Source organism: Rhamphochromis sp. 'chilingali', assembly GCF_963969265.1.
Source record: "Rhamphochromis sp. 'chilingali' genome assembly, chromosome: 10".
In the NCBI taxonomy this organism is placed as follows: domain Eukaryota; kingdom Metazoa; phylum Chordata; class Actinopteri; order Cichliformes; family Cichlidae; genus Rhamphochromis; species Rhamphochromis sp. 'chilingali'.
Genome location: NC_137937.1, coordinates 39707276 through 39770464, shown reverse-complemented (window position 1 = coordinate 39770464; position 63189 = coordinate 39707276). Strand labels below are relative to the sequence as shown.

Here is a 63189-nt window from a genome sequence, read left to right as displayed (position 1 = left end):
TGCAGGAGGACACCGTCTCTGAGCTGAGGCAGCAGCTGATTGGTCAGCAGGATGTCCGAGGCTTTGTTGTGGATGGATTCCCCCAAGATGTCCATCAGGCTATGAGCTTCCAGGAGCAGGTACAGACCAATCGTAAAGCAGGACAACAGTGAAGATGGCTGCCAGAGAAACTGGTGTTCTTACTGAACCGGAGCCATCTTCCTCGACTGGACTCGACCAAAACTTTAAAGTAAAACCATTAAAGTTTCATTTTAGTGATTCTATCTTCAGGTGAGCTCACAGAAAAATGTGAACAAACCTGAAGAAATAAAGGTTAAGACTGCCCTCTCGTCCTGACAGGTCTGCTCACCTGACCTGGTGATGCTGCTGCTTTGCTCCAATGAGAAGCTCCGCTGTGAAATGTATGATTTTTAGGGTTTTTATTGAGCTCAGCCATCAGAGAGAGATGGCTTCTCAAAGATCCACCAGGTGGTTAATGATACTTATTGATAATAATCTCTGTGAGGACGGTATTGATCAGTAATTCATTGATTGATTGATATCTGTGTCAGATGCTGATGGTGTCGCAGACTGAAGCAGCGCTGACTCCACCCTCTTTAATGTCTCATCTGTGAATCAATATGTTCATGGATCGTGAATCACATTGAACTTCTGGGTTCCTGCTGTGTGTCACATGACTGTATCCTACATGTCTCATTGGTAGGATGACCGTGGCTCAGGGGGTTGGGAATCGCATCTGTAACCGGAAGGTCGCCGGTTCGATCCCTGGGCTCTCTGTCCTGGTCGTTGTGTCCTTGGGCAAGACACTTTACCCTACTGGTGATGGCCAGAGGGGCTGATGGTGCGATATGGCAGCCTGGCTTCTGCCAGTCTGCCCCAGGGCAGCTGTGGCTACAACTGTAGCTGCCTCCACCAGTGTATGAATGTGAGAGTGAATGAATAGTGGCATTGTAAAGCGCTTTGGGTGCCTTGAAAAGCGCTATATCAATCCAATCCATTATTATTATTGGTGGATGTTTCATTAAAGTGTTTGGAGATTAAAGTTATAGTTTGAAAACACAACGTTGTTTGTGCTGCTGTGATCAAACATCTGCTTCATTCATGGATTTTAAACCTCTGTGATCAGCTTAGCGTGAAAGATGAAGCCAAGCTGCAGCTGCGCAGTTATTTCCAGACTGAAGGACACAGAGAGCATCATGGGACATCGCCTCTTATCACAGCTGGAATGTTAATGACACATGAGGCCACATCACCTCAGAGATAACGAGACACAAATAAACTGAACTGAAAGGGCCGCAGATAAAAACGGAGGGGATGTGGTGTTACAGCCTGTGTTTAACCTGATGTAGAGAACTGGTTCCTCCTCAGTGTCTGTCTAGGTGGCGCTCTCACGTGGTGATGGTGCTCACTCAGTATTGCAGCACTCCCTGCTCCTGTTATGAAGCACAGTGATGTTTGTGTAGCTGATTCACCTGAAATTATACCTGTCACAGGTCATCCTGCTAGACCTCAGTGCAGCGTTCGATACTGTCGACCATAAAATCTTATTAGAGCGATTAAAGCAGCTGCAGGTATCACAGGTACTGCGCACTGAGGTTAATGATGGAGGTAAGTTGAACAGGCACAGTCGTCTTATACAAGATTTGAAATGTAAAAAAACAAACAAAACATTTTCAGAATTATTTGTGTCTGTTTTCTTGTTTTGTACTTGAACACTAAAGTGGCTCCAATGAGACGACAGCAGCGGCTCTCAGCTCGTTCATGTTTGATGCCCCTGATTTAGGCAGCATCATTAGAAGACATAGCATACATTTACACTGCTATGCAGATGACACCCAGCTCTATCTGTCCATGAAGCCAGATAACACACACCAATGAGTTAAACTGCAGGAATGTCTTAAAGACATAAAGACCTGGATGGCCGCTAACTTTCTGCTTCTTCATTCAGATCAAACTGAGGTTATTGTACTCGGCCCTGAAAATCTTAGAAATATGGTATCTAAGCAGATTCTTACTCTGGATGGCATTACCTTGGCCTCCAGTAACGCTGTGAGGAACCTTGGAGTCATTTTTGACCAGGACATGTCCTTCAATGCACATATTAAACAAATATGTAAGACTGCGTTCTTCCATTTGCAGTTAATCCAAGGCAGACAGAGAGAGCAGATTTCTCCTAGATTGGCTTCTCTTTGCAGATAAATCCAGAATGTAATTCAAAATTAAGGGCCTGGTATGCAGAGATTACTTCACAGATTGATGCAGAGGATAGCTGCGCTGTGAAACTGCGCTAAAAACTATTGATTAGCAGGAAACAGAAAAGATCCCAGAGTATGTGAAGGAGGAGGTGGTTTTCACTGATGGAGGCCTGAGGAGAGGTCAGAGGCTCCGGTTCAGACCGGCTCTGCTGCTTCTGGAAGCTTCTTATCTGCAGGCTCTTATCTCCTCTCAGTGTTTCCATTCCAGGTTTCTTCCATCTTTGGTCGCCTCCTCTCTCCTCCCTGCCATTTGCTCCTGGCTCGCTCAGCCCACTGCTGGCTCCTATAAAACACCAGACAGTCACTTTCCATCTCCACCGCCAGTGCTCTGCAGCAACATGCCGCCAAAGAAAGTGGAACCGAAAAAGACAGAGGTGAAGAAGGTGGAGGCAAAGAAGGAAGAGCCTCCTCCTCCAGCAAAGCCCGCGGAGCCGGAGCCAAAACCCCCCGAGGTGGACCTGAAGAGCATCGTGGTGGAGTTCACCCCCGACCAGATCGAGGAGTTCAAAGACGCCTTCGCTCTGTTCGACGAGACGCCAGCCGGCGAGATGAAGATCACCTATGCTCAGTGCGGCGATGTTATGCGGGCGCTGGGACACAACCCCACCAACGAGGAAGTGCTGAAACTGCTGGGGAGGCCGAAGGCGGAGGAGCTGAACGTCAAGCTGCTGGACTTTGACAGCTTCCTGCCCATGCAGCAGCATGTGGCCCGCTCCAAAGAGCAGGGCAACTTCGAGGACTTTGTGGAGGGGCTGAGGGTCTTTGACAAGGAGGGAAACGGCACGGTGATGGGGGCGGAGCTCCGCCACGTCCTCGCCACGCTGGGAGAGAGGATGACTGAGGACGAGGTGGATCGTCTGATGGCGGGACAGGAGGACGCCAATGGGCACATCAACTACACCGAGTTTGTCAAACACATTCTGGCCGGGTAGAAACAGACAGCGACTTTGTCTTCCTCTTCTTCTGTGGTGGACGGAGCGTCTGATGTATGCGAGTTTGTCGTCTCTAATAAAACGTCTTCTCAGTGTGTCTCTGTTTGATGTGATCAGCAGAGTAAGAATCAATGTGAATAAATGAATCAATGGAGGATCATCAATAAATGAATAAATCACTGCCTGCATTCATTTCTCCATGTCCTGCATTAATGTGTTTATTGAGTCATCAGTGATATTACGATTCACTTTGCTCCTCCAAAATAAAACTTGCTCAGGCCTCCTCTTTATGGTGCTCTGCGTCTAATTATTGGGAATGATGAAAACACAAACTTGATGGGCGTGTCCACACAGGTGCTTCAACAGAAACGCCAATGATTGTGTTCCTGTTGCAGCTGGATGTGAGCCTCTCATCGCCTCCTCAGAGCTCCTCTCTCAGTGAGCAGCGAGGAAGGATGCCACCAACACCTGGACGGGGAGGTACCCAACCATGCACACACAGAAACACCCTCATTAAGACAAACAAATACAAAAATGGGCATTTAAAATATTTCACGCAAAAACAAAAAAGGAAATCAAACAAAGGGAAGAAATGAAGACGTAAAACTACAAGTAACCGACTCAAAGGTTTGTTCACGAGGTGTAGTTACGATGATCTGTGTCGGTGTATCATGACAAAGGTTCTGGCCTCCCCACACTGGCCTCCAATTGAATTTAGGATCCATTTGAAATGCTTTTACTGGTTTTTAAAACCTGAAATGGTCCAGCGCCTGTATATTAGCCCCACGTCCCCCTCAGTTGCTCAGCTGAGCAGCTGTTGCTCTCAGTCACTAAATCGTGGCTGAAACTTAGAGACGAGCGTCCTCTACTGTGGCCCTGAAGCTTTGGGGTGATCTTCCTCTTCAGATCAGGCCTTTTTATTGGCTGGCCTTTGACTCAGTGTGTAACTAACAGAGGTGTGGACTCGAGTCACATGACTTGGACTCGAGTCAGACTCGAGTCATTAATTTTATGACTTTAGACTTGACTTGAAAAAATGTTCTAAGACTTGTGACTTGACTTGGACTTTTACACCAATGACTTGGGACTTGAATTGGACTTGAACCGGTTTACTTGAAAAGACTTGATATTTTACCCCAAATATAAAATTTAACATGCATATTATATAGAGATTGAAAATGTGACGTCATTCACGGGTAGAACCGCAAAGGATTCTGGGAACTCGTGGCAAGCGGTACTAGCGCACGCAGGCTTTCAATTGAAATCAGTCACACAGCGATAAAAAGAAACACAAAAATGTCAAGAAGCTGTTGTATTATTAACTGCAATAGCCGGTCGCATGACAGCCACGGGAAGCCGACGGGTAAAGAGATCGGTTGTTATCGGATTACGTCGTTGAAGAGAAATTGTTCGAGCCATGTTTCCGAAGTAACAAAGACGCGACTGGATTGCAGCCATTCAAAGACCAAATATAACGTCCCAGAACACTCCAGCTCACAGGTTAGTCTGCTCCAAGCATTTACACGAAGGTCAGTGTTTTTTAGTAGTTAATACGTCATTTTCATAACATAATTAGTGATATAGGTTACAAGCAAGTCTGGCGCTGAACAGAAATGGTCGCGCTATGCTCCTTTATTTATTGTGCATAAATAGTAAATTGTCCTGACACAATATTGTGTTTCGCTTCTGTTATTATGGTACACTGACAAAAACATATGCTTTTATTCACAGGATAAAACAGGTTTTTTGTATCACTAATTGTCCAGTACGATTACAGCATACAGTATTATTGTCACTGCTACATTTCTGTGATGCTACCAGAAATTATTTCCACTACTAATTAATTACCGTTGAGCTCAAAGGTCCTATTAATAAACGGTTAACGAATGTGTATTTATGACGACAATTTGTGAGACTGGTAAACTTATGATACGTACGATGGTCTTTCGTTCTACACGGTGCATTTCAAGGTCCTGCACCCATCCGTCGGTAAACTGTACCTGGGCTTGTTGCAGTGACCTGAAGTTACTAAACTTCATGAGTGTATGCACTCACTCCAAGAACCGTATGATTATAAATATGCATATAAATATGCTACGATGAGATAGCTGACTTCATCTAACTAGCAAATGTTGTCCAGGCTACGTTGGTGATACAGTTTTTTTTAATGTGTATGATATTTTTGTCATGCGATTTTAAAGCTGGTCCTACAACCGCATCCAAGAATAACATGCAGCTTATCTCAGAACTGTCGGTGAAAATTATTCTTGGAGCTAGGTTTAATTGAGCTGCATTTTAAAGAGGTGCAATTTCACAATTTGTGTATATTTTCTAAGTTCACTATTTTGTCATGTGTTGAGAAAAACACAGATTTTAAAATTACATGGTCTAATATTTACATTTAGCATAACTGCAACATTATTTTTTCATTGTTTTTTTTTAAAGACTCGAAAGGACTTGAAATTCAAAGTTTCAGACTTGTGACTTGACTCGGACTTTTACACCAGTGACTTGAGACTCGACTCTGACTTGCCTGACATTACTTGAGACTTGACTTGAGACTTGAGGATAAAGACTTGAGACTTACTTGAGACTTGCAAAACAATGACTTGGTCCCACCTCTGGTAACTAACACTGTTATTTTACTGTTATGTATTTACTGTACTTTTTATATTTCTGCTGTACAGCCATGTGCTGTTTTTAAAGTGCTATATACATGAATTATGGTTTGGCATGTTTGCTGCATCTCTTTCAGACTCTTTGCATCCATTAAAGGTGGAGTTCACGTTTGTAAAGACACCACCTTCATTTCATTTCCTGTGGACTGTGAAGATTCAACACCTCGACTGGTGGAATTATCTTCAGTACTCTCAGCACTCATTACAAAGAAGTGATTTCAAACACCTCTGACAGCCAGATACCAGCAGGTGCTGCTCCACCTGCACACACCTGGTCTCCATCACTGAGAACCTGAACCGTAGGAAGCACCAGCTGAAGTCTGCGCTCTGTTATCACGACTTAAAGACTAAATAATGAACTTCAAGGTCATTCGGTCTGTTTTATTAGATTTTCAGGTTATTGTTGAATCAGTTAAAACTGTTCAGTGTGATAATCAAACAGCAGCAGGTGAATCCGTCACTCAACCTGCTTCACCTGTGCAGCCTGCCGGTGTCAGACTTCCTGCTGGATGGAGGGGAGTCACAGAAGAGGAAACAGGAGGTCTGACACCTGATGTGACATCAGTCAGCTTTAATCAGAGATACATCAGTTAGCCGTTAGCTAAAAACATGAATCAGAGTCTGCTCTGGAATCAACGACATGCAGCCGAGGCTGAAAGTCCTGCCGATGTTTAACCTGTGAGCAAGGCTTCACCTGGGTCACGAGAAGGCATAAAGGATAACACCTAACAGTCTAAAGATGGCATCTCATTTCAAGCTCAAGGTCAGAGGCCATGTTTTTCTCACACGGACGGGTTAAATGTTTTTAGATAAACAAAGATCAGCAAAAAAAGAAGATTAGCGTAAGAATCAAGTTGTATACTACATCTCCCAGAATGCTACTGAGAGATTTGTTCAACCAGTCGGAAGCTCAGATCAACCCCTCGTCTCTGGTTGGTCGGATCCGCTGCTCTGTGTTGTGACTGGCCAGCTGGGTGTAGAGGCGGGACTTGAGGAATCGTGGGTAACTGTCCGTCTCCATCAGGTTGAAAATCTGCTCCTGCGCCAGTTGGAAGGAGGCGGAGCTAACGCCAAGGCGCAGGCTCTGATTGGTTGCCTCTCTGATGGCAGAGTCCACATTGACCTTGAAAAAAAGCAGCTGTGTCAAATGAGCAGGTGGACCAACATGTTTGATTACAAGTCTTTACTTTAATACAACGATCAATAAAGCTTTCGATTTTCCGAAAGCATAAAGTGCCATTACATCTATATGCAGATGACTGCCAGCTCTACTTACCTTTTAGTCATTCTGATAGTCTCCCAACTGGACCTCTGCTTGACTGCCTTACTGATGTCAAAGCATGGATGGCAAAAAACGTTTTAAATTTTAATGATCGGAAGACAGAAGCAATTTTATTTGGCCCAAATCGTTCTTCTCATACTCTGGATGTTGATCTTGCAGCTTTGACTTCCCAACTAAAGAGTTCGATCACAAATCTCGGAGTTAAAATTGATTCTGCACTCACCTTTGATGACCATGTAAACGGGGTGGTAAAATCAGCATTTTATCACCTCAGACGTTTATCAAAGGTTAAGCCCTTTCTTTCCAAGCGTGACTTGGAAAGCGTTATTCATGCCTTTATTACCTCACGTTTAGATTATTGTAATTCTCTTTTAACAGGGGTTGGGCAGGGCACTTTGTCACGCTTGCAATTAGTGCAAAATGCTGCGGCACGATTTTTAACTGGTAGAAGAAAATTTGATCACATCACTCCGATTTTGGCCTCTTTACACTGGCTTCCAATTGAATTCAGGATCCGTTTTAAAGTCCTTTTATTGGCTTTTAAATCTCTAAATGGTCTGGCACCTGTTTATTTGTCTGATTTGTTGAAGCCCCACGTCCCCACTCGTTCCCTTCGGTCAGCTGAGCAGTTGCTGCTTTCGGTCCCAAAGTCACGGCTGAAACTTAGAGGAGACCGAGCGTTCTCTGTTGCAGCGCCGATGCTTTGGAATAACCTTCCTCTCCATATTAGACAGGCTGCATTAGTGCCAGTTTTTAAGTCTTTATTAAAAACCTATTTTTATTCCCTGGCTTTTAACTCTGTAGGTAACTGACATTTTTATTTTTTATTGTTTTTTAACTTTATTGCTATGTCTGGTTTTATTACTATGTGCATATTAGTATTGTACAGCACTTTGGTCTACCAGGTGTGTTTTTAAAGTGCTATATAAATAAATAAATGATGATGATGATGATGATGAAAGTAAACAACCTGATGGTTTCAGGTATGAATTTAACCGAGCCTCTGGACTGTAACGACATCATCGTTGGAGGAATGCTTCATCACCATATTAGGAAAAAAACAACCAAAAAACACACATCAATCGGAGCTCAGACACATGGTACCTGTCTCGATGCAGTCGTAGAAATAAAGTGGTCGTAGATTTTTGCAGCTCTGGCAGCCATCTTGTTGGAGGGACGTGTCTTTTTAAACCTCTCCACAGCCAACCAGAAGTCCAGGTTCTCTTCACTGAACTCTGACCTCAGGAAGTGACGGAACACCGTCAGACCATCTGACCAATTAGAAAAGAGAAGCACGCCATTAATCTGGTGCCAAAAGGTTTATTCTGTCCATCTGGACGTTTCAATGGGAGAAATATTTCATCATCATCATCATCATCAGGGGATGTCTTCAGTCTCAGCTGACTGCAGGTCTCAACCTTATAAACAGGACATTTGCAAGACCAAAGCTAGGAAGATCATGATGGACCATCCCAACAAAGGACTCTTCTCACTGTTGAGGTCTGGGAAGCGCTTCCGCTCCCTTAAGGCCAAAACAGAGAGAATGAGGAGGAGCTTCTTCCCCCAGGCTATTCGGCCCTGAACCAGGTGTAGGACTGGACTCTCCCACACATCACATCACCACACGCACTCTGGTTTTTCTTCATGCACACTTCCTATAATTCTGCTATTTGCACATTTTTACTGTAAATTTCTAAGTTAAATCTGTAAATTTTGTAATAACCTGTAAATTGTAAATACTGTAAAACCACTGTCATCTAATGGTCGGGCATTGCACAGCTACAAGCATTTCACCTCATGTCATACTGTGTATGGCTGTGTGTGTGACAAATACAAATTTGACATTTGCACAATGACTGAAAAAAGCAGCACTGAATGAACAATGGGCTGGGAGGTCAGCTTGTGATCATTAATATGCAAAGTGTCATGACTATTGATCAGAGACCACTGATCAATCACTGATCAGTGGTCTTTGATCAATAGTTGTTGGTTCGTCACTTGATGAGCGATGAAACGTTTCTCCCACTGAAACGTCCAGGTGAACACAATCAACCTCAATCTACTTACCTGGATGATTGAGCATGCATCAAGACATTAATCTAGTGGAGAGGCGTTTCTCATGCTGGCTCCTCCCCTTATTGGTTAAATTGGTTAAACACAAACAGGAAGTCTTACACTGATTGGACAGCAGGGACTCCAGACTCTCCGCCCACCTCAGCACCTCCTTTGCAGACGGTCTGGAAAACAAAACAAATGCATCTCAGGAAAACCTGCATTTCCTCTAACATCCACCAGAGGCTCTGAAGTCGAGCTTCATTCAGACTGTGATGTCACCTCCACACCACTGCTGTTAGGGCAGAAACACCGACATGCTTGGCCGTGATCACCTGGAGATTTTACTCTGATTAGTTATGACCTGTGATAATCTGCTGCCTTTCCTGACCTGCAGGTGAGTCTAGTTCGGGTTCAGGTCCGAGTTACCTGTTATTTTTCAGCGCTTTCTCCAAACTGCTTCCATGGACACCAGCGCCATTTTTCCACATTCGCAGAAACGCCAGGCGGCTTCGAACATCAGCTGCTCTGAGGAGACAACGAGGACCAATCAGAGCGAGAGGAAACAACACCAGACAAAACAACAGTGTGCTTGTTTACGTACAGAGTTTTCTTCTTCAGCTGTCGGTTTCTGGGTTCTCCAGCCTGAAAAACAAACAAAAACACTTTGTTAGAACCGAAGAACCCGAGCTGTACCGGTCTCTAACCCCAGGATCTTCCTCTGCACGTGTTCAAACCACTCCCACAGTAAATCTCCCTTTTACACTCGTCATTAACCTGGGCCTCAACCAATCAGCTTGTAGATTGTCTTATTAACGATTTGCACGTCTGATTTGACACCAGATGCCGTCCTGGTGCAGTCGCCCCGTTTGCCTGGGGCTAACTCTGACATGCAGCACAATGATCAACCTGCTGCTATGCGTTGTGTAGTCACATGACGCTGGTTCGCAGTTCTGTGGTCAAAGCCGGTTCTGGTCCCTACCTTGGTCCCGTTGAGCAGCATCAGCATTTGGTGCAGAGACCCCCCCTCTCCGGTCAGCTGCTTCCTCAGAGTGTGGGGGGAGGGGGCTCGGGAGGCGGGGCTCGAGTTGGGGCTGAGGTCAAAGTTCACAGGATGGGTGAGGCGGTGGATGGTGCTGTCGGACAGGAAGTGGGGCGATCGAGGTTCTCGCAGCAGAGAACCCTCGGAGAGCGAGCGACGTAGGACTGAAACAGGAGAAAATCCATCAAACTGGGAACGTTTCCACCTGCAGCGGCTCTAAACCAGCTTCATCCTGCTTACCTCACATCCTCCACTCCCCCAACTCAAGACTTTTGACTTTCTTTCAGAGCACTTGAACTCACCTGGTGGTCTGAAGATAAACTTCTCTTCCTCCTCGTCACGGTCACTCTCCTGGTTCATGTTGAAGTGGTGAGGGCTGAGCAGGAAGCCCCGCCCCCCGACACCACCCGCGTTCTCTGAAGTCTCTGAGGCACTCTCCCCCTCCCCCTGTTGCCGCTCCTCCACCTCCTCTTCCTCCCGTCTCCTCTTCCTCCTCTCCTCTTCCTCTTCTGCTCCTGCTCTCTCCTTCCAGATAGGACTCCTTAGAGTGGAGGAGGGACGGTGAGGTGAAGGGAGGAGCTGAGCTGAGGAGATGATGTTCCTGGAAGGTGGTGAGGAGGAGTAGGGAGAGAGAAGGGAGACGGGAGCAGGAGGAAGAGTGGAGGAGGAGAAGGGAGCACTGGGGGAGTAAGAAGATGGGGAGGGAGGTCTAAGGGAGTCACAGAGCGAAGAGTAAGGAGATGAAGGACAATAGAGGGGGTCAGACTGCCCGAGAGAGAGGAAGCCAAAGTCTGAGGGGAGGTCTGACAGCTGGGGGGAGGAGGAGGAGGAGGAGGAGAGGACTTAAATTGTGTGGGAAAAGCTTTGAGTATTTCATGTGTTTGGCGACCTCTGCTGGACACACGTGTGAACTGGCCCTCTTCCTGCTTTCTGTGACTACCTGGACAGGTGTTGTACCTGCTGGGTGTGTGTGGCCTCCGTGGTGACGAGCTGCAGCTGGATGTTATCGTGGAGACACAGGCTGACTCGGACCTTCTGCTCGATGCTGAACGCCTCCAGGCTGAAGAGGCGGCGGCGGCTCGGAGCGCTCTGCAGGAAGTACAGGTGGAGCGGCTCCGACAGAGCTGCCACACACACACACAGAGAAACGTCAAATGGAGAGTCCTCTTCACTGAATCATATCTGTTATTAATCTCTCTGTCTTCCACAGCATGTCTTTATCCTGTCTTCCTTCTCTCACCCCAACCGGTCGCAGCAGATGGCCCCGCCCCTCCCTGAGGTTTCTTCCTGTTAAAAGCAGGGTTGGGACTAACGCGTTATTAAGTAACACGTTAGAGTAACTACGTTATTATTGTGGTAACGAGCACGGTAACTAGTTATTATGCCAAAACCGGGAACGCGTTACTCGTTACTGGGATTTAGATAAGCTCGTTATTCGTTACTTCGTGTGGAGGCTATCGCGGAGCTTCCACAGATTCAATAACATTAAGTGGTGGAGGCCAGCAGGTGGATGAAGGAAAAGGGAGGCAGGAGGAGAGACCCGAAGCGGCTGCTGGTCCGAGTGTCAGGTGAACTGAAGTTCAGGTAAGAAGTTATGACCTGCAGTCTCTCTGGGTCAGATATGAACCAAGTTTAGGTGGAGTTTATTTTCGTTGTGCTGACTTTTTCGTACTGCGTGCTAGCTAGCATGACGGAGTTTCTATACAGCTGGGTGGTGCTATGAAGTTAATGATGTTGAACTTTAATAATTAACCTTATGAACAAAATAGAGTTTCCAACCGTCCCGTAAAAAACGGAATCATCTTGTATTCAGAGAAAATATCTTATTGAGGTGAAAAGGAACAGTTTGTCCCGGACTTCAGCTACAATGAAAAAGACACAAAGCTGGAGTTACTCTGTGTCTTTGCTGCACAGCTGCCTCTTCTTCTCTCATTCTCCCCCCTCCCTCTCCTGTTTCTACTTCAATCATGAAACTGATCAATGATCAGCTGATCGGCTCTCTTGTTTGTTTATCGCTCACTTTGCGCCGAAAGAGGAAACCAGCGGATGTCGCGCTAAACAACAGCAGCACGTTTAAGCTTGATCAGCTGTTGGTAGAATTTATTTAATATTAATTTCTAGTATCAGCTGATGTTTGCTGGAGCCACAGCTGTAAAGCTGCTGGTCATGATATCGGTTTGGATATGTGGTGAGAGGGAAACATGAAGATGAAAACAGGAGATGTCCTTACTGGATCATCAGAGCTGTGATGGAGAAACAGGTTTACCTTTTAGGTGACATGAATGAGTTGAAGTTATGAACTGTTTCTGAGAGACAAATAACACCAGGATCCTTTTTTTACAGCTGACAGCTGGTAACTGTGCAGGGGCGGGTCTAGCAAAGTGTTGCCAGGGGGGCAGGTAGGGCATTAACAGGGAGAGGGGGGCACAAAGAAATACTTTTCTTTCTTATTCTCATTTCAAATGTCTCACTTTTAATAAATAATTATCTGAATCTTACAACAAACGATTGATAGATTGATGCATATATACCATCAGAACAGTGAACATCACTGTCACAACAGTGTTTGTTTTCATTCAAAGGCTTTATGATTTTTCCTATAATGGCGGCCGGTCTGTAGTCAAAATGCCCGGGCCAATTTTTCTGTATTTCTGTATTTATTTATTTATTGTCATTGTCAAGAACAATGAAATTGCGTTTGGGGCTTCCATACAACCCAAAAAAAAAGAAGAAAATAATAAATACCCCTTAAAACCCAAGTGTCCCAGTCCAGCCCTGTATGCAGCTCATCTGCAGTCTGGTGTTACCTACATCTTCCTATTCAGAAGCAGAATTTCCGAGTTCTGAGTACAATCAAAGCACCACGACTGCAGTTTTTGTGTTGGATGTAAAAAGCAGGCTAGGATAGAATCAGGTGTGGGATTTCTCTCATGGAAATGCGCACATTATTTTTTCCTTTCTATTGGTGGCACAGTGCACTTGTGGCAAGTAAGCAAGCTAGAAGACTGGCTGGGTATCCAGTTACGGAAGCAACACATTAACAAGAGAATTCTGAGTAAAACCAAAGTTACTTTCCCTAGTAACTAGTTACTCTGAAAGTAACGAGTAACTTGAAGTAACTGAGTTACTTTTTGATAGAAGTAACTAGTAATGTAACTAAGTTACTAATTTAAAGTAACTTACCCAACACTGGTTAAAAGGGAGTTTTTCCTTCCCACTGTTGCCACAGTGCTTGCTCATGATTGTTGGGTTTTTCTCTGTATGTATTATTGTAGTGTCTACCTTACAATATAAAGCGCCTTCAGGCGACTGTTGTTGTGATTTGGTGCTGTATAAATAAAGTTAAATTGAACAGGTTATAGTGCTGTTGATACTTTACTTGGTCAATCAGCTGACAACGAACCAGGAAATGAAAATCAAATGTGGATTACAACAATGTGTTCTGACATTAAACAGAAACCTGCCAGCTGTAGGTTACAGAGAAAAACCGATGCTCAGAGATGACAGTGAACGCAGCATTACCCTCTCTGAGCTTCAATGTGTTCAGGAACACCGGACTCTGCAGGACGTTACAGCGTCCAGCTTCATCCTCTCTGGTAAGTAGCAGCAGGTCAGTGTAGATCAACACGGTCACCTGAAACACACACACACCACTGTCAGCACAATAAAATGTGTACTTGTAGTTCTTCTTCTCATCGACCTGTTTCTTCATTTGCACACAACACTGTGACCTTTGACCTAGGGCTGGGCGATATGACCCAAAATTCATATCTCGATATTTTTTTAAAGCCATAAAGTAAGAACAAAAAGAGAGTTCTTAGTCAAAGCTGTTTTATTAACATACAGCACAGATGTACATGAAAAAACTACTCAAACATAAATTATGAGCATTTATTAAATAATAATGCTCCATAAATAAAAGAAAACGATGTTGTTTTTGTGCATAACAAAGAGCTCACAATTGTGCAGTCAAAATGTAAACGAAAAGACGCTGAGCATAATAACAAAGATTTCACAATTCGTGACTGACAGCCTGGAGTTTGAAATCCGCTTCATAACCGTGTCTCTTAACAGGTGCCATTTATGGTCCTTATACACAAACAATACGGTAATATTATGTTGAAGCACAGTACGTATCACTCCGCGAGGCTCCTCGGCAGCCGTAATGCTCCGACAATCCATCAAGCTGCTGCAGCTCCGTAGCAAAGTCGAACTAAAACATTTTTTAACAGATTGCTGAGCGCCGTGCTCCACAGAAAATTGGTTCGCGGTCATCAAGCACAACCAGAATTCATACATAAGGCGTGCAGTCGATTTTTGAGAAAATGAAAGGATTTCAGGCCGTGCATGGCGTTAGCGTGGTTAGCTCGTTAACATGTTGACGCCGTCCAGCCCCACGCACGGGGCGATCCGCAGTAACTCGTTAACGGAGATTAACAAATTTCCCACGTGTGGGACTAATAAAGGTTATCTTATCTTATTTGCCGTGTCCATCTTGTCGCTGCCTGCAGGTGAAGCGATGGGGGAGGAGGGGGAGTTGTGTTCAGTGAAGGAGAGGCGAGGCCGAGTAACGTTGCGTAGAGACAAAAGTGGACGAAAGAGAGGCAAACTTGTCGTTCCACAACTATAATTATAACGTAGCATAGACTATATCGATATAAACGATATTGTCACATCTTATATCTCGTATAAAAATATATCGATATTTTTAAAAAACTCGATATATCGCACAGCCCTACTTTGACCCTGAGGTATGTCCTCAGAGTTCACAGACCATCACCGCCGTGTTCATTCTGCTCAGTAACAATGTTTAAATGCTTATAAACCATCTTCCTTTTCCTCATCATCAGGTCGTGTTTATGGACCGCCGGCTTCGCCACGCTCTTCCTGCACTAACACATGTAACTGAGAGTCGGAGGCAGAGCGACGTCTGACCTCCACCTTTACTGAAAGTATGAAACTAAAACACAGCAAATTCCCAGATGTGTGTAAATGGATGGGAGGAGGAAACTGATCCTGGTTCAGCTCTGAGGTCGGTGTGTCCTTCAGGATCAGGTTCAGTCTGCAGAACCAGACGTTTCTCAGAAACATCGATGGGAACACAACGACCAGCACTGCATTATCAGCCGTAAGGTTAGAATGGCTCCAGAAGCGCAGCCAGTGAGGATCGATAAGTGATATCCATAATGGAATCTTAATCGCTAAATTCTTATCAATTCCCATCAGCAAACCCATCAGTCCTCAGCAAACAGGAGATGTCCTCCATTTGTCTCCTCAGATATCCGAGGACACACAGCCCAGAGAGTTTACCGCTAACAGCTCTTTGGGAAACACCTTGTTGGAGTAAAAATACTATTTTATGTCAAACTGTGTTATCTTTGCATTTTTCATCATTTCAGCTAAAGAAATGGAAACAGGGTGATTGTGTGACAGGCTGTGGGTAACAGGTTTAAACCTTTGGAGACCTGAGAACTGAAACTCCAAGCACGACATCCCAGTGCACCTCAGCCTCAGCCTCCCAAACACAAACTCACCGTGTCCACTGTCAAGTCAGCTTTATTTGTATAGCATGTTTAAAGACATCAAGTGTCGGCCAAAGTGCTGAACAGAGGGACAATCTAATCAAATACAAGAAAGAATGAAGATGAATGAGGTAAATTATTTATCTCGTGATTAAACATCCACATACATACACACTTGTCTATACATGTGTATATATATAAGAGGGAGGGAAGACTGTTGCAGAGTCTCGGAGCGGCGGTGGAGAAAGCCTTCATCACCTATGGATTTTAACTGGGAGTGTGGGACCAGTAAAAGCATCTTACTGGAGGAACGCAGAGTTCGAGTGGGTAGGGGTGCAGGCTACTCGATCAATAGTGTGTCAGCCGCCCCAGGACCGCCTCTAAAGGTGTCTGTTTAGTTAGAGTTCCAGGACTGTTGGTGGTACTCAGGGCTGCATACGTGCAGTATATTTACAGGCAGTGTTGGGAAGGTTACTTTTAAAATGTATTCCATTACAGATTACAGATTACATGCCCTAAAATGTATTCTGTAACGTATTCCGAATACGTTACTCAATGAGAGTAACGTATTCGGAATACTTTGGATTACTTAAGATATTATCACGCTGTTTACAACTACGTGAATGTGATTTATTACTATTACTGAAGGGACTAATACGGGTTCGTGTCGGGCTGGTAGCTGAAAACGAGCTTTACTTTGTTGTCTGGATCAACTCTGCTTGCCAGAGACAGAGAGAGGCGTTGAAAGGCTGCTCCAACGGAGCTTATTGTTTCAGAGGAAACACGAACACAGCGTACAGTCGAGTCTTAATAGCTTACTTACAGCTGGGCTCATCAGGCGCTCTGTTTGGCTGCAGTGGTTAATATTATATTTACATGCTTCCAGCTCCCGTTTCTGCTCGGTGACAGCTCATACTTTTCCTTTTTCTCCCTCCTCGCTCACAGACACATAACGGGTACAGCAGTCCATTCTCCCTGCAGCACGGACTACACTGCTCATCAGGCTGCATTCTGCCTGTTAGCTTAGCACAACAACAACAAAAAGGCGCTCTCTCACCCAGGAAACACGCAGAGAGAGAGCTTCACCCTGTAACCATGGCAACCGTAACGCTGCCGCCTGGAACAACAGAACGTAGCTGTCAAACAAACCCAAACAGTCCTGACCCGCGACAATATGAAACAGGGAAGTACCGCCGTGTAATCCATTTATTTCAACAAAGTAACTGTATTCTGAATACCACCTTTTTAAACGGTAACTGTAACGGAATACAGTTACTCATATTTTGTATTTTAAATACGTAACGGCGGCACATGTATTCCGTTACTCCCCAACACTGTTTACAGGGGTGTTACCTTTGCAGGCAGCAGGTCGGCTTGGTGCAGGATCATCTCTTCAGACATCAGCAGCGCTCTGTCTGGACTGCAGAGATCGAGAGGCTGAAACAACAACAACACACATGTAAACAAAAGCAAACCACACAAACACAAACACCGTTTTGCTCCTCTGTAGCTGACGGTTGCCCACTGTCAGTCGCCCTCCTCATTACTGTTATTTACCTTTGTTTATGCAAGTAATCCCCATGGAGACTCAATGTCCCGTTACAGGACAGACCTGTTCTCCTTATTTCAGACCATTTCAATTAAGTTCCCCGGCCCTCTCTGCCACACTTTATTCTGCCTTTCATACTGTCGTCACCGCATCTCCTCCTGTTTCTAAACATTCCTGAATTCAGCTTGGATCAAGTAAGGGGGTCCTGTATGCACGGGAGGACAGGTCCATCTGGGCCATGCTGTGTGAGAGAGGTTTTCTCTTCATCATTGTAGAGTCTCCATAAAGAGATCTGTAATGACTGTTATAATGAACAAAATAAAATAAAAAAAAGGCTGTAACTCTGTTCTGGGTTAGAGCTTAATGGGGCGGATAAAGATCAGAATCAGAAGGGGTTTTATTGCCAAATGTTGAGCAGGTTTACAACATTAGGAAATTGCTGCGGTACTTAGTGCAAACATACTGTCAAAATAAAAGTGCTAAGTAGATAGATAGATAGATAGATAGATAGATAGATAGATAGATAGATAGATAGATAGATAGATAGATAGATAGATAGATAGATAGATAGATAGATAGATAGATAGATAGATAGATAGATAGATAGATGCTCTAAGAGTTTCTGGGTTTGTTCAGGACCCTGGAGCTCTGGGCACTGGATTTGTTTTGGTTCAGTTTAAAGACTCCGGACCTGGATTGGTTCTGACCTGGACGAAAATAGGGAAGATGACGGTTTTGGGCGCCATGGTGACGTAGGTTCCATATCCTGAGCAGGGCACATGTGACTGAACGATGGTGCAATTCTGGTAGTTGCCATAGTTTCTGGGCGGGGCCGAAGATGTGGAGGAAAGAGGTGGAGGCAGGGTGGAGATTTGCCTGGTAAAAGGTCTCTGTAACGACCCCAAACACGAGTCGTGGAGGACGTTCGGACCTCTGGGGCGAGTCTGGTACAGATGTCCTGGATAACCACAAATGACACGATTAAATAATCATAATATTTACGAGCACTTTGCATATGGATGAATAATATTCAGAGTGGAAGTCGTACCGATCGACCCAGTCCTGTCGTGATAAACTGGTTGCAGCAGCTGGAGAGGAAGAGAACATTTATTTGGAAACTGTTGATTTCAGCATCGTTCTGATGGTGCACGAACATCAGCAAACCAAACTACAAAATGATGTGCAGGTAAATATATGAATGCAAACAAAGACATAAAGAGAGCTTTACAGAATAATGATGGTTTCGATGTGGCGTTTACTCAGTCCCAAAGGTCAAAGTGTTTCACCTGAAACTGTCAAACTGACTAAAATATTCTCTTTCAACACAAATATCTGAGTTTAGCGAGACTCTCTAACTGGAATGATGACTGTACAGCGTCAGGGTATTTCCCATAAAAACAGCAACTTACTGTATTTACAATGTTTTTCATGAAACGGCAGCTTTTCAGATTACGACTTGTTTTTTCTTCTTCTTTGGGGTTTTCCTTTCTTTGGTGAATCGATTAAACTCACTGCGTGTTCAAACCATCTGACATTTTTAGACATTGTCTTCTTCGTGCTTCACACTCAGACCGTTTTACGTTGGCCTGTCAGGTTGTCACAGGGCTGTCGGTCCCGGTCACAGATTCAACGGCTGCAGTAAGTCGATGTTCTAAACTTCAGTTCTGATTATTCTGACGTCTCTGCACAGGACCCTCAGTGCTGGAACCAAACACTGACAAACTGTGTTCTACTCCTTCTGAATACAGGCCCCGCCTCCTGACACTCACCTGCCCTTCTGTGCTGACAGGTGACAGGATGATGTAATTGTCTCCATTTGATGATGTCACACGTGTGCCCTTCAGGGTGGTGGTGTGAGGTGTGTACATCTCCTGGTCTTCCTCCTCTTCCTCTTCCTCCCTGTCCTCCTTTCTATCCCTCCATAGAGAACCTAGAGCTCCCAAACTGGCCCGGACCCCTGACCCCTGACCCCATTTGCGGTCTTGTTTGCTTTGGGTGGGGTTAGACAGCAACTTCCTGCCTGTCGTCTAGGAGACAGAGGAACATTAGCTTAGTGTAAGATCAGTTAATAAGCGCTCATTTGTCTGGCGAGCTGTTGTGAGGTCAATGATACAGAAAAGGAGAAGCACAGTGAAGTAAACATGAGAGCAGACATCAGAGACACAACCTGAAAACACAGAGTTTATATCAACCCATGTTCTTCTGATGTTCAGCTGTGAGCTTAACTAGCATGTAATGTTCAGCACTTGTTTTCTTGGATTGTCAGGTGATGTGTTGCTATGAATTATGGGATGGCATCATCTCCTCTTCTTTTACAAATGGTGCTACAGTGTCTCCTTGGCTAAAGGAAGGAATAAAGGAAGCACTGAAGCTCCCACACGGTGTCTTCCAGCCCTCACTGGTGGTTGTGCCAGAGGTTTCTTCCTGTCAGAAGGGAGTTTTTCCTTCCTGTTACCAAGTGCTAGCTTTAGCAGGTCTGACTGTCGGGGTATTATCGTAGGTCTTACGCTATAAACCTCGAGCTGATTTGGTGTTGTATAAGTAAAACTAAAATGAGCTGAATGAGAGCTCCTTTGATTATCTGCAGCTGTGATTATGACCACAGGTGCAGTTCAAATGGTCCTCACGCATGAAACTCACCGCGCTGTGTGTGTGTGGGCGGAGCATAGCGTCACATGCTGACCGGACCTCAGGTAAACTTCTCCACACCACCAACACAATCTGAGACTGACAGCTCCTGAGGAGACGCGCCACTGTTAGTATTCACAAAAGGCCAGATGTGCCCTGTGATTTACCTGAACAGGTGGGGTCACTCTGACAGGGGGCAGGGTTACCTGATGGCATGGGCAAGGTCGACGCACTTCCAGGTCTCTACAGGAAGCCCATTGAGCTGCAGGACCGAGTCTCCCTGACGGAGTCCAGATTGATGAGCCGGACCGCCTATGAGCAGTGAGGACAGCCAGGTGTTTATTACCTGTGAGTGAACGGGATGTCGTACAGCGGTTGTGGAATTGTCTTTCTCACCTGGATCTACCGCCTGCACTCTGACCGGGCAGTCAGAGCAGATGGTGAAACCGAATCCATCTTTTCCTCGAGCGATGCTCACCTGCAGGACAGTCAGAACACACCTGAAGTCAGTTTAAAACTCCACCTTCTCAGCGAGGCGTAGCAGGTCTGCTTTCCTGTCACAGAGCCCAGATTAAGTCTGGAGGAACTCCTTTTGTTCTCCACACATCTGAGCAAACTCTGACGATGTTTCACCTGAAGGTGAGACCCTACAGGTGACAACACTTTGGTGCACTGGTCAGTTTAGAGATTTGGGGTCATTTGGAAAAGCCAACCACCGAAGGATTTTTCTCTTTATGAGAGATCAGCAGGGAGCTTTGGTGATGATACGCAGGGTTAGGGTTACTCCTTTCCAGGAGATTTTATTTTCCAATAAAAGCAGTTGAAATCTTACAGCCCGCCTCTTTGAAGGCTGATTTCTTAAAATGACACGTTTATTCTCAGAGAGCCGCTGAGGAGTCGATTATGGAGCCTTCTGTTGGTTTCAGTATTTTGGATCAAATTATCACCTTGCTGTTCTAAAACGTTTGTTCGGTCGTGTCATGTAAACATAAACTGTGAGGGTAAATGAGCCTGCAGTGAACCTGTTCGTTTGACTCATGTATGCTGTCCTGTGCTGAGTTACCGGCGTGGTCACTCTGTTATTGATGACTCATCACCTTAAAGTTTCTTCTCAGGATGACTGAGAAGCTGTCGTGTAGGACAGAAGGCTGCTGTCAGGTCAGGTTTGTTCCTGCTGTGATGCTCTCAGCCTGCAGGGCGCACCGTGTGTTACTCCACGGCCCTGTTGACCGAGGCCCATTGGGCCATGTTTGGTGGGGGTCTCCAAGTGGTTTCCATGGCTGTGTAAACAGAGACGGCGCAAGGAAAGGTCGCCTCGTCCTGAGAGTTTCCTCGCCACAATAGAAGTTTAATGTCCCCGACTTCAGACTGACAGGCTGATATTAAAACTGCTGCAGGGGAACCAAGAACAGCGTCGGGGTGAAGGTATGCAAACAGCATTTGTCTGCAGGTTCAGTCCTGCTCTCACGATCCCGCTCCTGCGCCATCTTCCTGCCTCTGCAGAGCTTTCAGGCCAAACAGGAAGTGGAATGACCAGGAATAGGAAGCTGAGCGTGCCTTTAACACAGCTTTGCATTTGTCTAAATCAACAATTTCCCCCGGCCTCCTCAGGCTGAGCCAAGTGGGAAAAGGAGATCAGAGGAGGTTAGAGAAGCTGTTTGAACATTTAAATACCAAATAATCATTTAGATTCATGCTCTGAGGCAGTGAAGCAGCCTTTTTAGACGTCCCACTGCTGTGGCGCTCTCGAATCAACAGAAGCGCACGTCAATCTGGTTTGAACTCGTGACAAAGAACCGAGAAACCTTCAAACTGTGAAAGGTGGACCTCAGGAGAGGGATTGTTTTCTGACTTCGAATTGGCTGAGGATGCAGGGCCGGTGCTCAGAGCTGTCCTGAGAAATCGTGGGACGGAGTTAAACCCCAACACGTTGGACCTCCCTTACCTGTCCACTGAAGGATTTGTAAACTGGAGCCAGTCAGACCATTTCTTTAATTACAACTCAGGACCAGGATGAGGATGGTGTCAAAGGTCAACTGTCTCACCTGATCTGTGCGGCTCTGGTTCTCAATGATATTTTCCATATGTGGGCCGAGGACAGGCAAACAGTAAAAGTGTCGGTCGGGGAATCGTCTCTTTGTCTGTTTGTTCACAGTCTTCACTTTTTAGGTGCACGGAAAGCCAGCATTCACAGACCCACCACGACTTTGCACACATCACACAGAACTCCTGTTCCACGTGCACCTGCTCCCAGTCATGGGGGAGCTGCCATGCACGCCCCTGAACCCTCTGCTCCACCCCTCCCCTGCAGCTGAGTCCCGAACCACACCATCACACTTTGTCTCCAACATTATAGTAACAGCTCTGCTCCGTATTAGCCGACTGACTTATTCTGCTCTCAACGAGCTGAAACTGAACCGAGATAAAACTCTGTTTTGTCTAAGTTATTCTCTGGGGTCAGAGGTCACAAAAATAAAGGAATTGCTAGTAAAGTTAGTAACTAGCACAAAGAATTTGAGTCTGGGCTCATCGTTTCAGTTTATACTTTAGTGGTTCTGCTCTGCTTGTTCTCTGATGTCATCTGATGCTTTTGGACCAAACCGTCTGAGGTCCAGCTCTCCATCACTGGTAGCTCCGCCCTCCGCCCTGCTCTAACAGAACGAACTTCCTGTTTCATTCAGTAAGACCCGAAACCAGCACGTGAGACGCTCCGGTTACACAGCACACACACAACACAGGACACTGTGGAGCTTTTCCCAGGAACATGACACACATCCAGGCGTGACATCAAACTGCACAGCCAATCAGGAAAGCAGTTTGCTTTCTGCCATTTTTGTGGCGAACTGAGCTTCCTGCGATTGGCGGTATTGAATACCGATTATCTGTCTTTTAAACAGACAGAAACAAAGAAAACTGTGCTGACCTGGATCCAAGAACCTGAAACAGCTTTTAGTCTCAGAGCTGCTGTGATGCATGAAACGTCCCAGTCAACATCATCAATAAGCACAGAGGTCAAGACTGATCGATGGAATCAATAATCATAGCTTTAGACCTGAGGCAGGTTCTGTCCGATGCAGACGCGACACAGACGGTGGATGGTGTGCATGGCAGCAGGTCAGAGTTCGAATCCTGTGGATCCACCAAGTGGTCCTCAGCAGAGCTGATCCAAACCAGGATGAAGATCCAGACCAGGTCCGAGTCCAGCGTGCCGATCGAGGTAAACCCGTGTGAGCGCGTAGCAGAGGCTCAGAGGTGAACTGGATGTATGTGTGTGGGAACCAGCACACAGAATAATAGCAGGAAACTCACACACTCAGGCACACAAAAACAGTGGATGTGTCCCTGTGATAACACGCACACACTTCCTGAGCACACACACTCGGGCTGACGTGTGTTTGTGAGGGCTTTGACTCATTAGCAATCTTCTTAAAACATAATCCACCTAATCCCACCCTCGTTATTTTCCTTCCCTCCCTCCTCCCCAAACCATAAAAATTAAAACATACCGGGGCGATCGTGGCTCAAGAGTTGGGAGTTCGTCTTGTAATCGGAAGGTTGCCGGTTCGAGCCCCGGCTCGGACAGTCTCGGTCGTTGTGTCCTTGGGCAAGACACTTCACCCGTTGCCTACTGGTGGTGGTCAGAGGGCCCGGTGGCGCCAGTGTTCGGCAGCCTCGCCTCTGTCAGTGCGCCCCAGGGTGGCTGTGGCTACAACGTAGCTGCCATCACCAGTGTGTGGATGTGTGGATGACAGGTTGTGTAAAGCGCTTTGGGGTCCTTAGGGACTAGAAATGCGCTATACAAATACAGGCCATTTACCATTAATGTTTTCCCAAGCTCCTGAATCTGAATGCGAGTCCTCTGAAATCTGCCTGAAACACCCACAAACACCCACAAACACCTGAGAGCTGGAGCTCTGGTTGCTCTGCACAGGAACAGAGGACACACTGTGTTGGACCTCATGTTTCGGATGTTTCTGAGGCTGGGGTCAGAGAGCAGCTTGTGACGGTTACAGAAGCAGCTTCACTCCATAATTCATCACATGAATGTTTGATGAGCCTCTCAGAAAAACAGTAAAACACGAGGAGCCTGCGAGCAATCGGAGCAAACAGGACCACGATGCTCAGAATAACCTCCATCAGCATTATTCATCCTCTCTGAGCAGGACGCGCTCCATCAGCAGCTGGTTACACTGTAAGTAACGCTTCACCCACCGGTTAGTGAAGTCACATCTGAAGACCCAACAGAGACATGTCAGGTCTTCTTTCAGGAAGTGACCATATTTGGACAAGAGGGCAGAGTGCTTTGTTATCAGCTAATCCTAACTGTACTAGACTGTGGAGAGCATCTTACTGTTAATTAGTATCGAAATCCTTGAATTTCATTCACCAAAACTGAAGCTCCGCCTTCTTGGGGCGCTCAGTACAGTGACAGCAGCCATATTATCGGTCACATGATGTCATTAAAAAGCATGATGCATAAAGTTAAATGATTAAAACTAATAAAACTAATAAAAAGTTTTTCATTTGATTCAGATTTATATGATGATTATGGAGAAAAAGTAGAATTGGGCTGAAAGGTCTGTTGCTTTATTACGTATTCAGGTTGTGTATCATGTTTTTGAAAAGTAACTATGTAACTAAGTAACTAATTAGTTTTGAAAATAAGTAACTAATTAGTTACTAATTACTTTTCTCAAGTAACTTGACCAACACTGATTGGGACTAGTGCTGCTTCTGCTGGACGGTAGAGGAACTGCAACCTTCACACACTGTCGATCAGATAAACCAAACTAAAGTTACAGTTACTCTCTGGTGACCAACCAACTTCTTAGTTGTCTGTTGCGTTACGTTCAGGAACAGAAGGAGATATGGTCGCTGTGAACATCGCACCTCCACCTCCTCCTGGTGCATGTTTAACGGCGTGTGTGCGTGTACGCTGACTCACCTCCATTCGCTGCATAGCGCTGCCGTCTCGGCCAGCGTACTGCTGGCTGGTGTTGGTGTACAGTGTGGAGGCGTGGCTGCTGTAGCTGGTGACCTCAGAGTGGAGGCTGGAGATCAGGTCTTTTGGCCCGCTGGTGCTGGTGGCACTGGTGGAGGTGGACTTTGTCAGGCTGGCCGTGGACGCACCGGTGGAGGAAGCCGCATCAACGATGTGGTTCAGGTCAGAATCAGGGGTGGAGTCCGGAGTCCTCCGAAGGTCTGCTGCAAGCAGATAACCACCATCATCATCATCATCACCTGCTGCATCATCCCACGACCACGCCGCATTCTTCCAGAACATCTCGGCTGTCCTCGGAGCAGACTGAGCACACCCAGGACACCAGCAGAGACCCAGGTACGCTACAGGTAAAGGGGTATGCCCGGGCTCACAGAGCTGCTGCCACACTGTAGGATTTGACCTCGAGACCAACAAAACGTATCATGTGACACAGAACGGGGCTGAACAACAAACAGCTGCTGCAGGCAGACCGAAGCTGCTTCTTCTGTGGTCCCGCGCTCGCTCTGTGCAGCCCGGCGAACCACAGTCAGCCCTCAGTATGATGTCAGAGAGAGAGAGAGAGAGGGACATGAGCACAGAGGTATTGTGAGGGTCACATGGTTAGTGGGCTGCTTGTCATTACCATGGTAACCATGTGGACCCCTGGGGATGAGTGAGAGAGCAGGAGTCACTTTTAATCTATATCAGCCCCCCACCCCCCAGCCTCTATAAATAGACGAATATATGGATCCACACACGGGCAAGCAGCTGCTTACGGCGCCGTCACCACGAAGCCCGACTTTTAGGATTCAAGCGTTCCTTCTTGATAAAGCAGTTGGTGCTGGATCAGGTGGCCCTGCACCCTCCCTTAGCTACGCCTGGTGGAGCGTAGCTGACAGTCTTCACTGACTCTGTGTCATTGTTGGATCGACCTCACAGCAGAAAGCGCCCTGAGGCGATGGCTGCTGTGATTTGGCGCTGCATAAATAAAACTAAAGCATAACGGTAGATGAAGACTTCACGCTGCCACAATCGCCAAACATCAAACACGCAGATCAGACTTTAACAGCAGACCGGCCACAGTTGAGCTGACCTTTGACCTCTCCAATCAGGCAGGCCATCACACCTTTCCTGTTGGAGTATTATTTCCTTTCCAGGTGCTTCATGGATCACTCAGTCTCCAAATCTCGACTGAAACTAAGGCTACGTTGACACTGCAGGTGAAAGCACATCAAATCCGACTTTTCTGACCCTCTGCAACTCATATCCGATCATGGTGTGACGGTGTGAATGGCACAAATCCAATATTTACAAATCCGACCTGGGTCACTTCCATATGTGGTCCTGAATCCGATACATATCTGATGTTTTAGAAAGCGACTGCTGTTTGATGGTCATGTCGCATTAAATCCGTCTTTTACGTCCCTGACACAAGACAGACGCCGATTATCAGCGCCGGAGAAGACATCGCGAACGCTTCCTGTCCGTCCAGTACAACTGCTGGGAAGATAGCGTTGGAGAAACGTGAACATTTTATTTGTTCTGTATAATCTGCAGATTCTGACAGAAATCTGCAGCTAGAAGCTCCGCTCCTCTAAAACAGCAACAAGGATCATTATTAGGCCAAATGTAGATAACACAGTAACTTTATAACTTAAAGGAAAACTGGGAAACGTAAAGTCAGAAACAGTCAAACACTGTTTGCTCTGGGTCTAAACGTCGTGTGTGACGTCTTCTTTTGTGGCCGCTTTGAGCGTTCACACTAGATGTTGTTTTTTTAGTGCTATATAAATAAATTATGGGATTCACAACACCTGTCAGCTGACTCACCTGTAACAGAATGACATCATCAGACAGGTCACTGTGAAGCTCCTCCACTGACTTTCGGAAAGTTGCTTCACAATCACCGGGGTCACATGACCACGGAGGAGCCAATCCTTACCTCTGATGTCCACACACGCCTCTTCAGAGCTTCTTGTTGGTTTGCTTCTGTGTGATGTCACTCTCAGGTGCTTGCTCCACCCATACTCCTCCGCCAAGAGGTAGAACCAACCATTGAGGGGCTGTCATTCCAGAGGAGGCGGAGCCAGCAGGTTACAAAGTGTATAAACAGTCAGTGCGAGATTCTCTGCTGCGATTACTTTAACTCACCTCACAGGATGAGACGAGAGAGCCAATCCTGAAGCTCATACAGCCAATCAGCTGACTGCGCCTGAGGAGATGGACACACCTGATGAGTAAGACAAAGCACCGCCTTCAGGCCAGATAGTCTGCATAACCTTAGATAATTCAGGCCGTGAACTTTAATTGGAATGTTTAAAGTAAAACATTTGATTTCCTGTTTTCAAGAGCTCGGCGGCAGAAGAAGGTCACAGGGACGAGGATCCTTTGGCTGGTTTGTGTCCTCGCTGTCCAGGTTCAAGTGAAGCTTCTGGTTTGAAACCCTGTGACGCTGAATAACCGAGCTCAGGATGGTCGGCATGTTCTCGCCAAACACACTGAGCGTGCCCATCAGCGCTCTGTGTTTGCATGCTTCAGAGCCTCAGCTTTCTCAGTCAGTCATACAGATTTCATCTCTGTGGTGTTCTGCATGTACTAGAGCTGTTTCTTATATTTTGTATTATTTAAGTTCAGTCGGTTCTTGTTCTGATCGTCTTGGAGCGACCGCATCATTCTGGATCAGAGGACGGAGCAGCTCGGCCTGTTTCTGGAAGCTTTCTGAACCTCCTGCGTTTGTGGTTCTTCTCTTCATGCTCAGGTAATGAGGTGTCTTCCTCCTGGAGATTCTTCTTCTCTGGCTGGATGTTGTGACCATGGAAAGGAAAGACCCACACCTGTGCAGGTACCTGCAGCCTTGAAGCTGAACTCTTCCTCCAGTCTGGATGTTGAAACCTCAAATTCAAGCTGAGTCTGAACTTTTCATCATGTGACCTCAAAGTGTTTAAAAAAGTGTACCACGTGAGCCCCACTGCCACCATCAGGCCAGAGTGTGAACTGCAACATGTGTGGATGTCCAGCCTGAAGAGAACTGCAATCATCAGCAGCTCAACAGGTGAGAGTCAGAGTGATGTCATCACTCACCTGTTGTCAGCAGGTCGTCTGAACACTGAAACCAGCAACCTGCTCGGCATGAACTCTCCTCTGATCCACCTGAGACACACACACACACACACACACACACTGTAAACACAATGGAAATGCAAACAGTGTAAACCACATGTGTCCAACCTGAGGCACGCGGCTTGAATCAGGTGCATCACTCATTTAAGCCGGCCCTCCACAGGAAGAAGAAACAGGGTGTGCAATTCTGATACACGCTACAGTGCCCATGCAGCTTGGGGTCAGAGGTCAGCGATGCACTTCAGTGTGAGTCCAGACTTCAGTCCGAAACGTTTGAATCGACTTTAAGCAACAAAGGAACAGGTAAGCGATGAAGAGCAGCCGGAGGACATGCTCTCTGTCTGCACTTTGAACTCTGCTCACTCACGGACGCAAACATCCAAACGCGAGGAGATGAAAGCACGTCTGACCGTCTCCTCATCTCCCTCAGAAAAACTAAGCTCGAGCCTGCAAAGCTGCCATGTACAGACCCTCGACTGCCACGGCTGTCCTCAGGAGCACAGCCACATTCTGCTGTCTCAATGGTGGTGCTGATGGAGGTGGGTGGAGGGTGTTTTAGAACTGGCTGCTTGGTTAGTAGTTATATTTTCCTTCATTCAGGAGTGCAGACAAGTGTTGATGCTGTATGTGATTCCACTTAATCCATGATAACCACAATGTAGTATCCATGCATGTGCAGACGATGCACATGTGCACCAGGCTCAATGTCGCCCCCTCTCAGACGCAACACGTAAATGCATCTGGCAGTGCTGACATGTTGGGAGCCTCAGGTGGGTGAGCACAGCGCTGTGCATGATTATTAGGTACTGACACCTGTGCGCCACCATGAGGAGTATATTGTGTAAACTAGGATCGGCAGTGTCACATGATCTGCACTGACGCTCAGCACCGGTGCCCCCCAGGGATGTGTGTGCAGGCCACGGCTGTGCAGCCCCACCCAGCTCCAACAGCATCATCATCAGTTGTCAGGACAAGAACCTGCTGCTCAACATCAGCAACACCAAGGAGCTCGTGGGGCGGAGGCATTTACATCGAGGGGAATACAAGTGGAGAGAGTCGGATGCTTCGGGCTCCTGGGCATCACATCAGTGAGGACCAGCAGCTATGACGCTCTGTGACCAGCACAGCGCATCAGCAGGTCTGAGCTGCCAGCCATCCAGGACATCTACAGGAGGACGGCCCAGAGGATCTTCTCTGGTCCCAGCCACCACAGCCTCACGCTCTTCATGAGGAGCGTCCACACCCACAGCAGCAGGGACAGTTTCTACCCACAAGCCATCAGGACATTGAGCTGCTGGAATATTGGACAGTTTATATTACACACTGTACATGTATGTGGCACTACCTCTGCACTACAGTTGCTACAGTATTTTTAATATCTGTATTCATTGATTTTACTCTTTTTTATTAAGAATTTCATTGGATGGTTGCAGCTGTGAAGAGCTAAAACTATTATATTGGAGCGCTGACTGTACGGGGGCGAGGCTCGCGAGCTGTGAGCCAGCCTGCCTGACAGCTCATGCTCTGGTGCAGGTAACGGTGATGTTTGTACAGCTGAAGCTGCTGGCTGCGGGAAGCCTTCTTTGAAACCTCCACACTGGATCAGACTGTAGGTAAGAACTCAGGACAGGAAATGGCGTGATCCAGGATCTTTCAGTGAAAGTTCATTTCCAGTCTGACCCCAGACTGGAACTCCTGCAGCAAACTCTCATAGCACAGTCGAAGGTGTCCTGAGTCCCAGCGCCGTCTCTATAAGTGTGCGATTAGAAACCTTTGTGTGACTCACAGCTTAAAGCGGCGCTCGTATTTTGGGTTCTTGTTGTTGTAGACCGTGTCAGTTTTAATCCTGATGCTGCGTTGCAGGTCATAGGTCAGGGCCAGCTGTGAACACATGCACAAACAGGTCTTTGATATTCGACTGTCGCAGTAGCAGCTGATCAACTTACTGACATCACATCCTCACCTTCACATAGGAGTCACATGATCTCTGGGATTGTCCCATCAGCCCTCTGGCCTCATGGACTGCAGACAGAAGAGAACAGGCTGACCAAACGAAGACGGATGAACGATTGATCACTGGAACACTGAGCTCCAGGACAGGAAGTCACTTCCACAATGTGCCGACAGCAGCGCAGTTACAGTTCAGCCCGACAGCAGAACGCCTGATTTATTACAGGATAATATTTATTTCCATAAACATAAACTCTGCATGTGAATCTGTCAGAGAACCTCAAAGAGTAGGAGAGGCAGCCATCTTTGTTTTTAGCTGATCAAACACTGTAAGTCTGAGTCTCTGCTTATCCACCCGTCGTCCACACTTAGTCTGACTTTTTACTGGGCTACTCTGAGGTTCTACCTGTGTTTTAATGATTATTCTATTCTATTCTAACTGTCAGAAGGTCTCCTCTGATTGGCTGCTACAGCACTTACTGTGAATGATCAGCTGTTGCAGCTCTCTGGTGACTGACAGTCGCAGCTGACCTACAGAGAAAGGAGACAGCCGGAGTCAGTTGCAGATTTAAATCGATCGATCATTGATCGATTGATCGCACCTCTGCCTCTGAACGCAGACGGCTGGACCTTCTTCCTCCTTCTGGTCCTGGTCTCAGGAATGCTCCCCATGGACCCGGGTCTAACCTGGGATCAGAACATGGATCATTCTGAGCTGGTCTCGCTTTATTCTTACTGATCCTTTGCAGCCAATCAGAACTCTACAAATTTCCCAGAAACCAACGAGGAAGCCCCGTGCTTCCTGACTGCCACCTTTAGCAGAGGAGACGCTGAACCGTGCAGCACAGTAAGAATAAAAACAAAGACACAAACTGTGATGACGCCGCCGCGAAGGACCAGGCAGATATATATCATCACTGCGTTGTCATGGCGAGTGCTTCCATTTACTTTTACTTACTTTCATTTTTAAGAAGTAATCAGAACAAACATGAACTCTGAAGTTTCATGTAAACCTTCATTTTGTTGTTTCTGCTAAGGTTGAGCTTACGTTTCCATGGTAACCTTGTGTTTATGTTGCGGTGCTATGAACTCTGGGTATCGTAGTAGAGGAAGTCCTGGACAGAGCCTGAACCCTCACAGACCCACCTCGGACAGGGTTCTGACCCATGTGCTCTGGGCTGGTTGCTGGTTCCGCTGTGGCTCAGTCAGACCCTGAACCGGGTCTAATCCGCTCGACCCAGTCTGAATCCGGGTCTTCCTGATTAGAGCCACTCGGATTTCAGCTCTGCGGATCTGGATCTCGCTGCCACACCGAAAAACAGAAGTAGGTGTGAACTGGTTTGTGGTCTGAGCCCTGTAACAGTCAGGCTGTTAGAGTCTGCAGTGATCGATCGATGACTGATCGGTGATTCTTTGTGACTTCCTCACCCTCTCCGGTCCCTTCTCTTCCTCTGCAGATTATCCCGAGGGTCTCTGTTCTCCTTACAGTCTCCTCTCCTTCCCTCCCCCCTCTTCCTGAATGGCTGCTGGGCCTCCTGGTGCAGGTGGAGGACAGCTCCATCACAGGGCCTACAGGAGACAGCAGAGACGATTCAAACCACTAGTCACCTGTTGGCCAATCACAATCATTCTCAAGGTCCAATTGCTCCGTATAAGGAAACGTGTTGACCGTAGCACGGAGGAAACGGTGAAGGAAGTGGAGCAAATGTGCTCGAGGACAGGGACGGCAAGAAAAGAAGATTTTACAAAGAGTCCAACAACAAAAATTGTTCAAAGAAAGAAAAGAAATAAGTGACGGTCGGCCTGAAGTAACGAGGTGAAGATCGTTTCCCTAGACACACTCGGCGCGGCTCGAGGGAAAACTACTAGTAGGTGTAAAAACTACTACTACGCCCAGAGGATTTAAGAAACTCCACCCATCATTAAACTGAGCTCAAAGCAGAACATATGAGCTCAGTCTGACGTGACGCTGAGCACGCACACACGCACACACACGCACACACGCACACACACGCGCACACACACACGCACACACACGCGCACACACACACACGCACACACGCACACACGCGCACACACACGCACACACACACGCGCACACGCGCACACACACAAACGCACACACACACACACACGCACACACAAACGCACACACACGCACACACGCGCACACACACACGCGCACACACACAAACGCACACGCACACACACACGCACACACAAACGCACACACGCGCACACACACAAACGCACACACACACACGCGCACACACACACGCACACACACGCACACACGCGCACACACACAAACGCACACACACACACACGCACACGCACGCACACTCGCACTGGCTTTTCCTGTATTTGGGGTCTGACTTGTGCTTCCACCCTTTGACTATAGTCTACAGATATATTGACTATAGTCTACAGATATATAAACTATAGTCTACAGATATATAGACTATAGTCTACAGATATATAGACTATAGTCTACAGATATATTGACTATAGTCTACAGATATATAAACTATAGTCTACAGATATATAGACTATAGTCTACAGATATATTGACTATAGTCTACAGATATATAGACTATAGTCTACAGATATATTGACTATAGTCTACAGATATATTGACTATAGTCTACAGATATATAGACTATAGTCTACAGATATATAGACTATAGTCTACAGATATATAGACTATAGTCTACAGATATATTGACTATAGTCTACAGATATATAAACTATAGTCTACAGATATATAGACTATAGTCTACAGATATATTGACTATAGTCTACAGATATATAGACTATAGTCTACAGATATATTGACTATAGTCTACAGATATATAGACTATAGTCTACAGATATATAGACTATAGTCTACAGATATATAGACTATAGTCTACAGATATATAGACTATAGTCTACAGATATATTGACTATAGTCTACAGATATATTGACTATAGTCTACAGATATATAGACTATAGTCTACAGATATATTGACTATAGTCTACAGATATATAGACTATAGTCTACAGATATATAAACTATAGTCTACAGATATATAGACTATAGTCTACAGATATATAGACTATAGTCTACAGATATATTGACTATAGTCTACAGATATATTGACTATAGTCTACAGATATATAGACTATAGTCTACAGATATATTGACTATAGTCTACAGATATATAAACTATAGTCTACAGATATATAGACTATAGTCTACAGATATATGGACTATAGTCTACAGATATATAGACTATAGTCTACAGATATATAAACTATAGTCTACAGATATATTGACTATAGTCTACAGATATATAGACTATAGTCTACAGATATATTGACTATAGTCTACAGATATATAGACTATAGTCTACAGATATATTGACTATAGTCTACAGATATATAGACTATAGTCTACAGATATATAGACTATAGTCTACAGATATATAAACTATAGTCTACAGATATATTGACTATAGTCTACAGATATATAGACTATAGTCTACAGATATATTGACTATAGTCTACAGATATATAGACTATAGTCTACAGATATATAGACTATAGTCTACAGATATATTGACCAGAGGTGGGACCAAGTCATTGTTTTGCAAGTCTCAAGTAAGTCTCAAGTCTTTATCCTCAAGTCTCAAGTCAAGTCTCAAGTAATGTCAGGCAAGTCAGAGTCGAGTCTCAAGTCACTGGTGTAAAAGTCCGAGTCAAGTCACAAGTCTGAAACTTTGAATTTCAAGTCCTTTCGAGTCTTTAAAAAAAAAAAAAACGAAAAAATAATGTTGCAGTTATGCTAAATGTAAATATTAGACCATGTAATTTTAAAATCTGTGTTTTTCTCAACACATGACAAAATAGTGAACTTAGAAAATATACACAAATTTGAAATTGCACCTCTTTAAAATGCAGCTCAATTAAACCTAGCTCCAAGAATAATTTTCACCGACAGTTCTGAGATAAGCTGCATGTTATTCTTGGATGCGGTTGTAGGACCGGCTTTAAAATCGCATGACAAAAATATCATACACATTAAAAAAAAACTGTATCACCAACATAGCCTGGACAACATTTGCTAGTTAGATGAAGTCAGCTATCTCATCTTAGCATATTTATATGCATATTTATAATCATACAGTTCTTGGAGTGAGTGCACACACTCATGAAGTTTAGTAACTTCCGGTCACTGCAACAAGCCCAGGTACAGTTTACCGACGGATGGGTGCAGGACCTTGAAATGCACCGTGTAGAACGAAAGACCATCGTACGTATCATAAGTTTACCAGTCTCACAAATCGTCGTCATAAATACACATTCCTTAACCGTTTATTAATAGGACCTTTGAGCTCAACGGTAATTAATTAGTAGTGGAAATAATTTCTGGTAGCATCACAGAAATGTAGCAGTGACAACAATATTGTATGCTGTAATCGTACTGGGCAATTAGTGATACAAAAAACCTGTTTTATCCTGTGAATAAAAGCATATGTTTTTGTCAATGTACCATAATAACAGAAGCGAAACGCAATATTGTGTCAGGACAATTCACTATTTATGCACAATAAATAAAGGAGCATAGCGCGACAATTTCTGTTCAGCGCCAGACTTGCTTGTAACCTATATCACCAATTATGTTATGGAAATGACGTATTAACTACTAAAAAACACTGACCTTCGTGTAAATGCTTGGAGCAGACTAACCTGTGAGCTGGAGTGTTCTGGGACGTTATATTTGATCTTTGAATGGCTGCAATCCAGGCCATCCGTCGCATCTTTGTTACTTCGGAAACATGGCTTGAACAATTTCTCTTCAACGACGTAATCCGATAACAACCGATCTCTTTACCCGTCGGCTTCCCGTGGCTGTCATGCGACCGGCTATTGCAGTTAATAATACAACAGCTTCTTGACATTTTTGTGTTTCTTTTTATCGCTGTATAACTGATTTTAATTGAAAGCCTGCGTGCGCTAGTACCGCTTGCCACGAGTTCCCAGAATCCTTTGCGGTTCTACCCGTGAATGACGTCACATTTTCAATCTCTATATAATATGCATGTTAAATTTTATATTTGGGGTAAAATATCAAGTCTTTTCAAGTAAACCGGTTCAAGTCCAATTCAAGTCCCAAGTCATTGGTGTAAAAGTCCAAGTCAAGTCACAAGTCTTAGAACATTTTTTCAAGTCAAGTCTAAAGTCATAAAATTAATGACTCGAGTCTGACTCGAGTCCAAGTCATGTGACTCGAGTCCACACCTCTGATATTGACTATAGTCTACAGATATATTGACTATAGTCTACAGATATATAGACTATAGTCTACAGATATATAGACGATAGTCTACAGATATATGGACTATAGTCTACAGATATATAGACTATAGTCTACAGATATATAGACTATAGTCTACAGATATATGGACTATAGTCTACAGATATATAGACTATAGTCTACAGATATATGGACTATAGTCTACAGATATATAGACTATAGTCTACAGATATATTGACTATAGTCTACAGATATATAGACTATAGTCTACAGATATATTGACTATAGTCTACAGATATATGGACTATAGTCTACAGATATATAGACTATCGTCTACAGATATATGGACTATAGTCTACAGATATATGGACTATAGTCTACAGATATATAGACGATAGTCTACAGATATATGGACTATAGTCTACAGATATATAGACTATAGTCTACAGATATATGGACTATAATCTACAGATATATAGACTATAGTCTACAGATATATGGACTATAGTCTACAGATATATAGACTATCGTCTACAGATATATGGACTATAGTCTACAGATATATAGACTATAGTCTACAGATATATGGACTATAGTCTACAGATATATAGACTATCGTCTACAGATATATGGACTATAGTCTACAGATATATGGACTATAGTCTACAGATATATAAACTATAGTCTACAGATATATGGACTATAGTCTACAGATATATAAACTATAGTCTACAGATATATAGACTATAAGGATAAATAAATGTGAGACTTCGTCATTGATCACCAAAGAAGCTGCTGGACTGCATCAGGCCGTCGCTGATTTATCATCCTGCCGTCTTTCCCTGTGCACGAACCCGTTCACACCTCTCGTTAGTCCTGTGCCACAAATCCTCGAGTTGACATTATCTTGGAGGAGAGGACAGTAGCATCGTGCTCCTGCCCTGCAGCATTGTTAGAGGAATGGTTGGTAACAGCAGGGATAACACGAGCCCTGATATCTGCCATTAATAAAACATCTGAATACGTTTTCACTCATCGCTTTCAATGCTTCACGAGGAGCAGCATTAGGAGGATCTAGAACAACTGATTTCAAACACCAGCTGTTAGCTGCTGATGGTGGAGATCGTGGCTAAGCTCCACCCTGACTGGCTGTCCGAGCTGAGGTAGTGACAGTCTGGAGGGACAAGGTCAGGAAACGGGCGTAACTTCTGTCACCAGAAGAAACTCCAGACACTGAGAGGTGAAGAAGCCAATGAGAATGAAGGTCTCCTTTGCTATCTGGCATGAACCAGAGCCCACCCAGCTCCAACTATCTGCGTGGGGACGTCGAAACCTGTGCTGGGGAAAGCTCTGGGCACTGCAACCAGTTATAATGATTAACGGCACTCAAAATAAAAGCAGTAGAAAAGTTACCGATTGACATGATTTGAGAGCTGTTTGTGCAGACTGAGTGGAACGAAGCAGGTGGAGAAACAGCCGCTGCCTCAGACGCATGAAGCTGGGTAACAGCTCGGGTGTGCGTGTGTTTCGGTGTCACAAGTTCTGCCATTTCCTAGGTTAGGGTTGGGCTTCTGAAGTGACCAGTTTACCTCGACCCGTGTCATCGAGCAGCTCACAGGATCGGCCCGGCTGATCCGTCTACTCAGCTTTGGACCGTTATCACAAAGTTTTCAAACAGACGGAGCTCAGGGCGGCCAGCAGAATGAAAGAGGAGAGACACCGGGGGGTCAGCTTCTTCACGGTCAGATGACAGCTCATTTTTTTTATTAATCCTTTATTTATCCAGGTAAAAAAATCGCATTGAGATTAAAAATCTCATTTCCAAGAGAGACCTGGCATCATGGCAACAAAAAGCTCATCAGATGTAGGTGAATTTAATATCTCAGGTCGGTATAGCCGCAAGCAAGCCGTGTTTTTAAATGGATCTTGTTAACATTCACAGCCCATAATGAGTATCCAGGCATATATGGAGGTTTGTATAAGAATGAGCTGTGTGTGTGTACATGTACATGGCTGTATTAGGTTCTTGAGCTTTACTAGGGTTGGTCATGTTCCTTCCACTGGTTCGTGAGCCGACAGGATGCGTGTAGAGCTGCACGCCATCGTCATTAATTCAGGTCAGATGTTCACAGAGGTTAGCATGTGCCCTGTGCTGGGGGGGATGTTTCTCAGAGTCTGCATTTCTGTTTCTTTGTTAAACACGTTTTATGCACAGAGGACAACAGATGGGAACCCGGCACCGTTACACTACAGGTCTGGGCAAACTAAGTGCTTAATTGCTAAATGGCGGATGGGTCAGACATAAACCATCGGCAGGATATCGTACTCCTGCAGGAAACTGATTGGAAAGATACATTTCATATAAGGTGGACTGAGAAAGTAACTCCAGGGTTCAGCCTGCATTTTCTGTACGACCAACTTTCTTCTCATCGAGGTAACTTCAGAGCAGTTTGGATTCTTTGCTCACCAAATCTGAATTTTTTTCTTTCTTTTTCAAACTTTAGATTTTTCATTTCTTTTGACGTTTTTTTTCCTGGAGCCCTTTCAAGTTACAATATTCCTAATGTTGAGGTTCAGTCTCACCTTTTTCTGCTGCAGAGAGAAGCCGAGTCCATCTGTCCAACATACAAACTCCACAGCTAACCAACCTGACTATCCAACTGTGTAACCAGCTAACTAACCCTAACGACTGACCCCAGAGCAGCAGCAGTCCAACGTCTCTCCTCTTTGTCTCTGTTTGTTTCTTCAGCTTCTCTGAAGGAAAGAAATTCAAACAGCTTAGAATTTTAACCTTGTCAGCTTCCAGCAAGCATACCCACCTGCTTCCTGTCTGCTCTTTCAGAATGAAAGCTCCTGCTCAACCTGCTGTACTGGAAACATCTGTCTCCTCCTTTTCAAACATGTAGAAGAGCACGAGTCTGTCCAATCAGAGCAGCTCAGTGAGTTTATAATGTGCAGCAGTGGCTTCAGAGCCTGAGTCACAGGCACAGAGTTTTACTTTGGAGGGCCCTGCCTGATTTCCTGTGTGGTTGAGATGAAATTCACATTCAATGTCACATTACTGCCTGCTGCACACACACACACGTTAGTCATTAATGGGGGGGTCAACATGTGGAAGCAGCTCCTCCAATCAGAGCGCAGCATGTGATTAACACGGTAACCACAAGTATGTCAGAGGGAGGAAACTAACCACATGACCTGAAATCTGTGGACACGCCAATGGGTTCAATGAGTTCCCAGTGCTGAACTTTCTAAGAAGAATGTGGAGGTCAGAGGTCAGCACACAGATGGCTGCAGGAGGAGGAAACAAACGCGTCTGCGGTTCATTTCAAACATAACGAGGAGCTCGGTGTCCACCAGAGGATCACCCCACATCTCAGCCACACACGGCGCCTTTGGACACTCAGTTTGTCCCAGCTGTCACAGTGTAGGGTCTGGATGATGTCACAGAGAGCGGGTCCCCTGATGCAACATTCAGTTTGGTACAGTGGGCAGACACGCTAACGTGTTCGCACATTTAACCAAAGAAGCCACCTTAAGACATGTTCTGCCAGTCTCAGCCCTTATATGGTCGTCTCAGGCACAGAAGCTCCGCCCCTCAGCTGACTGTCTTCAGGCTCTGGCTGGCATCATTGTCCTCTGTTAGAACGAGCATGGCTCTGCCTGGCTCACCTTCTCTGTGTACGTTCTTCCTTTAGCATCATTCAGTCTCTGTCCTGTGCTGATCACGTTCAGTGGGACGACTGGATAAGCGCTCGACTCTGTGTCTGTTTAACCCGGAGTGACTGTCCGGCACTACGTCCCAGTAAGACCGAGGCCGTGCTTACCTGTGAACTAGCATCAGTCAGAGTTCATGTCGTCTGGTTCACATATTACATCTGCAGCAGGGCTCGGTGTCACAGAAAGAAGCATTATTTTGAACTGTGACTCATGCTAAGCTGCTCTCAGAGTCCAACAGTAAGAATGGAAATAAGGGAGCTGTGTGTCATGTGTTGGTTCAGACTGAGCGTGCTCAGAGCGTGAGCTGCAATCACACTTCAGTCCTGAGGTGGCACTGTGACCGCCTCCAGCCGGTAAAGCCGATCAGATCAGCGCTCTCTCTCTCTGAGCCAGGGTCTCTCGCTCCTCCCGGCAGCAGATGGTCTCTCTCTCTTGCCCTCGCCCGCCCTCTTGCTCGCCCACTGGCAGATGGTCTCTCTCTCTCTCTCTGAGGATGACAGAACGTGCCAGGCGTCGTCGAGCAGAGAGGCAATAAAGTTTACAGTGATTTGAATTTAGAATTTTTGAATGTTGGCGGCCGACAGGTGAGTTATTGATTACTGATGTCAGCGTGCGATCACATGGTCAGCAGGTCATGGGTTAAACACTCAGACTGTGGATTCACATTAGAGCATTTATATTTATGAAACGTTTGAGCTTCTGTTTGTGTGTTAGCTGTTATGTTTCTTTGTGTTCTGGTTGTTTCATGTTTTGCTGTAAGAACACATGATTTTACCAACTTTGGGGATGAATGATGTTAATTGGATTTTATTGTCCTGTTTTCTGTTTGAACAAATAGCATCACCTGTTTTTGACTTTCAGGCTTCAGAGCTCAGTCGTGAGGCTGTGCTGTCACAGTGACATGTTCAAAGTTGGTGTTGATCTGCTGGATTAAAGCAAAGATGACCTCTGAACTTTGTTCTCTAACGTGGTGCCTTTAAAGACCAGCTCAGTGTTTGGAACGAATCTGTTTCCTCTATTAGCTCCTCACTGACAGTAAAATCTGTCAAAATGTGTGGTGCTGTGTCAACACACCAACACCAGCAGGCTTTCTTTAGTGGAAGCACCTGCACAGGTTTGAGGTTGGGCACTGGCAACACGTCAGTGGAAAACAAGGACAACCCGCCAAGTGAGCAGCTGGTTTCCTAGCACAGGTTCAGGACGTCACTGAGGAGCATCTGCTGCTAATGAACCCGTTATGGTGCCATCGTAAACACCCTAAAAGGGTCAGGAGGTCTGACACGTCACTACAGAGGTCAAGTGTTAGGGGTCTGTCACTGCTGAGGTTATATCCGGTAATGGGCAGGTGTCTCAGGAAAGGTTTGAGGTTTAGAGTTCAGTGAAGTCACTGATGAAGTTCTGGGGACGCCGAAAAGGAGCTGGACAGGGGTCAGGGATCAGGGGTCAGGAAGGGGTCACTGAGGAGGTAAGCGGAGGAATAACCTCAGACTGTGTTTGTGTTCTAGGATGATGCTGAATGATCGGTGGACCATCATGAACAACAGCAGCTCAGAGCTCGACAGCAAGCGGCCAAACAAGCACAAGGTATCTCCACGTTAGCCGTTAGCACCTAGCTGCGTTGGCTCAGACAGCAGAGAGCCGCGCAGAGTTAAGTCGTGTTAATCTGGAGTTAAACTGTCAGATCAGCGCAGGAGTAATCTTCAGCATATGTCGGCTTTACTGCAGATTACACCCTGCAGGAGCATACAGGATCTTCACGCCACTTCTAACTAGAGATGGCACGATACCACTTTTTTATGTCCAATACCGATATCATAAATTTGGATATCTGCCGATACCGATATGAATCCGATATAGTGTTTTTTAATCAATAAAACAGTTTTTTGAATATCTTGCTGCATTTTGTATAAGTTCATACTAAAGTTTAAATAAACAACAACACTAAAGCTATTCTGTTATACTGTATGCAAAAAATACAACAAAATATGTCATAGATCAGCAACACTGGTCAATCTAATAAACTTAAACCTGCTCCATCCTCCCTATTCTGGTATTTTAAAGAGTAAGCAACCTGACTAATAGGGTTGCAAACTCCCAGCAAAAAAAAAAAAAAAAGGGAACCACCCCCCACCCTCCACCTCATGATGCTTAATCGACGTAATCAACTTTAATTTGATGCAGTGTGGAAAAAAAATGCACAGAAATAAATTATTTTTCAAGAATAATTAAATAGATTCAACATCTTTCTTCTACAGAACTGCAGACTGCACAGATGGTATCTTCCCAAAGAAAAAGTACTATAGCTTACTAGGGTATATTAGACTTAATAGTTACTATATACAGTAATGGACTTCTATACATTTTATATCAGATTAAAACTTTGGGTATAAGATTCAGATAATTATTTATTAAAAGCTCGACATTTTAAATGAGAATAAGAAAGAAAAGTATGTCTTTGTGCCCCCTTTTCCCTGTTCATGTCCTATCGGCCCCCCTGGCTAAACTTTGCTAGATCCGCCCCTGCACAGTTACCAGCCGTCAGCTGTAGAAAAAGATCCTGGTGTAGAAAGTAATATTAAATAAATTCTAACAACAGCTTATCAAGCTTAAACGTGCTGCTGTTGTTCAGCTGCTGGTTTCCTCTTTCTGGTGCAAAGTGGGCCAAAAACAAACAAGAGAGACGATCAGCTGATCATTGATCAGTTTCGTGATTGAAGTAGCAGCAGGAGAGAGAGGCAGTCGCTCCATATATCGTTTGTTAAGCTCAACGCTGGAATGCTTTACAAACATTCAGAGATGAACTTACACACTTGCTTTACTTCTCTCGGGGATAACTTCCTCGGAGATGAAATGCTGATTTGGTAGCGAGGCTACAAACACACACAGCCGCTCTATCACATGATGCATACTGCTCCGACGTGCTACGGTTATGAGCCGAGTTACGCCGTGTCGCAAGTTTTGTGAGGTGCTTTTTTGATATTTAATGGATCGGATTACATTTTTTATTTCTCTCGGATATCCGATCCAGTAATTTAGGTCAGTATCGGACCGATACCGATGCATAATATCGGATCGGTCCATCTCTACTTCTAACCCTCACACACGCTCTGACAGGAAGCTGCACACAAAATGCACTGCCCTAACACGGAGCGTCATGACTGCCGCCGCCATGTTGGTTTTGATTTCAGGAAGTGACCACATTTGGATGAGAGAGTAATAAACTACCAGCAGAGGCGGGCAGAGTAGCCAAAACATTGTACTCAAGTAACTGTAGCGCTACCACAACATGGTTTTACTCAAGTAAAAGTAAAAAGTAGCCATCCAAGAAATTACTCGAGTAAGAGTGAAAAAGTATTTAGTAAAAAAGGCTACTTGAGTACTCAGTAACTGATCATAACATCTGATTTAATGTTTAACAATGAGATAATCAGACAGACACATTTTAAAGACTGAAAAGCAACAAAACAATAATAAAGCTAAGCAGAAAAAAGAAATATTAGGGCAGGTAGACATTATCTACCCCAGTATTTATATATTACTTCTGCAAATGTCACAGCAGAAAGTAACATTAACACAACAAGTCTGACTTATAACCTGCAGGTTTGTGTCTGTCGCCTGCATTTTTGGTTAAAACGTGTTCATTACTCATCCACTGATGTTACTCACACTGAGTAGCCAGAATAAGAGTAGTGATACTTCATAATAATATTACTCAAGTAAAAGTAAAAAGTACAGTTGTCATGGTCCTGAGCCTGCCGACTCAGTGTTTTGTGTTTCCTTATGCTTTTGTTCATTCCGAGTATGTATGCTGTGGTGATTTGCCATTTGTTAGGTTTCTGTTCTTTGCCTGCCTGCTCCCACTTCTCTGTGTTCCCTCCGTCTGTCCATGGTGTCACACTGTCTGCTTGTGAATCTGTCTGTTTAGTTCTGTGTCTTGTCTGGTTCTGTGTCTGTGAGTTTCCTGTTTTATTGTGAAGGTCTCTGTCTGATGTGAGTGTGTTCAGTTTACGTTTCCCCCTGTCCCGTCAGCTCTGATTTCTCCCTGCTGTGTTGCCCTCCTGTCTCTCATCCCCTGATTACTGGTGTGTGTATTTAAGCCCTGTGTGTTCTCCTGCGTTACTCTGTGTTCCACGGTGTCCTGTTCCTTGTCTGCGGCTCTCTGCCTTGCATCCCTTTTGGTATCTTCTCAGGTTGGGTTTCTTTAGTTATTGTCCTCCCTCATTGCCTGTTTTGCCACCACTCCACTTTGTAAATAAACATCACGAGCATTATCATCCACTGCTTGCATTTTGGGTCCTTTCTCCCTCCAACACCACACGGCTCGCCTTGGCAGCCGTGACAACAGTCTAGTAAAACTACTCCAAAAAGTACTTTTTTCTTAAATGTTACTCATGTAAATGTAATTAGTTACTACCCACCTCTGCCTACCAGCTAATGCTAACTAGCCTGGTTGTCAGACTTCATCACACAAACACACAGATACCTGCTAATTAGTAAGATCCAATCACAATCCAGCAACAGGAGATTCAGTTCCCGGTGAGATGGTTCGGTTTTTAGCATCACATGACCCTGAGCTGTCGTCTTCTGGCTAATGTTGCTTGTGCTAGTTTGTCTGCTAATATGGACCCTCCTTAGAGGTTGGTAAACTCTCAGTGCTGATCCAAATTACGTTATCAGGTAATGTTACAAGCTATCTATCAACAGCTATCTGTAACTTAGCGTTTGTCTGTGTGTGTTCGTAGAAGGTGTGCAGCTTCCTGTTATGGTCTGGTGGCACGTTGGTCATCATCGCAGTCATTGTTGCAGCAACAGTTGCCATCTTGTACCTGAACCACTATCCTCTACCCTTCATCAGCAGGTAACACACCTGTACATGTCTCTCTTTCCTTCCTTCTGCCTGTCTAAATATAAATCTGGGATTGTCATGGTTACAGGGGGGAAGTGTCCTCATCTGTAGTTTCAACCAATCCCAAAGAGTCTGGGCCCCTGGTGACAGTGTCACGTGTTGCAGACGGAGAGCCAATCAGCATCTTCCTGGACCCAAACTGTCCGGACTTTAGTGAGCACTTCCTCCGATGGGAGGTGCTGCAGAGCTCGCTGCTACGGGCGCTGACCAATTACAATGCAGATGATTGGCAGGACCACGGATTTGTCCAGAAGCTGGAGGAGGAGCTAAAGGTGTTATTAGGCCACACCCACAACCTGAGAGTGGAAGCTGATTCGCTGAAAAGAGGCCAAGGTGTTCTGGACCAACGATTGGACAGACTGCAGAGTGAACAGAGCCGCATCGTCAAGGTATGAATCAAAGTAATTAAAATGTAATTGAATGAATGAAATAGGAATGCACTGCTGGAAGAGAGTGAAATGCAATTTTATTTAAGTTAAATGAAAGAGAAGACCGACATCCCCTAGGCAACATTAAATAAGACACGAAACTGATACAATATCAAAATATCGAGTTTGTACACAAATGAGGCATCTGTCATGGTGATATAGATACATATGGATTACAAAAGAATACATAATCCAGTCTTTAAGTCTGACGTCATTAGCTGTTTCCAGGTCCAAACTCTGCTTCAGGTCCCAAAGTCAAACGAACACTGCAGCATCACTGAGTTAAAAACTGTCTAAATTCTTTCATCTTTAATAAAATGATCAGCGTTGCTGTTTTACCAGGTGTAACAATTAAGTTTAACATCCAGGCATCCATGAAAACAGGATTTATTACATTTAATGTTGTTAGAAGTTAGCTCGCTAGCTTCCAGCTAAACATGATATAGCATGTTCTGAGTGAGAGACTTCTGAAACAATTCAAATGTACAGCTCTGATCAACCTGAAGTCCTCTGTCATCTCCTTTCCTTTGGCAGCAAGGCAAAGCTAGGTTGTTGTTACTGGTCTTATATTACTAAACAGTCCCTCCCTCTTTGTGTACCTGTACAGGTGATGTCTGACAATCACTCAGGTGTGTTGAAGTTGGTGGCAGGTTTCAGTGATTCTCTGCTCAGCCTGCAGAGGGAGACAGATAGTCTGAGGAGCCTGAAGAGCGAGCTGAGCAAAGACAGCACTCTCAGAGGTAACGCACATGCGCACACACACACACGCACACACACACACGCGCACACACAGGTGAATCACAGGTAGATGTTCTACATTTCAGAATAATTTCCATCATTTTCCCAGCTGGCTCATTACATTTGAAATCTGCTTTTGTTTACACATTTCCTGCTCGATTGTCTCCCATTTTTGTTACAAAGTTTTGGTTTGAACATTTATGATGTTAAATTTTAGCTTCATATTACAAATAAATGTTTTTACCTTCAAAGTGAATCAGAATCTGTATCTGAACAGATACATAAAAAAATGTCTGCAGACTGAAAATCTGAGCAAAAGTCCAACATTCCAGAAAAGTCCCAAATCACCAGCTCGTACCACGTCCTCATTTTTACTTTGACAGCATTTCTAGTAGATCATGGCAGATGGCGTGAGCCTGAATGGAGGCCTTGGTTTGGGGACGGCCTCAGAGGGGCCCGACGGTGGCAGATCCCCGTGCACTCACGAGAAGTGCATGAATAGTAAAAGGGAGGCAGGATGAACAGCTTGTAGTGTAACTAGGAACCATTTCTGAATGGTATATAGTTCAGCCAACCGTCAGGCGTCTCAGGAGGGGAAAGCGGTGCTCTACCTGCACTGTGTATAGTGCTGGCGGAGCGCTGCTGACGTCAACTGAGAAAATTGTCAGGCGGTGGAAGGAATACTTCGAGGACCTCCTTAATCCCACTGACACGTCTTCCGAGGAGGAAGCAGAGTCTGAGGATGAGGGGAATGACCCGCCAATTTCCGGGGGCGAGGTCACTGAGGCAGTTAAACAACTCCTTGGTGGCAGAGCCCCTGGTGTTGATGAGGTCCGCCCCGAGTTCCTGAAGGCTCTGGACGTTGTAGGGCTGTCCTGGTTGACACGCCTCTGCAATGTTGCGTGGAGATCAGGGGCAGTACCCGTGGACTGGCAGACCGGGGTGGTGGTCCCCATCTTTAGGCCCTACCCTGTTCTCATTATATATGCTTCCTTTAAGTGCTATCTTTGAGAAATACCACATTGCTTTTCATTATTATGCCGACGACATCCAGATCTATTTTGAGTTAAATGATGATCTAGCTCTGTCCTTGAGTAGCTTTCTATAAATAAAGATTGTTGTTGTTGTTGTTGTTGTTTAAGAAGGGGGACCGGAGGGTGTGTTCCAACTACAGGGGGATCACACTCCTCAGCCTCCCTGGGAAAGTCTATGCCAGGGTGCTGGAAAGGAGAGTTCGTCCGTTAGTCTAACCTCGGATACAGGAGGAACAATGCGGTTTTCGTCCTGGTCGTGGAACACTGGACCAGCTCTTTATCCTCGCCAGGATACTTGAGGGTGCATGGGAGTTTGCCCAACCAGTCTACATGTGTTTTGTGGACTTGGAGAAGGCATTCGACCGTGTCCCTCGGGGTGTCCTGTGGGAGGTGCTGCGGGAGTATGGGGTGTCTGGCCCATTGCTACGGGCCATTCGATCCCTATATAACCGTTACAAGAGCTTGGTTCGCATAGCCGGCAATAAGTCGGACTCGTTCCCGGTGGGTGATGGGCTCCGCCAGGGCTGCCCTTTGTCTCCGGTTCTGTTCATAATTTTTATGGACAGGATTTCTAGGCGCAGCCAAGTGGCGGAGGGCTTTCGCTTTGGTGGCCTCAGAATCTCATCTCTGATTTTTGCAGATGATGTGGTTCTGTTGGCTTCATCGGGTGAGGGCCTCCAGCTCGCACTGGAACGGTTCGCAGCCGAGTGTGAAGCAGCGGGAATGAGGATCAGCACCTCCAAATCTGAGGCCATGGTTCTCAGCCGGAAAAGGGTGGAGTGCCCACTCCGGGTCGGGGATGAGTTCCTGCCCCAAGTGGAGGAGTTCAAGTATCTCGGGGTCTTGTTCGCGAGTGATGGGAGAAGGGAGCCGGAGATCGACAGACGGATTGGCGCTGCAGCTGCAGTAATGCAGACGCTGCACCGGTCCGTCGTGGTGAAGAGGGAGCTGAGTGTAAAAGCGAAGCTCTCAATTTACCGGTCGATCTACGTCCCTACCCTCACCTATGGCCACGAGCTGTGGGTAGTGACCGAAAAAACGAGATCGCGGATACAAGCGACAGAAATGAGCTTCCTCCGAAGGGTGGCTGGCCTCTCCCTTAGAGATAGGGTGAGAAGTTCGGCCATCCGGGAGGGGCTCAGAGTAGAGCAGCTGCTGCTCCACATCGAAAGGAGCCAGCTGAGGTGGTTCGGGCATCTGACAAGGATGCCCCCTGGGCGCCTCCTGGGTGAGGTGTTCCAGGCATGTCCCACCGGGAGGAGGCCCCGGGGCAGACCCAGGACACGCTGGAGAGATTATATCTCTTGGCTGGCCTGGGAACGCCTTGGTGTTCCCCCGGATAAGCTGGAGGAGGTGGCTGGGGAGAGGGAGGTCTGGGCCTCTTTGCTTAGGCTGCTGCCCCCGCGACCCGGCCTCGGATAAAGCGGATGAAGATGGATGAATGGATGGATGGATATAGTTCAGTTTCACAGTACAGCAACATTTTGAACACAAAACATTTTAACCTGAATTCTCAAACGTCACTTCAGAGTGATAGCACAAATGCACATATTTAACTGAGTGATGTCCTCGGTTATAATGAGCCTTTTGTCTTCGCTTTTCTCCTCCCCGTCCCTCGGTCCTGTCCGTTCTCACCATAATTACTTAAAAAGTAAAATAAATAATAAAGATTGAATAAACTATGAAAATCACGTGGACGAGTACACGAAAAGCCAAAATGGTCCGTGTGGGAACACAAATCTATTGGGACTAGTTCTGGACGGTACAGTGTCAGACAGGAAAGGCAAAAAAAGTCCAAAACTCCAGGATTGTGTGTTTTTGGCTCAGACTGCCTCCTCGAGTTTGTGTGTTTGTGGTACAGCCTTCATGTTATCGACGAGCCTTTGTATAATAACAGCTATCTAACACACTAACTGACCTGTGAGTCACTGACTGTGCATGCAGACCTGTTGATTTCAGATGAATGACACACAAATAAAGAAGATAAGTAGCTGTCACCTGAGTCCAGGTGTGTCTGACAGGTGGACAGAGTGACCTCCACAGACACACCTGTGTTGCTGATGATGTCATTTCCCCTGTCCCTCAGCTGTCAGACCCAGGGACTGCAGCGACATCCTGAAATCTGGTGTCTCTCAGGATGGCGTTTACTCCGTGTTTCCAACCCACGACCCCAATGGCTTCATGGTTTACTGCGACATGAGCACAGATGGAGGAGGCTGGACGGTACACACACACACACACACACACACACACACACACAGACACACACACACACCCTAGGTGCTAATTCGTTTGTCAGCCTGAGCTTGTTAGACACCTGCTTCGGTTTGACTAGCTTAGCATACAGGAGACCTGCAGGAGATCCTGTCACACCCAATGTTCCCTCTAAGCTGCGTGCGTGCGCAATTGCGCACTGCTGGCACGTCTCTGCGCACAAAGAAAAATCTAACCTGAATTGAAATTAAAATGAAAACTTTAACAATCCTGTTCTGCAGTGTTAGTCAGTGACTGGCTGCTCCCGTATGGGATCAGAACGATGCCACCTTATCCCACAGTCCAGCCAATGATGCGATTCACATTCGTATATACGCAGCTGATCAACGTGGCTGACAGGCTCTGACAGCGTCCTTATGTGCGACACCGGTGTTTAGCTAGCAAAGCGGCTGATGTGGAGTGAAGCCACGTTAATGACAACGTGTACAACCATTGGAGATGTGAGCAGGACAGACGAACAACTGACGGACAAAGTGTGGACTTTATACCAGTTTTTAAACTGTGTTGATCGGCCACGTAAAACCAGAGTTATGATAAAATATCTGCAATGTTTGTTTTCTTCCTGAATACTGTCGTTGTTTATATTTACTGCAGGAAGAAACGGTAAAAACGGCGTTTTATAAGGAAAACGCTCGAAAGCCTGTGAGCAAAAACAAACTCCACCCCCTCTCCCTTTCCTATTCGTCCAAAAAAAGTACCATGTCGACCAATCAAAAAATGATATGGCAACGTGGCATCTAGTTGTTAAGAAACGGGGGGAAGTTTTAGGAGTGACGGCGGAGCGGCACAAATAATTTGTGTGGCATCAGATTTGATGCAGAACAGCTGATTGTTCTGTAAATAGTTTGAAAGGTTTATTTAAAAACACCTTGGTTGCATTTTTAGGTAAACAGCTGCAAAACACTTTGTTGTTTGCATAACTCAGTTACTTTTTTGAAGAAGTAACTATATAATTAACTGCCCAGCATTGGTCATTGTTTACTGTATGTTGCAGACAGAGTTACAGACTCTCTAACAGACCACAGACTCAGAATACAAGTCAGAGCTTTATGAAAAAATAAATAAAGTTTTGTTTTCAAACTTGGAGTTCAAGTTATTTTTCCTTCCAGTAGTGTTAACATGCTACAGGTCATGAACAAGATTGTTTTAAGTTTTCATTGTAAGTGGGCTGAAGCAGTTAATTTAAAGTAGTCTAACATAAATGCTGTAATTTGATTACTTTAATAAACCATGTGACTTGGATGCTGGCGTGACCACACTGCACACGTCTGCTGTTGCTCACAGTGGTCCAAGGGACGCTCAGGGAGTTTGTGTGTTCGCTCAGACACGTGAAAAATTAGAGGGAACATTGATCACACTTCATCAATCACACCGATTAATTTTATCAGCACGACTGTTTCTTTAATTAAGACTGATAATGTACCTGTCAGAGGCTTCACACCTGTGTGTGTGTGCGTACAGGTGATTCAGAGGAGGGAGGACGGCTCGGTGAACTTCTTCAGAGGATGGGAGGCTTACAGGGACGGATTTGGGACAACGACTGGAGAGCACTGGCTTGGTCTGATACACACACGTTGGTTTTCCTGTGTTTGTGGGGGCCATTACTCACTGAGTGCACACACAGGAACCTGAACTTTATCCTTCTTAGCTGAAACAACGGGACACTGTTATCCAGTTTCCTCAGGTTTTTTTGAGCACACGTTGCACACCATGCTGAGATATTTCAAGCTGTCAGCTCACAGCTTTGAGAATCATCCTAAAATACTTTTTAGATGCTTAACAAAGAAAACATTCCTGTAAATATGGTCAGGTACAAGGACTGGAGTGGAACTGAATAAAAAAGTAACCAATGTCCAAGAAGAACTTCAGAAAGCTGGATTAATGTTTTAAATCAAGAAAACGAGAACTAAAGTTTTTAAATGGATGATTTAGGAGAGAAAGAAACATATTTAAATAAAAAACACTAACCACAGAAATACTCGATACAAAACTTAGCGGTACTTCAATAAAGTACCTCAAACTGGATGTATTAAAGCTTCAGCCAAGCATGGTGTTCTTTATGTTTAACTCTTTATTCTTTGTATTTATGTATATTTCCTGAGTTGTTTGTCGGGTCATTTCACATTCAAATAATTAAAGAAGGGTTTAACCCAACCACGTCTGACCAGCCCGGGGCAAAAACAAACGTCGTGATAGGAGCTGTGCAAAACTTCAGGACCTGCTGTCATCAGTTTGAGTGATGACGGTTGGGCTGGTTTCTAATAAAACTGATCGCAGCTGGGCAACATCAGCAGCAGCTTCATGAAATGACACCTTTAATCTTCTACTTTTCACAGTAAATCTTTAACCTTGGTTGTTCCCACAGTCAGGTGGGAAAGTTTTGTTATTATTCTTTATTTTTCTAATTTCAGGTGAGAGTAACGTGTTCAAAGGTGTTTTTGTGTTTTGTCATGTAACCGAGTAGAACTTCAGGTAAAATGTTGATGGGTCCCGTGGTAAAGCGGTGAGACTGGTCCTCACAAAGACAGTGTCCAGCACACAGTTTAGAAAGCAGCACAGTGACACCTGGCTGTCTCTCTCAGGTCTGCAGAGGATCTACTCGCTCACCAGGTCAGGTGGTTCCGAGCTGCGTATCGACATGGCAGACTTCGATAACGCCACAGCGTTCGCTCAGTACTCTGAATTCTCCGTTGGTCGAGACTCCGTGAACCCCGAGGAGGACGGATACCCACTGACTGTGGACGGGTACTCCGGGACTGCAGGTACCACGCGGTAACACACAGTACCACAGATTACCACACAGTACTGCACAGTACACAGCCGGGTATTTCTCTGCAGGTGACTCCCTCCTCAAGCACTCGGGGATGCGGTTCACCACCAAAGACCGCGACCAGGACCAATCAGAGAACAACTGTGCGGCGTACTACCAGGGGGCGTGGTGGTACCGGAACTGCCACACCTCCAACTTGAATGGGCAGTACCTGAGAGGAGGCCACGCCTCCTACGCTGACGGTGTGGAGTGGTCCAGCTGGACTGGTTGGCAGTACTCGCTTCGCTTCACGGAGATGAAGATCCGACCCCGACCGGAGTCCTGAACCTGGGCCGAGAGCTCATGATTGGTTGTGACTGTAGATGGTTAGAGTCTGTATGACCTCCATAAGTACAATTGTAAATGATGGTAGACAGAGCGTTGATGTGTTACTTACCTTTTTTTGTTTCATCAATAAACTCATTTGACAAGACGATCCATAATCACTCTGATCGATCTTTACGACGCGGTGTTAGAGGTCACGCTCCTCTGATGGAAGTGGGTGGGTTAAATGGTAAATGGTCTGTATTTATATAGCGCTTTTCTAGTCCCTAAGGACCCCAAAGTGCTTTACATATCCAGTCATTCACCCATTCACACACACATTCACACACTGGTGATGGCAGCTACGTTGTAGCCACAGCCACCCTGGGGCGCACTGACAGAGGCGAGGCTGCCGGACACTGGCGCCACCGGGCCCTCTGACCACCACCAGTAGGCAACAGGTGAAGTGTCTTGCCCAAGGACACAACGACCGAGACTGTCCAAGCCGGGGCTCGAACCGGCAACCTTCCGATTACAAGGCGAACTCCCAGCTCTTGAGCCACGATCGGTTAGCGCTGGGTGGAGGTACTTCCTGTGTCAAGGAGCGGTTGTTGTCTGTGGCAGTGATAGTGCGCAGCATGCATTGATGCAAGTGTTGCAGAGCAACGTGAAGGTGAAGCTTTCAGGTTACCGGTCGGTCGGGCTCGGCCATAGTCGGTGGCTAAAATCACTGTGACATCAGGGTCAGTCTTTAGGAGCCATCCTTGCAGGAAGTGACCAGCAGCAGGTGAATCCTCAGGTGAAGTCACGAGTGGGGGCAAAGGAACAGTTCCACTACTGTGTCACACTGTTACCTAGGCAACGGGAGCCTGGAGTTACTAACAATGCGCATTCACCTGCGTGGTGATTTGTCAGAGCGACTTAAGTGGGTCAGCATCTTCCTGCCACGCTTCCTGCCACGCTCTCAGACGCCACGTTACCTGACACGGCCGAACGTTGGGCTTTTGCAGAAAATTCATCCTCAAAAAGTGCACTGTGAAAAGAAACTGGATGTGGGTTCATCCAGTTTTCAGGAGAAAGCGGCAGCAGGGAGGATATTCTCGTTTGATCTAGGAGGTCAAAGTAAGTCAAATGTATGTAGCCAGCACTGTCATAACCACAAATGTAACTAAATAACATAAAACATGAGGAAATTCATTAAAAGCTTGTTTGTATTTGTTCAGCTGCTTTGTAAACGAGTCAGTGGAGTGTGCACGGCATAAAGACGACAGCCTCGTGCCTGATGACCCACGCGGGGTTTGAACCCAGTACGAGGGACCGACAGCGACCTCTGACCTGAGGACCCGAGTGCTCGGGAAGAAGCAGGAGGCCTCAGCAGGTCAGAGATCAGCTGGGGAGCTTCACCGCGCAGAGCTCGAAAAGCTCAAACTAACATTTTACATGAAACCTCAAATTTACCAACGACCGACGAGGAGAAGCCAAATCTGGAGTAACATGTGACCTCCTGTTAGTGCCGCAGCGTCGTGTGCAGTCTGAAGGCGATCCAACGCTGACTGGTTGAAACCAGTAAAAAGACGTTACAGAAGAAGTCAAAGCATGAAGAATCACCTCAGCCTCTGACACCAGCACAGGTTACAGATGTTTGAACCGTGACTCTCACACAGACTCAGCTCTCAGATACGACGCCCACATTTGTGACGGAGGAGCCTAAAGAACAGATCATGTGATGGCGAGCAATATTTCTGTTTGAACTGGACGATGTTATCATTTAACCATTATTTGATTTCTGACACAATTATTTAAAGAAGACCATTTCTAAAAGTCAGAAGCTTTGAAAGAACAGAATAACTGAATGTCATCAGCATGGAGATGATAAGGAATACTACTGTCTGATAACTTGGAGTAGAGGGAGTATATAAGGAAAAAGAGAATGGGAGCTAAACAGCACCAGTAATCCCAACAAGTCTTTGAACCTGTTTACCATCATACTGTGATCAACAGCATCAAAGGCAGAGTATAACCAGTATAACCAGTACGGAGTACCAGAGTCTGCTGCCATCAACATGTCACTACACAGTTTCACAGCAGTTTGTGGAAACCAGACTGGAAAATGTCCAAAACACTTTTTCTCCATAAAGTCGTTCAGTTGTTCTGCAACTGTTTTTTCTCACATCTTTGACACAAATGGTGATTTTGATATTGGCTGTGACTGGAACAGATGGGTCCAAATTTGGTGTCTTTAATATTGGCTCAGCAACAGCTTGTTTAAAAAGCTGAGAGCTGAGCCAGTATAAAGAGAAGTATTGATTATTTCCACAATCAAGGGGCCAACAGAGTCAAACATCCAGGAAGGAGGAAGTACAGGGTGGGCCATTTATATGGATACGCCGTAATAAAATGGGAATGGTTGGTGATATTAAAGTCCTGTTTGTGGCACATTAGTATATGTGAGGGGGCAAACTCCTCCAGATGGGCGGTGACCATGGTGGCCATTTAGAAGTCGGCCATCTTGGATACAACTTTTGTTTTTCCAATAGGAAGAGGGTCATGTGACACATCACACTTATTGGTAATGTCACAAGAACAACAATGGTGTGCTTGGTTTCAACGTAACTTTATTCTTATACCAAACAGTCAGCTCACCAAAGGTTTCGTACTCACCTCGTTCCCTAGCCTGCCCCCTGCCTGTCGGGCCTCTCTTGGACCTCGCCTCCCTCTGGACCTCCGGCTCTCACGAGGACACTCTCAGGGCTACCCCCTCCTGTATCAACTGGTTTTCACTTGCAAGTACAGTGGCTTGCAAAAGTTTTCGGCCCCCTTGAACTTTCCCACATTTTGTCACATTACAGCCACAAACATGAATCAATTTTATTGGAATTCCACATGAAAGACCAACACAAAGTGGTGCACACGTGAGAAGCTAATTCACTTTATTTACCTGCCCAGTAACTCCTTCCTCTGTTACAGAGTTTCCCATCCGTGTCCTCGTTGTGCTCCCTGTGCCCGAGTGTTGTCCCGTTTGACCCATTACTGCTCTTGTCTAGTTTCTTGATTTAAATCCATGTTCTAGTCTGAGTCTTGCTCCTTTTGTGAATAAACCTTGTAAATAGTTTATGCGCTTTTTGACTCTGCTTTTGGTCTCGAGCCTCCACTTTGTCTGTGAATATACAGAGATGGACAATTGGCAACAGCAGCGTACAAAGGACAATGATGTACATGATTTCCACAGCCAGTAATAAAACATAAATGGTAGACAGTATCCCACCTCTTTAGGTAGTGGGCAGGTCATTCATAAAAGCAGGTCACCGTAATCCAATAAATGTGAAAAGGTTGCATGAATCAAGTGTTTTCAAGTTTTCGTTTCAGCCTTGACACAAGCCTTTGAATGTGAGTTTTAAATGACAAACTCTGATCGATAATGATCCCTGATACTTTTAAGAAAATATCAGTTTCAGTTCCTTGAATGCTTTTAGTCTTAGGAGATGTAGCTAACAACTCTTTGCCATTTAAGAAAAACATGACCTTGGATTAATCTGGATGTAACACCATTTTAACTGAACAACATCAAAGGCAGCAGAAACTGCAGGGTTTATGCTACTGAAGGAGATGAGCAGTAGATAATTGTACCAAGATGGAATGCAGCGTTTGATAAATTATCACAAAAGTTGTTTATGTAAAAAGAAAAAGAGCAATGGTCCTAATATGGAGCCCAGAGGAACTCCATTGGATACTGGGAGACAAGAGGAAGAAGACCCAGCAGCGTGGACACATGTGTTCTCGCTGACAAGTACGACATGATCGCAGCCTTACACAGTGTTGGGGAGTAACAGAATACATGTACCAGTGTTACGTACTCAAAATACAAAATATGAGTAACTGTATTCTGTTACAGTTACCGTTGTTACCGTTTAAAAAGGTGGTATTCAGAATACAGTTACTTTGTTGAAATAAATGGATTACACTGCGGTCTTTTCCCGTTTTATATGTTCGGCTGAACATATGAAATACAGGTAATATGAAAATCACCTCTTTTTTGGTAATTCCACGCTGGTGGAAACCCAAACAAAACATGCATTAAGAGGCTGTCTGTGTCTCAATCTAACAGCCCATGTCACCTCTACTTCAGCCCACATAATGATGTGAAGACATGTTTGTTTTTTTAATTATTATTCAAAAAATGTTTAATATGTAGGCAACAGGCAGAGTGTTACAGGCATCGCAAGGCACTGTATGTGTGTCTGTGTGTGTGTATGCAGGTGGAATTCACACAGTGGAATTCCTTTCAACACAGAGTTAAACAATGTGGAGATGGTAAGCATAAAAATGACAACATTTAACAATTCACTCTAACAATGGACCGTCAAAGCCTGTAGCCTGATGGGCAGTGTAGTCCGTGCTGCAGGGAGAAAGGACTGCTGTACCCGTGATGTGTCTGTTATTAATATATGAAGCATGTTAGATCTGGACCCTGAAGAAACAAATGCTCATTAAAACAGCTTAAAATGTATCATTTTTCTGTTAAACAACAAGGATTAAGAACATTTTATTATTTTCCAGAATTTTGTAGGATTGTTCAGATGTTTAGTCGTTTTTGAAAGACAGAATTCTGGTTCCGACCTTTTAATTAAAGAGGTTGAATGATTTCTAAAAATCAGCCAGTCGGCCTCAGATGTAGTTTTTCTGCCCTGAGCCCAGGGAGCATCTTTTTTTGAGGAGACTGGAGAGCTGAGGAGAAAACCAAAGATTGTTTTTGTCATGAATAAATAAATGGTAAATGGCCTGTATTTATATAGCGCTTTACTAGTCCCTAAGGACCCCAAAGCACTTTACATATCTAGTCATCCACACACTGGTGATGGCAGCTACATTGTAGCCACAGCCACCCTGGGGCGCACTGACAGAGGCGAGGCTGCCGGACACTGGTGCCACCGGGCCCTCTGACCACCTCCAGTAGGCAACGGGTGAAGTGTCTTGCCCAAGGACACAACGACCGAAACTGTCCAAGCCGGGGCTCGAACCGGCAACCTTCCGATTACAAGGCGAACTCCCAACTCTTGAGCCACGATCGCCCCATGAACTAGCTGTGTGCAGGCAGATGAGGACCCAAAGGCAAAACTCACGGAGACAAGCTGAACTCAAAATCTCTGCTTTATAGCAGGCTTCACAAAGAAACAGAACTAAACTAGGAAAGCTAAACTGAGGGAGCACAGAGAGAGGCACACAGGTTCGGGGAAGAGACACTGACGACGCCACACTGAACTGAGGGAGACGTGGACATAAATACACAGAGGATTAACGAGGGGAGCACACGGGGAACACAGGTGACACTGATAACCATAACGAGACACGGCAGGAGCAAACTGACGGGAGACTATCAAAGTAATAATAATAATAATAAACTTTATTTATAAAGCACACTTAAAAACCAAGGGTATGCCAAGGTGCTTAACAAGTAAAATAGAGTATATGAGGAGGATAATAGAAATAGGACCAAAGCAAGTACTAAATATGCAAGCAGATAACTGTCACTAATACATAGGAAAGCAACAGGTACAGAGCAAACAAGAATTTAAATGAGCATAAAAGTGCGTGATATAAAATCATAAAAGAAATATTAACTAGAGGGAAAGGCAAGATTGAATAAGTGGGTTTTTAATCGTGATTTGAACAGTGCAATGGAATCAGATGCGCGGAGGTCGAGAGGAAGGGTACCGGGGCAGCCAGAGCAAAACGCACGGTCACCCCGAGACTTCAGTCGAGATCTGGGTTGGGTCAGAAGTAGTTGAGTGGCAGATCTGAGTGTTCTAGCAGGAAGCACACAGAGGCAGACCAGGGGGAGAGCACGGACATAACGGGCTGAGGAAAACATGGAATAAAACACAAGGAGGGGGAACGAGGACTCACATACACAGAGGGGGCACACAGGGGGTAAAGTCAGGGGAAATCAAAGCAGCAACATCTTAACAGAACAACCCACGAACCATGGCATAAACAAAGAACAAAATACAAAAACACACAAAAACTAAGAGCGCTGGGTCAACATGACCCAGGATCATGACAGTTTCTGTATGTGACTCCACATTTGCACATGGATGTATGTTTATTTATCCTTTTAATAAAAGTGTCATAAAAACAATTCCATGTCAACTCTGCATCACTGATCAGGTGGATCAGTTATAGTCCCACGAAGCATGGAAGAAAGCTTGCTCACAGACGTAACAGCATACCATGGAACAAGTTGTTTGGATGCGACCAAACACTGGACCTGTGACCCAGTGTTCGGTGTGTTTTTTAGTTATTCTGTGAGTGTTGTTATTCGTGGGTTTTGGTTGCTGTTGCTTTGCCTTTCTCGTTTTCCTCGTCTTGCCACTCTTGTTTCCACGCTCCCCCTGTGTCCCCTCTCAGTCGTGTCCCCGTCTCAGTGTCTAGTCTGCGTCTTTGTGGTTGTCTCGTGTTTCTTTGACAGTCCCATGTCCTGTGTCAGTGCATCGAGGTTTTCTTCCCCTTGTTGTGTATTCCCAGCTGTGCTCTCCTCCTGTTTCCCATCCCCTGGTTTCTCCCTGGTGTATTTCAGCCCCGTGTTTTTCTCTGTCTGTCGTGTCGTACCATTCCCATGTGTTTCCTGCATGGTCCTCTGTCGTCCTCGCACCTAGTTTCTAGCTTCCCAGTTTCCTTTCCTAGTGTCTTTGTTCCTCGTCCTTGGATTTTGTTTGTAGCATGTTTTTGCTACAGCTCAATAAAGCTGCTGTTTTGGCTTCATCCTTTCGTGTTTGTGAGTCCTGCATTTGGGTCCTACATCCTGCCTGCCACACAGCGTAGCCTGACAAAATCAGGTTTAGGAAAAAGTCCCGATCAGTGTTGGTCAAGTTACTTGAAAAAAGTAATCAGTAACTAATTACTGATTACTTCCCCAAAAAAGTAATCCTGTTACTTTACTGATTACTTATTTTCAAAAGTAATTAATTACTTAGTTAATTAGTTACTTTTTAAAAACCCGATTTACAACCTGAAGAGGTGATAAAGCGATAGATCTTTCAGCCCAATTCTACTTTTTCTGCATAATCCATCATACAAAATGTAATCAAATGGAAAAGTCTCTTTTTAAAACTTCTTTTATTAGTTTTAATCTTTTAACTTTATGCATCAAGCAAAAATTTAATTATCTGCAACATTCTCTGACTTGAATAAATTAGTTTAACATTTAAACCTATTTTCTGCACATTCCAGCACATAAAATAAAATATTTTTTGTGTTTACACTCACTCTTTCAAATAGATGCAAGTAAAACACAGCAGAAAATAAATAAAGTCAAAGACTCAGCGGTCCTGTTGCTCTATTTTCACCTATTAAGCAGCACTGCGGTAGGCGGAGGTTTACCCTGGTGCAGGTGTGCCGCGGTCAGTTGCGCATTACGTTGTAGCTACTCGGTGCTTGTTTGGAAGTTTAGGGTTTTTTTCGCTGTAAAAAGAAGTTTTCTTCCCACGCACAGCGGACACTAATGTTTTTGTCACTTTTTATGGAATCAAACTCAAAGTAAGGTCAGTACTTCCACGCTTTAAACGCTGCACGCTCATACTCTCTCTGCACTCGATATATGATCCATTGTTGATCTGCACACAGCTGTTCACGTCACTGTCATGAGACATTCTTGCAAAAAATCACGGTTTTAGTAACGCAGTAACGCAGCATTCCTACGGGAAAGTAACGGTAATCTAATTACCGATTTTGCAATAGTAATCCCTTACTTTACTCGTTACTTGAAAAAAGTAATCGGATTACAGCAACACGTTACAAGTAACGCGTTACTGCCCATCTCTGGTCCCGATCAAGCTTAAAATACAAGTAATACTTGTCACGGTTTGTGGAGATGAGAGGTGTGGACCCAGGCACAGACAAAGATGCACGAGAGTGTTTAAAGCCTTTATTAACAGTTTAACAAAACCAACAGGAAAACGACCCTCAACCTAAACTGGGAAAACAAATTGTAACATAACACGAACCAGAAACAAGAAACTAGAACCACCTGGAAATACGAGGGGATGGAGAGCAGTGGTTACACCGAGCACAGGAGGGAGACACAGCTCAACCTAATTAAACATGACGAGGCAGGGAGGAAGAAAAACAAAATAATTCAATTCAATTCAATTTTATTTATATAGCGCCAAATCACAACAAAAGTCGCCTCAAGGCGCTTCATAGATACAGAGAAAAACCCAACAATCATATGACCCCCTATGAGCAGCACTTTGGCGACAGTGGGAAGGAAAAACTCCCTTTTAACAGGAAGAAACCTCCAACAGAACCAGGCTCAGGGAGGGGCGGGGCCATCTGCTGCGACCGGTTGGGGTGAGAGAAGGAAGACAGGATAAAGACATGCTGTGTAAGAGAGACAGAGGTTAATAACAGATATGATTCAATGCAGAGAGGTCTGTTAACACATAGTGAGTGAGAAAGGTGACTGGAAAGGAAAAACTCAATGCATCATGGGAATCCCCGGCAGCCTACGTCTATTGCAGCATAACTAAGGGAGGATTCAGGGTCACCTGGTCCAGCCCTAACTATATGCTTTAGCAAAAAGGAAAGTTTTAAGCCTAATCTTGAAAGTAGAGATAGTGTCTGTCTCCTGAATCCAAACTGGAAGCTGGTTCCACAGAAGAGGGACCTGAATACAAGACATGCACCTTCAAAGTAAAACAGGAAACACAGAACACAGAACACAGGGAACCGCATAACAAAACCTAAAACTAGAACTCAGGAAATACTAAAGAGCTAGACATACTGAGACAGAAACGGCGATTAACCCAACAACCATCACTAACCCAGGACTGTGACCGTACTCCAACATTTGCAGTCTGGACCGCGGTTAGCTTGGACATTTCCAGATGAAAGAAGCAAAACAGCAATAAAGCACGTTCTTTTCACAGTAGTGTTACGGACTGATTCCTCTTACTGCCGAGGGGAGAGTACGGGGAAATGATGCAGTCCTATGGAATACATGAATCTAAGTAAAGTCCCACTTTGTGCCCTTTGACAGGACGAGGAAACATGGTTTGTCCTGCTCTGCAGACTGGTCCTGCACCTCACAGGAAGCAGTCCATAAAATCAGTAAAGGAAAAGAAGCTGCAGAGCGAGTGTAGCAGGAAGGACAAAGTCCCCCCGAGGGCAGTTTATTCAACCCAGGTTTGGGATCATTCCCAGTCACACGATGATGCTTCCTGGATCTCGGCATCTGAGTTGGTTTAAATTAGAAAAAATAAGTAAGCTGGAATCTAGTAAGTACATTTACTCTATACTGTACTTAAGTAGTTAAGTAACTCACAGGTGGCCTGCTTTAGTTGTGGCTTCCCTTTAAAGCTCTCTTATTGTTGCTTCACTATATCTTATATTTTACTTTTTATTATCCGGCTGCTTATGTTACTGTCGGACTTTTATATAAGAAAGTCACCCAGCTGTGGATGTCAGTACAACTCAAATGATCACAAAAACAAAGAACTGGATCGAGAGACCGAATCTTGGGTCAGACAAACACCTGAAAAATGTAAAAAAGAAAAACAGATGAAATGTTCTTTTTATTTTGTTTTATTTCATCATCGAATGATTTGCAGAGAAACAGACAAAAGGCAGCCCCTCCTTCAGCAGAAGGACACGACAATGTGGTTTGTAAATGCTCCTCCTCCCTCGCACAGATCAGTCGACACAGTCAAACATCTGTTAATCTCAAATCTTTAGCAACAACTGGTTTTACATTAAACCAACATTTCTGTTTAATTACATTTAAATCATAGTAATAACAGTAGTATGTGTGTTGTTAAAAATGTGTTTAGACACAAGTTTTGTTGTGAACGTCCAGAAACCAGACGAGTGGCCTGTGAAATGGTTAAAGTGTAGTTTGGCTTTATAGTTTCTTCTCTTCACCAGGACAGATGAGCCCTTTGTCACAGGAGGTCAGTGAAGATGGTCACCTGCAGGTCCAGGCTCACTGCATCTCTAACCCACATCCACTGCTACTGTACTGAAGGGAAATTAAAGGCAGGCAGTCATGGAAACAAACCATCTATAAAAGTAAGTAAGTAAAATTTATTTATATAGCGCTTTTCACAGATAAACACAGAAAATGGAAATATAAAAACAATATAACAGTAAATAAAACAATGTAAAACAATAAAACTATAAAAACAGCATAAGAAGAACTTAATCAAATGCTTTTCTAAATAAAAATGTCTTCAGCTGTTTCTTAAAAGAATCAGTGGAGTCCGTGCAGCAAAGAGACAGACACAGCCGTGGTGCCGCCGTCTGAAAGGCCCGATCACCACGAGTTTTAAAACGAGTGCGCGCTACCACCAGCAGTCTCTGATCTAATGACCTTAAAGCCCGAGAAGAAGTATGTGGTTTCAGCAGGTCAGATAAATATTGAGGAGCCTGACCATGTAGGGCCCTAAAGGTTAGAACTACAATTTTAAAATGAAACCTAAAACTTACAGGCAACCAGTGAAGGGAGGCCAAGACTGGAGTGATATGCGATCTTCTCTTGGTGCCTGTTAAGAGACGTGCTGCAGCATTCTGCACAGACTGAAGACGATTTAAGGCTGATTTGTTAAAACAAGTAAAAAGGCCGTTACAGTAGTCTAAACGAGAGGAAATAAAAGCATGAATAATCATCTCAAGTTCAAGCTTTGACACCATTAGTCTGAGTTTAGAAATATTCAGTAAATGATAAAAACAGTTTCGGACCAGCTGCTCGAGCGACATCGAGCTGTCAAACATGGCACCGAGGTTTCTGAGGCTTGATTTTACAGAAGGGTCTAAGAAGCTGATACACTGCCTGATTTCTGGGACCATGTGGTCTGGAGCAATAATTAGGGTTTCTGTTTTATCAGAGTTTAGTTGGAGGAAATTGTCATATAACCATTTGTTGATTTCTGTCAGGCAATTACTTAAATTAGACAATTTATAAAACTCAGAAATCCTGAAGGAACAGTATAGTTGGATGTCGTCAGCATAGAGATGATAGGAGATATATTTATAGCGCTTAATAATTTGGCCTAGGGGGAATACATAAAGTAAAAAGAGAATTGGACCCAGGACAGATCCCTGAGGTACCCCACACGGCAAAACTGTTGATTCTGATGTGACATGATTCATGCAAACAGTAAAAGATCTCTCAGACAGATATGATATAAACCATTTTAAAACAACACCAGTAATCCCAAACAAGTTCTCGAGTCTGTTTATCATGATGCTGTGATCTACAGTGTCAAAAGCAGAGCTGAGATCAGGACCAGCACTGTGTGCTCTCCAGAGTCTGCTGCCATCAAGATATCACTAGATACTCTAATGCTGGGCAGACACTGTGCGATTATTTTCAGTCGCGCGATTCAGCTCCTGCTCAAACTGTACGGTTGACTCGCAGGGGGTTAGAAGTTGGTAGGTCACGATGCAGGTCTCACACTATACGGCCCGATGTTCTGATGCGACCTGAGTGCTCACACTGTGCGTCCATAAAATGAAGGTTATAACAGAAAATCTGTCGCTCGCTCTCTCTGTCTTTCACTCACACAGACACACCACCACCATCAGCTTTGCTAAATTGCTAATGAAAAACATTGATCAGGCAGCTGTGATTGAGCAGCATGTAAATCCAACTATTTTCACGGTTGTTGTGGTCGTGATAATTTTGTGAGGCCACATCGAAAAGGCTCAGGTGAGCTTTCCAAAGTTCTACAAG

General features: G+C 45.0%; 3 protein-coding genes across 11 annotated transcripts; 2 read left to right on the top strand and 1 right to left on the bottom strand.

The window, feature by feature from the left end:
* Nucleotides 1-2555: 2555 nt before the first annotated feature.
* LOC308404466 (myosin light polypeptide 6-like) lies at nucleotides 2556-3475 on the top strand. The gene has a single exon (XM_080894535.1). It carries the CDS (start codon nucleotides 2594-2596, stop codon nucleotides 3185-3187), a length of 594 nt encoding a protein of 197 aa, XP_080750661.1. The 5' UTR covers nucleotides 2556-2593; the 3' UTR covers nucleotides 3188-3475.
* A 2700-nt stretch (nucleotides 3476-6175) lies between these two features.
* LOC308403499 (regulator of G-protein signaling 3-like) lies at nucleotides 6176-38065 on the bottom strand. 6 transcript variants are annotated; one of them, XM_080892970.1, is made up of 27 exons: nucleotides 36076-36207; nucleotides 31420-31560; nucleotides 31138-31345; nucleotides 30594-30678; nucleotides 30472-30522; nucleotides 30005-30063; nucleotides 29828-29922; nucleotides 28003-28071; nucleotides 27073-27151; nucleotides 26864-26984; nucleotides 24886-25145; nucleotides 20337-20418; nucleotides 20147-20252; nucleotides 19953-20049; nucleotides 19082-19339; nucleotides 18361-18400; nucleotides 18020-18270; nucleotides 17117-17200; nucleotides 13764-13875; nucleotides 11199-11365; nucleotides 10544-11051; nucleotides 10182-10405; nucleotides 9804-9844; nucleotides 9629-9727; nucleotides 9323-9384; nucleotides 8252-8418; nucleotides 6176-6988 (listed from the first exon to the last, which is right to left on the bottom strand). In XM_080892970.1, exons 1-27 carry the CDS (start codon nucleotides 36117-36119, stop codon nucleotides 6776-6778), a joined length of 3723 nt encoding a protein of 1240 aa, XP_080749096.1. In that variant the 5' UTR covers nucleotides 36120-36207; the 3' UTR covers nucleotides 6176-6775. The 6 variants fall into 6 exon arrangements, with proteins under 6 accessions (XP_080749096.1, XP_080749099.1, XP_080749097.1 ...); XM_080892973.1 differs by having other exon boundaries at nucleotides 31138-31294; XM_080892971.1 differs by lacking the exon at nucleotides 36076-36207 and adding an exon at nucleotides 37875-38065 and having other exon boundaries at nucleotides 6177-6988.
* fibcd1a (fibrinogen C domain containing 1a) lies at nucleotides 36773-51626 on the top strand. Of its 4 annotated transcripts, none has more exons than XM_080892978.1 (9): nucleotides 36773-37032; nucleotides 40517-40595; nucleotides 43754-43869; nucleotides 43946-44306; nucleotides 44953-45085; nucleotides 48204-48340; nucleotides 49853-49949; nucleotides 50974-51153; nucleotides 51230-51626. In XM_080892978.1, exons 2-9 carry the CDS (start codon nucleotides 40518-40520, stop codon nucleotides 51484-51486), a joined length of 1359 nt encoding a protein of 452 aa, XP_080749104.1. In that variant the 5' UTR covers nucleotides 36773-37032; nucleotide 40517; the 3' UTR covers nucleotides 51487-51626. The 4 variants fall into 4 exon arrangements, with proteins under 4 accessions (XP_080749104.1, XP_080749102.1, XP_080749105.1 ...); XM_080892976.1 differs by lacking the exon at nucleotides 36773-37032 and adding an exon at nucleotides 37073-37544; XM_080892979.1 differs by lacking the exon at nucleotides 36773-37032 and adding an exon at nucleotides 37439-37725.
* The last annotated feature ends 11563 nt before the right edge of the window (nucleotides 51627-63189 follow it).

Bases quoted from the DNA above. Each gene is read 5' to 3' on its own strand.
- LOC308403499 (XM_080892970.1), bottom strand. From the start codon at position 36,119: ATGATAAATCAGCGACGGCCTGATGCAGTCCAGCAGCTTCTTTG. The intron at 30,064-30,471 runs GTAAGTGCTGTA...TTCTGTCTGCAG, and splicing joins GCAACAGCTGATCATTCACA to TCCATGAGGCCAGAGGGCTG. The intron at 26,985-27,072 runs GTGAGTTAAAGT...CTGGAATGACAG, and splicing joins CTCTCGTCTCATCCTGTGAG to CCCCTCAATGGTTGGTTCTA.
- fibcd1a (XM_080892976.1), top strand. From the start codon at position 37,372: ATGCGTGTAGAGCTGCACGCCATCGTCATTAATTCAGGTCAGATGTTC. The intron at 48,341-49,852 runs GTACACACACAC...GTGTGCGTACAG, and splicing joins CAGATGGAGGAGGCTGGACG to GTGATTCAGAGGAGGGAGGA. The intron at 51,154-51,229 runs GTACCACGCGGT...ATTTCTCTGCAG, and splicing joins CGGGTACTCCGGGACTGCAG to GTGACTCCCTCCTCAAGCAC.
- LOC308404466 (XM_080894535.1), top strand. From the start codon at position 2,594: ATGCCGCCAAAGAAAGTGGAACCGAAAAAGACAGAGGTGAAGAAGGTG.